At 34.3% G+C, this 72,089-nt stretch overlaps 6 protein-coding genes, 1 long non-coding RNA gene and 4 pseudogenes across 9 annotated transcripts; 4 read left to right on the top strand and 7 right to left on the bottom strand.

Moving 5' to 3' along the window:
* Window positions 1-6,247: 6,247 nt before the first annotated feature.
* LOC146917301 (uncharacterized) lies at window positions 6,248-6,820 on the bottom strand. The gene has a single exon (XM_085721864.1). It carries the CDS (start codon window positions 6,818-6,820, stop codon window positions 6,248-6,250), a length of 573 nt encoding a protein of 190 aa, XP_085577990.1.
* Window positions 6,821-11,712: 4,892 nt separating this feature from the next.
* LOC146917302 (uncharacterized) lies at window positions 11,713-17,170 on the top strand (annotated as a pseudogene). Its single transcript, XR_015015551.1, has 3 exons — window positions 11,713-13,095; window positions 14,607-14,753; window positions 16,404-17,170. The product of XR_015015551.1 is annotated as an uncharacterized LOC146917302 (transcript).
* A 1,607-nt stretch (window positions 17,171-18,777) lies between these two features.
* On the bottom strand, window positions 18,778-26,885 carry LOC146917303 (putative F-box protein At3g22650). Its single transcript, XM_085717230.1, has 2 exons — window positions 25,764-26,885; window positions 18,778-18,897 (listed from the first exon to the last, which is right to left on the bottom strand). Exons 1-2 carry the CDS (start codon window positions 26,871-26,873, stop codon window positions 18,778-18,780), a joined length of 1,230 nt encoding a protein of 409 aa, XP_085573356.1. The 5' UTR covers window positions 26,874-26,885.
* LOC146917304 (uncharacterized) lies at window positions 20,040-22,361 on the bottom strand. The gene is made up of 3 exons (XR_015015550.1): window positions 22,182-22,361; window positions 21,329-21,430; window positions 20,040-20,521 (listed from the first exon to the last, which is right to left on the bottom strand). It is a non-coding gene; the product is annotated as an uncharacterized LOC146917304 (long non-coding RNA).
* A 3,388-nt stretch (window positions 26,886-30,273) lies between the features above and the next one.
* LOC146917305 (F-box only protein 8-like) lies at window positions 30,274-31,795 on the bottom strand. Its single transcript, XM_085717231.1, has one exon. It carries the CDS (start codon window positions 31,756-31,758, stop codon window positions 30,544-30,546), a length of 1,215 nt encoding a protein of 404 aa, XP_085573357.1. The 5' UTR covers window positions 31,759-31,795; the 3' UTR covers window positions 30,274-30,543.
* Window positions 31,796-33,816: 2,021 nt separating this feature from the next.
* LOC146917306 (putative F-box protein At2g16220) lies at window positions 33,817-34,821 on the bottom strand (annotated as a pseudogene).
* Window positions 34,822-38,660: 3,839 nt separating this feature from the next.
* Window positions 38,661-39,880, top strand: LOC146917307 (protein FAR1-RELATED SEQUENCE 5-like; annotated as a pseudogene).
* Window positions 39,881-40,023: 143 nt separating this feature from the next.
* LOC146917308 (protein FAR1-RELATED SEQUENCE 1-like) lies at window positions 40,024-41,577 on the top strand. Its single transcript, XM_085719102.1, has 3 exons — window positions 40,024-40,756; window positions 40,837-40,950; window positions 41,048-41,577. Exons 1-3 carry the CDS (start codon window positions 40,253-40,255, stop codon window positions 41,087-41,089), a joined length of 660 nt encoding a protein of 219 aa, XP_085575228.1. The 5' UTR covers window positions 40,024-40,252; the 3' UTR covers window positions 41,090-41,577.
* Window positions 41,578-41,724: 147 nt separating this feature from the next.
* Window positions 41,725-42,747, bottom strand: LOC146917309 (3-isopropylmalate dehydrogenase, chloroplastic-like; annotated as a pseudogene). The gene is made up of 3 exons (XR_015016661.1): window positions 42,654-42,747; window positions 42,435-42,564; window positions 41,725-42,342 (listed from the first exon to the last, which is right to left on the bottom strand). The product of XR_015016661.1 is annotated as a 3-isopropylmalate dehydrogenase, chloroplastic-like (transcript).
* A 3,838-nt stretch (window positions 42,748-46,585) lies between these two features.
* Window positions 46,586-51,710, top strand: LOC146917310 (uncharacterized). Its single transcript, XM_085719103.1, has 3 exons — window positions 46,586-47,465; window positions 49,113-49,259; window positions 50,906-51,710. The coding sequence occupies exons 1-3, from the start codon at window positions 46,689-46,691 to the stop codon at window positions 51,482-51,484; spliced, it is 1,503 nt and encodes a 500-aa protein (XP_085575229.1). The 5' UTR covers window positions 46,586-46,688; the 3' UTR covers window positions 51,485-51,710.
* A 1,276-nt stretch (window positions 51,711-52,986) lies between these two features.
* Window positions 52,987-53,508, bottom strand: LOC146917311 (uncharacterized). Its single transcript, XM_085721866.1, has one exon. It carries the CDS (start codon window positions 53,506-53,508, stop codon window positions 52,987-52,989), a length of 522 nt encoding a protein of 173 aa, XP_085577992.1.
* Window positions 53,509-72,089: the final 18,581 nt, after the last annotated feature.

The following is a 72,089-nucleotide window of genomic DNA, read 5'->3' on the forward strand; positions in this document are numbered from 1 at the left end:
TGTTCACCAGTCTTACTCAGCTCCACAGCTCCATAGGGAGACATGTCTACAATCACGAATGGCCCGGACCACTTGGATTTTAACTTCCTGGGAAATAACTTCAACCTTGAATTAAACAGCAAAACAAGTTGTCCAATATAAAATTCTCTCCTCACTAACCCCTTGTCATGATACCTCTTAGTTCTCTCTTTGTAAATTACGGTGTTCTCATACGCACACAATCTCATCTCCTCTAGCTCATTAAGCTTTAACAACCTTTTCTTTTCAGCAAAAGTTTGATCAAAATTGAGGGCTTTGATAGCCCAATAAGCTTTATGTTCCAATTCAACTGGGAGATGACAAGCCTTTCCAAAAACCAACTGATAAGGGGACATCCCAAGGTGCGTCTTAAACGTAGTTCTATATGTCCAAAGAGCGTCATCTAACTTCCTAGACCAATCTTTCCTAGAAGACGCTACAGTTTTCTCCAAAATTTGTTTCAACTACCGGTTTGAAACCTCCGCTTGACCACTAGTTTGAGGGTGATAGGGAGTTGCAACTTTATGTTTGATGTTAAACTTTTTAAGAACTGTTTCAAGAAGATTGTTGCAAAAGTGCTTCCCCCCATCACTGATCAAAACTCTAGGGGTTCCAAACCTAGTGAAAATATTTTTCTTCAAGAAATTAACCACAGTTTTGGCATCATTAACAACATATGGTATCGCTTCAACCCACTTGGTAACATAGTCAACACACACAAGTATATGGAGATAAGAGTAAGAGGAGGGAAATGGTCCCATAAAATCTATGCCCCAACAGTCAAAGGGTTCAACTTCAATGATTCCAGTTAGGGGCATTTCATTCCTCTTAGAGATACTACCTGTTCTTTGGCATTCATCACACCACTTTACGAACTCTTGGCAATCCTTGAAGAGATTGGGCCACCAGAAGCCACTTTGCAAGATTTTTGCAGCGGTTCTTTCTCCACTATGGTGGCCCCCATAAGCTGAGCTATGGCAGTGCCACATGATACTGTTGGCCTCCGTACCTGCAACACAACATCTAATCAAACCATCAGCACTTACCTTGAATAAATAAGGATCATCCCACAAATAATGGTTTGCATCCTTGAAAAATTTTTTACTCTGGTGCTGCTCCATGTCATCCGGAATTATGTTACCGACCTTAAAATTCGCCATGTCGGCAAACCAAGGCCTTTCTTCAATAGCCATCAACTTTTCATCCGGGAATTCGGCCGTTATGGCCTTCTCTTTCTTTGTCACCTCCTCATTTTCCAACCTTGAGAGGTGATCAACTACGACATTCTCTACCCCCTTCTTGTTACAAATCTCAAGATCAAATTCTTGCAATAAGAGGATCCACCTCAACAACCAAGGTTTCGAATCCCCTTTCGTCAAAAGATACTTAAGAGCTGCATGATCTGTAAAAACAATGACTTTGGAGCCTATTAGATAAGAACAAAATCTTTCCAGTGCAAAGATTACTGCAAGCAATTCCTTTTCAGTAGTGGAATAATTCACTTGATTTTCATTTAAAACCTTGCTTGCATAGTAAATTGCGAGGAAAAATTTGTTCTTTCGTTGGCCTAGGACTGCACCAAAAGCATAATCACTTGCGTCACCATAAGTTCAAAAGGTAGTTCCCAATCGGGTGCAATGATTATTGGTGCAGTCACCAACTTGTTTTTAATCAAAGAAAAAGCATTTAAACATTCAGAATCAAAACCAAAATCATTTTCTTTGACCAAGAGGTTACAAAGGGGTTTGGAAATTTTTGAAAAATCTTTTATAAAACGCCGGTAGAAATCGGCATGCCCCAAGAAACTCCTAACTCCTTTAGACATATAGGAAGATACAAAGACTTCTGGTACAAAAATAACAGCACTTCTAATTTATGTTCATTTTTTTTTAACTGGGTCAATTTATATTCATGTTAATGTTAAAATTATCACTGTTTTAAGTTTAAGATGTTTCCATGATATGTCCATCTATTATGTTCAACCCTTGTATATCTATATTATATGTTCAAGAAATATCAAAAACATATCAAATTGATACTCATGAGGGAAGGTCACTAAACCGCTTTACTTTGCTGGGCGAATTGATGCTCGCCCAGCGAAGTCGCTCTTTCGCTTTCCTTGAAAACTTTTCAGAATTCTTTGTTTTTTGCATGCTCAGCGAAAGTGTTCTGGAGAAGAATCCTTGATCTTTATCCTTGTGAAGAACTTCATGACCAAATTACCTTCTTAGCTAAGTTTCCTTAAAGGTTAAGTTACTTCATGGTTAATCTTTCTTGGATACTTGTTAAGTTTCCTTAGTAGCTAAGCTTACTTTCTTTGGTGGCTAAGTTTACTTTCTTTAATTTTTTCGTGAATAAGTAAACTTACTACGTAATGTTCACCATTCCATCATTCACTTTGTCATTTAGCTTAAAAACCTACAAAATTGTTGAAGCTTGATTAACAATGGTGGAGTTTTCACTGATTTCACACACACACTTTCAGAGAGGGAGAATATAGTTGTAACAGAATTTTCTATGAAAAGGAATTGAACTAATTTTATTCACAGTGTCACAGTATTTATATCACTTATAGAATGTATGTATATGCCTTTACAAAGTGTAAGCTATATGTGTGAATGCCAAAACTAGATTATTTATTTATTAAAACAACTAACACACCCTCTTAATCTAGTTTGCTACAATCAATCATGTTCAGGTTGTTCCTCATCTTCTTGAAGTTGTCCTTCTTGAGGGACTTGGTAAAAATGTCAGCACATTGATCCTCTGATCTGCAGTAGCTCAATTTGAGCTTTCCCTTTGTAACTTGATCTCTAAGGAAGTGATATCGTGTCTCTATATGCTTGCATCTTCCATGTGCTACTGGAAACTTGGCAAGGTTTATTGCTGATTTGTTATCAACAAACAACTCTACTGCATCTTCATTCTTCATCTTGAGTTCAAGCATTAAAGTATCTAGCCACACTGCTTGACAGGCACCCATTGCAGCAGCAATGTATTCAGCTTCACATGATGACAATGCAACTACAGCTTCCTTTTTGGAACACCATGACACAGGTGTTGTTCCTGCAAAGAACACAAAACCAGCAGTGCTTTTTCTATCATTCCTATCTCCACACCAATCTGCATCAGTGTAACCATACAATTCCTTTATATTCTCATTGCTCTTACTTGGAAACAGAATTCCATAGTTCATAGTTCCCTTCAAGTATCTCATGATCCTCTTAGCTGCCATGAGATGTGATACTCTAGGCCTGTCCATAACTCTGCTGATCACACCAACACAGAAGGCAATATCTGGTCTAGTGTTGCAGAGATATCTCAGTGCACCTACCATCTGTATAAACTCAGTTGAGTCCACTTCTTCTTCATCACCATCTCTTACATGGCTTAATCTTGCTTCTGCAGGTGTTTCTGCACTATTACAGTTCAACATATTAAACCTGGTAAGCACATCAGCAGTGTATTTTTGCTGACTAAGAACCATTCCTCCACTTGTTCTCCTGAATTCTATACCAAGGAAATAAGATAACTTCCCAAGATCTGTCATATCAAACTCACTCATCATATTTTTCTTGAATTCAGCTACTTTAGCTTCACTATTTCCTGTTACCAGCAAATCATTAACATACAGACACACAATCACTATCTCTCCACCCCCTGACTTCACATAGACACCATGTTCTGAAATACATTTGTTAAATTTCATATTGATTAAGGCTTTATCTATCCTCTTATTCCAAGCTCGTGGAGCTTGTTTCAAGCCATACAATGCTTTTCTTAATCTCAGCACTTTATCTTCACTGCCCTTTTTCACAAAACCTTGTGGTTGGTCTATGTACACTTCTTCTTCCAATTCTCCATTGAGAAAAGCTGACTTAACATCTAATTGATTTAAATTTCAGCCTTGCATACTGGCATGTGCAACCACCAATCTCACAGTTTCAAGTCTTGCAACAGGTGCAAAGACTTCCTCATAATCAATGCCTTGCCTTTGTAAAAAGCCTCTGACCACTAGTCTTGCTTTATATTTCACTACTTCTCCTTTTGGATTCACCTTCACCTTATACACCCATTTTACTCCAATTGACTTCTTCCCTTTGGGTAGTATGCATAACTCTCAAGTATTGTTCTTCTCTATTGATCTGATCTCTTCTTTCATTGCACCTAACCACTTAGAATTCTTTACTGCTTCTTCAAAATTCATTGGTTTAGTCTCAGCAAGTAATGCAAAATGCACTATATCACCCTCATCATTTACAGCACTATCTGTCATTATTTCATAGTCATTCAATCTTGCAGGAATTTGTTTTTGCCTCACTGGTCTTCTTGATGTCTCAGCTGTGTCATCTTCAGTTTTCTATAGCTGCACATGCTCAATTTCACCAATAGTTTCTTGAGCACTGTCATCAACAGATTCATTAGCAGGCATATCTAATAAACTTTGTTTCTCTATTTCAGTAACATCATTCCACTTCCATTCATTGCGCTCATCAACCACCACATCTCTACTTATTACTATCTTGTTGTTCACTGGATTTAGCAACTTGTATCCACCCGTTGAATGATATCCCAGCAAAATCATCCTCTCACTTTTGTCATCCAGTTTGGTTCTCACTTGATCAGGCACATGTCTATAACAGATGGACCCAAACACTCTCAAATGAGACACACAAGGCTTGACACCAGTCCAGGCTTCCTCAGGAGTCATATTCTCAACTTTCTTAGTTGGACTTCTGTTCAAAATGTATGCAGCAGTGTTCACTGCTTCTCCCCACAAATACTTAGGCAGATTTTTACTTTTCAGCATACTTCTCACCATATTTAACAGGGTCCTATTCTTTCTCTCAGCAACACCATTATGCTGAGGTGTGTATAGAGGTGTGACTTCATGAGTTATCCCTTCACTTTCACAAAATTCATTGAATTCAGTGGACACATATTCCCCACCTCCATCTGTTCTCAATACTTCAATACACTCTCCACACTGTTTTTCTACTAGAGCTTTGAATTTCTTGAATATGCTCAACACATCACTCTTCCTCCTAATCAAGTAAATCCAAAGTTTTCTAGTAAATTCATCTATAAAAGTAACAAAGTATTTGTTACCTCCAGGTGTCTCATTCTGAATTGGTCCACACACATCAGAGAAGATCACTTGCATCTTCCTCTTAGACGTGATAGACATATTTTTATTGAATGAGCTTCTGGGCATCTTGCTTTCCATGCACTCTGCACACACATCTTTTGGCACATGGATGTGAGGAAGACCTTTCACCATCCCCTTGTGTTGCAGCTTACTCAAATCACCGAAATTCAGATGAGCATATCTGAAATGCCACAACCATTCATCCTTGTTCACTGTTGTAGCCAAATACTGTTGAGTTACAACATCAAACTCAACCTTGAAGGTTCTGTTCTTAGAGAGCACTGCCTTGATCAATAACCTGTTTTCATAATCATACACTTTCATTCCCAATTCCTCTAGCACCATTCTGTAACCCTTCTCCAAGAGTTGTCCAATACTCAACAAGTTACTTTTCATTCCTGGCACATATAGCACACCAGATATGAAGCACACAGAGCCATCTTTCTTTTTAATTTTTACTCTTCCTACACCTTCCACCTTCATTGTTCTGTCATCAGCAAATCTCACCCTGCTTTTGATGGAGTGATCCATGTCAATGAACCAATCTTTTCTGCCTGACATATGTGTTGAACAACTAGTATCAAGGAACCATTCATCACCATGATTGCCTTCATCTGTCACAGTTGCCATGTTCAACGTTTCTTCACTTATTTTCTGTTCTACAACCATCAGCAGTGCCTCTTCCTTCTCATCTTCTTCTTGTGCCAACTTTGCATCATTATTGTTTGTGTTACTATAACATTCATCAGCAAAATGTCCATATTTGTTCCAGTTATAGCACTGAATGTGGCTCTTATCAGATTTTCTCCCTCCTCTTCCTCTCACACCTCTACCACCTCTGCCTCTATAGTTTTCATTGCTATTGTTATTACTGGAATTTCCTCTACCACAGTTTAAGTTAGAGTTGTTACCTCTGCCTCTGCCTCTGCCTCTTCCACCTCTGTAGCTGTTCCTGCCTCTTCCACGTCCTCGCTGATTTTCACCTTTGATGTTACCACTTTGTGCAAGCAATGCTTGCTCAACACTTGATTTCGCAGCCTTTCTTTCATCCATTTGTTGCTCATGTGCTTCAAGTGTACCTTAAAGTTCTTCCAGCTTAATTTCTGATAGGTCCTTCGATTGTTCAATCGCCACCGTAACATGGTCGAATCTTGAATTTACAGATTGCAGAATCTTCTCAACTATTGATTCATCAAATAGGGTTTCACCACAAGAACGCATCTGATTCGTCATTGTTTGAATTCTGGTGAAGAAATCAACAATCTTTTCGTTTTCTTCCATCCCTATCAATTCATATTGTCTCCTTAGGGTTTGCAACCGTACCTTCTTCAATTTCTGATCGCCGGCATAGGAATTTGCAAGAACATCCCACGCTGCTTTGCTTGACTCCGATCTTGCAATCTTTTCGAAAATTGCTTGATTCACGCACTGGTGTAGAATGCACAAGCCTTTGCAATCTTTCTTCTTCGCATCTCTATACGTCGCTTGTTGCACAGTGGTTGGATTCGCCGGTAGCGGATCGAGTCCGTTCACCACCAGATCCCACACATCTTGAGAGCCCAGAATCGCCTTCATCTTCATACTCCATGGATCGTAATTTCTCCCATCAAGAACCGGAAATGTCACCAGAAAGTGTCCGTTCAGGTTCGCCATTGTTGTTCACTCACTGTTCTTCTCGCAATTGAAAGTTTCACTCACTTTTCAATCGACAAGCTTCAACAACCAGGCTCTCATACCAAATGTTGGAGCTTGATTAACAATGGTGGAGTTTTCACTGATTTCACACACACACTTTCAGAGAGGGAGAATATAGTTGTAACAGAATTTTCTATGAAAAGGAACTGAACTAATTTTATTCACAGTGTCACATTATTTGTATCACTTACAGAATGTATGTATATGCCTTTACAAAGTGTAAGCTATATATGTGAATGCCAAAACTAGATTATTTATTTATTAAAACAACTAACAAAAATAAAATGGAATTATGTGAAAGTATTTTAACTTGCATTATAGGTATTTGGACCATATATTTGCAAGATATTTAGGGTTTTCTTTGATATTGTAAAACAAGTTAATAACAGTTGTAAACAAATATGTAATAATAACCAAAATTTAGCACTTAGCATCAGTCTCAGAGATGATGATGATGAGTGAAAGGTTCGACAAAACCTTCAGGAGATATCATCAAAAGTACCAAGAATACACGCCCTACAATTCCTCGTCTGATCGCTTAGAGATCATCGGGCCGTCAAATGAGTCCCCCAATTGTTGTTCCTACTATCATAAAACCGACAATGTTTCTAGCTAAGGCCATACACTTCCACTTTGTAGAGTCAAGCGAAGGACCTTCAGTTTTTTATAATGGAACCAAACTAAACTATTCAGATAGTTCATTGTAATTTTTTTGACCAAAATAAACGAAACTATTTGAGACAGTTCATTAGAAATTTATTATTGAGTAGTCCTTAAAAAAAAAGACAAATTACTTACTTGAGAAGTAATTGTATTCTTTACATGATAATTACAATAGAAAGTTCCACTTAAAATTTATTAAGAAAGTTCATTATGCTTTAATTACATTAGAAAGTTCCACTTAGAATTTATTAAGAAAGTTCATTATGCTTAATTGAGAAGTAGACCTTAAAAAATACTTAATTTTATTTCTATTGAGTAATTCCACTTAGAATTTTTTTTGACCAAATTAAACTAAACTAGTTGAGACAGTTCATTCAAAAACAAAAGTTTCAACTTTAACTACTCCCACTCATCCGATTATTTTCAGATCAAATATTCACAATGAATAATCATTCATCCATTACGTGTATTGATTTTCTAAAGTAAAAAGTTTAAAGACAAAAAAAATGAAAAAAAAAAAAAACAAATTATTGGGTCAAGGAAGTATATACAATTATTACTTAATATGGTCTGAACAAAAATTCCCACTAATCCATAACATAGAAATGGCAATTCCTGTGATCTAGTTCATTTTGAATTCCCTCTTCTGAAATAATAATTTTTTTAAGAGCAATGCTATATAGTGGGAAAGAAATTATAGCGAAAACGTCCCAAAACAAAACTGACCAATAACAATTTGTTGTTTAGTGGAAAGTTGACAATATAGTATTAGTGTTTATCCGAGAACTGTTAGATCGTCTATTTATTTTAATATTTTTTTTTATTATTTTAAATAAAAAATTATTATTATTATTATTTTAATAATTTTAAAATAAATAAAAAATAAAAAAATTAAACACATGGCGGCCACATCAGCATTGGCTTGGTCAAAATTGGTCTGGAATGCCAAAATCGCAACTTATATTTAGGAGATCAAAACTGATATTAAACCTAAAAAATAATTTGGTACACTTATGAAATATTAATTTGGTAAACCTAAAAAATAATTAACTTTTTCGTCAAAAAAATAAAATAAAAATCAATTGAGTTCTGTTCTTAACGTCTTTAACTAACAGTTAAAGATAGTCTTAGGTGGTCACATGACCAAAAAATTTGATTTGGTCACTAGACACCAAAGCATTGCCAATTTCTTTTTTCTTCTTTTTTTAGTTTTTTTTCTCTCTCTCATTGTTGTGGGGTGTCATTCATTGATTGGATGTGACCAAATTCATATTCTTGGTCCAAGACCACCCAAGAATTTTCCTTATTAGTGGCACGCTACATAGTACAGTCTACGCTACAGGTTTTTCTGTCTATATATAGATCACAGACAGGGAAAGACTTTGAGAGAGACATTGTTTGTTTTTATTCAGTTTTTCTGATATGGGTTAATTAAGTTTTTAGTCCCTATAAATATTCACAGTTTTGGTTTTAGTCCCTACAAAATAAAATCACACTTTTTAGTCCGTATAAAATTTTCAATCAGCATTTTTAGTCCCTATAAAAATTTTCCATCAGTATTTTAGTCCCTATAAAATTTTTCCATTAGCATTTTTAGTCCCTAAAATGCTTAAGGAAAATGTCACAGGGACTAAAAAGTGTGATTTTATTTTGTAGGGACTAAAAACAAAACTGTGGACATTTATAGGGACTAAAAACTTAATTAACCCTTCTATTATTATTATACTTCCATTGTCATTCCGCATGCCCTTTCCTTTTTTTGTTTTAATATAATTTTGACTTATAATTGTAGAGTTTTTGTTTAACAAATAAATGTACATATTAGTACAAAAAGATTTGCATCTATTTTTTTTAGAGGAAAATGAATAAAGTTGTATTGTGTAAAAACAATACTCCTATCACCACTGTTCATTCCTGAGACATTACATTATAGATGGCCCATAAGAAGTGAGAAGATTCATGCATTTAGTCATAATAATTAAAAAAAAAAAAAAAATCACAATGTAGTTGTGATTAATTAACTCGCAATAAATAAGAGAAACTTCTAACCCAACTTGAAGATATGTTTTGACTCAAAGAAAACAAAAAATAGTACTAGCAGTGAAGAAGATATTTTGGTGGTATATGGATTATTTTCGATTGAACTTTTAATTTAAATTGTACCACTAACATTTTTTTGGCAATTTGATACATATTGAAGCATTTACTAAAGCAATTGAAGAATATCCTATACATTCAAATGGGCACATACACGTGCCTAAAGATCTAGCTGATATTGTTGAATCAACAATTGGAGCTCTCTTCATTGATTGCGACTCATCCCTCGAAATTGTGTGGAAGGTACTCACTAATTTATCACTTAATAAAATATATTTAAAAATCGATCAAAAATGTATTTTTATGAAAGAAATTGTACAATTTCATGTTTATATGATTTTATATGGATACCACCTATAAGTAAAACGTGATTGTTTTAAATATCCACTATGCATTATCTTAGAAGTGATTTTAAGACCTCATATATATATATTATGAAAGTCTTTCTTGTTTCTCAGTTGTGCGATATGAGTCTCAACTCTCAAGAGTTCCGATCATTGCTCCAATTAATATTTAATAAAACCATTGCTCCAATTAGGTATACAATATATGATATAGATAGATACATTATATGGTAAAAGAAGTAGGAGAAATGCAATACTAGTGTTCTTAAGTAATAGTTTAGATATGTTGTTATAAGTTAGTTGTATATATAAAGTATTCTTTTAACATGTATCTAAAGCAAATTTTGATGGGATACTCTATTGAATCACTAAATAGTAGTTCAAAGAATAGTTCGAATGGTTTATATGGATAACCTTGGAGATGGTTTATTGCCAGGAAATTAGGGGATCCATGTTTATGTTACGAATGGTTTTCGAACCCTCTTCTTTGTCTTAGTTCTTATGTAGGTTGTTTGTTTTTTGTTGGGCAATAGCCCTTATAATTTTCCCGATTTATGGATTAAATACTTTTGTACTTCTCTCATTATATAATAAATCTTGATTTAAAAAAAAATAGTTCAAGGAATATTTCCATGGGATAATATGTAGAACCACCAAGTACTAGTTCAAAGACTAGTTCTTCATCTACTAGTAGTACATAAAATATTTTATTGCTCTCACGTAGTCAAAATTATCTAATATACTAATAATATAATTTTATGTACATATATATAAATAGCAAAACTTAAGAATTGCCAAGACATAAAGCAGTGTGTGTGTGTGTGTGAAATCTTTAAATTGCATAGGATCATAGGTGTGTGTGTGAAATCTTTAAATTGCATAGGGTCATAGACATATAATGATATGATATTTTCTCCTATTTTTTATTAGATATGTATTCTTTTTGCCTCTTCTCTTTTTTTTTTAGAGGATTTTTGCATTTTCTCTTATGTTTTATAATTTTAGTAGTACTTTACATATATATAACATAGTATATATTTTTTAGATTTAACATTTTATTTTGTTATATTCATTAACTCAAATTTTTTTTTTTCTTTTTAAAAAAATTTCTTGGCCAGGTTTTCAGAAAACTACTTGAACCTATAATCGAACCAGACACCGTTGAGAAGCATCCCGTCACAGAGCTGCATGAAGTTTGTCGGAAGAAAAAATTTAATTTACAATTCGTAGACTTGAACCTATAATTGATTTTAGGCTTAATTACTGATGTGGTCCCTTAAGTTATTTGTTGGTTACATTTTAGTCCTATAAGTTATTAATGTTACAATTTAGTCCTTTAAAGTCATCTTCCGTCAACCAAATAAATCTCCACCATCAAAACCGTGAACCCAAATGTCTAAAGTGGATAGACATTGCAAGTTGTCACCGTTCACATATGCATATTTAACGTTTTGGCAAAAGATTGATTGTGAGGATTTATTTGGCTAACAAATACTAACTTAAGGGACCAAATTGTAACGTTAATAACTTATAGGACCAAAATGTAACCAACAAATAACTTAAGGGACCAAACCATTAATTAAGCCTTGATTTTATTTTTCTAAGGGATCAAACGAATCATCTCAAAGATTAAAATAATTCACTCTAATATTAATCAAAGAGTACAGTTGGAGAAAATAAAACTAACACTTGTTTTGTGACAAACAATTATTAATTTATGAGACAGAGTGAATGATAATTCCATGTCAAAACAAAAAATCAATCCAAAATAGTAAAAAAGAAAAGCATATTTACTGGCATAGAGAAAGAGATAAGGAATAATCTCCCATAACCATTTTGAGTGTTGGGTCAAATACCCTTCATGGATTGTACCAGAGAGCTTTGGTTCCATTTTAGTGAAGGCAAAAAACAAAAACAGTTAGCTTGACAGACACCTTTGTTTGTATAATCCTACCACTTGTTTGTCTTGTCCCCCACAATCTTGTTGCAGGCAGACTGCTCCTTCTCCTGTAACAATTCGTACCAATAGCCGTTTCTGCAGGAACTGCATTCATCTGTATGGTTTTGATATTGTACCAGCAATACTAGTCCAACACTACAAACCAAGAAGTAATAAAAATCATTGGTTCAGTTTTCAATATTTAACAGATAGTGTTGGACAATCATTTTCTAACAAAAAAAATGCCAAGGGAATTGTTTTTGACAGTGGTTGATATTTTTACTGAGGTGGTTTAATTTTGTACAATTATAAAAACTCTCCATCGTGAACTCCATTACTTGTCTTGTATATACACTACTCCCTCACATCACAATTTGCCATCTCCTTTACTTTCTCTTATTTTCCTCTCTCTTTTAACCACACACCATGGAAATTCAAACCCACAAAGATCAAGAAGAAGAACTTCTTCACTTAACCACACCACAAAATCATACCATGGACACCATGGAAATTCAAGCACACAAAGAGGTAGAAGAAGAAGAAGAAGAAGAAGAAGCACTTCTCCTCCAAACATGTGCACTCAAAATAGATGAGAAAGAAGAACACTCTCCCAAGCTAGAAAAAAAAGTGCACATGAAGGAAAGTGATTTTCCGCCTCCTTCACCACCGCCACCGCTGCATGAAGTGGAAGTGATTCCCCACACCATGGAAGCTCAAGTTGACAAAGAAGAAGCACTCATCATCCAAACATGCGCACTGAAAATAGACGACAAAGAAGAACACTCTCCAAAGCAAGGACAAGAAGGAGAAGAACACATGAAGGAAAATGAGAATGATGCGGAGACAAAAGAAAATGATTCTCCACCACCTCCTCCACCTCCACCACCACCACCACCGCTGCATGAAGTGGAAGCCATTCTTGAATACGAATTCAAGAACAAACTATTACTAGAAGAGGCTTTCACTCATCGTACTTATGGTGCTGAGAATGGCTTATCTTATGAGCGTTTGGAATATTTAGGTAATTCAGTTCTTAACCTAATGATAACAAAGGAACAGTTTCATGCATATCCAACTCTAGCACCAGGTGACTTGACCCGTTTACGGACACTGAAAAGCTTGCACGTGTGGCCATTAAACATGGTCTACATTGTTATTTGCGCCACAAAAAGCCACTACTTGGAGACCAAGTAAGTTCTCTCTCTCATATTGGTTACTTGGTCAAACTATTTTTACTTGTAGAAAAATAAACTAGCCAATGGTGACACCAAATTTTTAATATAACTTTGCTTAGTTTCAAGATTTAATCTAATCATGGCTTAGTTACAATCTGAAACAGAAACTATTCTTACAATAAATATTAGAGAAATGTTCAAACATTTACACAAAAGATATACTATATGGTAATTGTACAGAAATAAGTAAAATGTGATGATTAATATTTAGAATATATTATTGAAAAAACCTGTATTTCATCAAAAATAACTTTATCAGTTTTTTTCATTCATGTGTAAATAACTATTTTTTTTTCTCATTTTATGTTGTAAAAGAACTGGAAAAAAGAGTGGGTATGATTAACTGATGAACAAAATTATATAAGGATTGTCTTCTGTTGTAAGGACCCAATTATTTTTTATTTATTGTATAATAGTTGCTTTTATTTTTTCTCAATAATCAAATTATAAGAATGGTCACATGGTGGTCGTATACCATATATGACCATGCACCTTATTTTTCCTTAATGGTGACTTTAGCTAGCAGTTGGAGAAATATTTATGTTTCTTCTTCGTATTAATTCAAATGACCGCTTCCATATTCACCATAAATTAATAAAAAAATCACTGTTCTCATTACCTCATTTTATATATTACTTTTCATTTTTTGTCAAGTACTTTATTGGATAGAAATTTATCTCTTAACGTAAATAAGTGGGATGATCGAGATTCGAACTCGGCCTATGTATATATTTCTTAAAATGCATTTGACAATATATTTTTACTTCAGGGTTATTTCAGTGCTATTTATGTGTATGACAATTTTAAGTTTGAAATATATCGTTCTTTACTGTTATTTTAGTGCTACCTACAGGTATGACAATTTTAATTTGATACAATTTTAATTTATTACAATCAATGATTTTTTTATAATTATATAAAATTATTTTATCACTTATTTAATATTTTTAATATTTTTTGTCAGTTTATAAAAATATTATATGAAACAGATTTTAAAAATTAGCTTAGCAAACGAGTTTTCTCATTTTATCATCTCCAACATAGTTTTAGAAAATTGGCTTTCCAAACAAATTTTTTTTTATTCACTTTTTAAAAACAGTTTTTAAAAATAGATTTATAAAACTAATTTTAAAAACTAAAAATCAAAACTGATTCAAACAGCCCCTAAGTTTGTTTTCATTCAATTTGGTTATTCTTATTCAGTTATACATGTTGGGTCAATGATTTCTGGTACTATAGTACTTAGTTGGTCATTCAGCATGCCTTCTCCAATTTTATTTTATTTTTTTTTTACATAAAAATTGAGTTTCCGTTTTATAAAAAGAATTCCATATATTATTATAAGTTGCATTTAACTATGAAGAAAATGCCAAGGATGTGTGTCAAATTGTTTTATTGAACCGTGAAATTTAACAATGAATTGTAACAATGATTTTTTTTCATTTTGGATAAATTTTTTTGTACAGATTCAAGAATTTACTAAAGGGGTAGCTGAATATCCTTTACATTCCAATGGATTGATCGACGTTCCTAAAAGTTTAGCAGATATTGTCGAGTCAACCATTGGTGCGATCTTCGTTGATTGTGGCTCATCGGTCGAAACTGTGTGGAAGGTACTCATTCATGTTACACTTTTTTGGAATATATTTAAAAAAGTCATAAAAAATATATATTTTCTTTTTTGACAAATCAAAAAAATATTTTTATGAAATTATACAAATGCATGTTTATAAGATTTTTTTTAGGGTTAAATATGTTTTTGTTCCCTATAAATATGTCAACTTTTCGTTTTAGTTCCTCTAAACTTCTCCTTCAACATTTAGTCCCTATAAAATTTTCAATCACTACTTTTGGTCTCTATTTTTAATTTAATTTTTGTATTTTTTAATGAAATTATGCAGAAATGTGTATAATATTCTTAAAAAATATCCTAAAAAAATTAGAATTTTTTAACAAAACACAAATTAAATATGAATTTTTAACCTAAAAAAATATATAAATTCATATTAAATTCATGTTTTGTTAAAAAATTCTGAATTTTTTTTTTTGGAGTGACTCTTATAATATTTTGAATTTTCTGGAAAATTTTATTAAATAATATGAATTCTACATGAGTTTATTTTAAAAGAGGGACCAAAGGTGAAGATTGAAAATTTTTTAGGGACTAAAAGTTGAAGGAAAATTTTAGAGGGACTAAAACGAAAAATTGACATATTTATAGGGACCAAAAACATATTTAACATTTTTTTTTATTACGCATGTTTGTATGTTTTTTTTTTTAGTAATGTTTGTATGATTTTATATGGATACCATATCCATAAGTGGGCTTGGAGTGCCTTAAAACGGACTTGCAGTACCTCTCATACTCCCTTAATAAAATTCTCTTTGCTTATAAAAAACTATCTGAAAGTAAAACATTATTGTTTTAAATTTCTTTTACGTATTATCTTAAGACCTCGTATAAATTATATTAGTACAATTGTTATTTCATAAGGACTTAATTACACTTGTTTTTTAACTTCATTAGTTACACTTGATAGTCTTTTTATACATCTCAATTGTTCGATTTGAGTCTCAAGAGTTTCAATCATTGCTCCTGTTGAGTCTACAATATATATAATAGATATATCGATGTCGATCATTCTATTAATATATGGTAAAAAAATAGGAGAAATGCGATGTTTTTTTTTTTTAATAAATGATATATATTATTATAGGTTAATGGTACAAAATAAATTTTTGAAATATGTGTAAAAAGCAGTATCTCTATATGGGATACTCGATAGAACCACTACATAGCTCAACGCCTCAACCATGCATGACTACGATATATTGCCAAAAAGAGCAACTTGTATGTGTATCTTTTTTTTTTTTTTTTTTGACAAATTGTATGTGTATCTATATAAAATGCTTTTTCACTCATGTAACCAAAATTATATAATTCTAATGATGTGATTTTTTATGCCGTTCAAAAGAATAATAATGTGATTTTATGTACATATATTATAATCATAATATATGACAAATAGTAAAGTTTAAGACTTGCATACACATAATAGTAAATAGTACTATAGTAGTATACAATAATATGACATTTTCTCCTCATATTTTCATTATGAATGCAGAAATATTGCATTTTCTCTTATATTTATTTTATTTACATTTATATATAACATAATATAATTTTTTGAAACTAACATTTTATTTTATTTGTTTATATTTATTAATTCTATTTTTTATAATTTTTATTTTCATTTGGATAGGTTTTTAAAAAGTTACTCGAACCAATAATTGATCCCAACACTATTCAAAGGCATCCGAAGGCAGAGCTTCATGAAGTTTGTTTCAAGAAAAGACTCAAGTTACAATTCAGAGATTTGTGGAAGGAGTCTATGAGAGTTGAAGTCCTTATAAATGAGGAGTTTGTTGGAAGTGGTGTATATGGTTCTAAGAAAGAAATTGCACACAATAGGGCAGCAAAAAATGCTTTGGAAAATATGGAAAAAATTATTTGTATAAGTGCATCTACCAACGAAGTTGCTACCAAAGATTTAGATTCCCCTCCTAAGTGCGATGAAAGTTCAGATGCTGCCGAAGATTTAAGTTCCCCACCTAAGTGCAATGGAGGTCCAAATGCTATTAAAGACTTAGATTCCCCTCCTAAGTGCGATGGAAGTCTAAATGTTATCGAAGATTTAGGTTCCTCTCCTAATTGCAATGGAGGTCTAGATGCTACCCAAGATTTAGGTTCCCCACCTAAGTGCAATGGAGGTTCAGATGCTGCCGAAGATTTGGGTTTCCCTATAAGTGCAATGGAGGTTCAAATGCTACCAAAGATTTAGATTCCCTGGCTAAGTGCAATGGAGGTCTAGATTCTACCGAAGATTGATGTTTATGTTAGTGGTTGATTTGGGTATTTATTTGTTTGCTTATCACTTAATAGTGAGTTTATGCAATATGAAAGATTCTTGGGGTGCTCACTAAAGAATTTCTCGTACACTATTCCAAACTAGAACAGAATAATTATATATATTTCTAACTTATTACATATTGCACCTATGTTTTAAAATATTGTTCTTCTGATGTTTTTGAAATGCTATATTTTAATTATTTTTTACATTATGTTTTACATATGTATTCATTAATTTTATTTTTACTCGCATGTCTTTTAATATTTCCTTGCATGTTTTTAAAATCTTATTGGAACCCTATAATGACTGATCTAATTAATAACTACTAATTAAAAGCATCTTCGTATGGAACTCTATAAAGTTTTTCATAAGAAAATTTAATGAGAAGGCACATCCAAGTTGCACACAAAATCTGCAGTATTCAGAAAAATTCTGCACAAACATAGTCAGACACGCCAATCCCACCCAAATACCGAAATGCTAAAATTCTCCTCGGCTGATTGTATTCACTGAAAGCTCAACATGAACCACTCTTGTTAGAATTTAGAATCAAAGGTTCTAACTGAAACCGCAAACCAATCGGCAACAACTTGGTACATAAGGTAAAATATGTTAAACACAACCCTGCACTTTGATCCGAAACTGGCGTGCATCTTTAACAGAGAACAAGAACTATGAATAAACAATAAGAAATTATTTACGGTTTCAATCCACACCCACCAATACAATATGACTAGGAATTAAAGTTCATCCTTCTTTTTCTACAATTATTCATAGTTGGAAGCCTATTTTGAAATATCCTATGTTAAATGATTCACAATCTTCCATTAATTCACAAAATCATACACAAAAGTTGTTACTTGGAACACAAGCAAGTGAAGAAGAGAAGATGCGTGAAGCTTGAATAGATGTAGGTCTATGATAGGTCCATTATTGCTTTAATGTATCATGATTTTGGCACCCCTTGTAAAATCAACAACTATATGATAATGATTTGCACAAAACCAATTTGCATATGACAGAATTACAACAACAGTGCAGTAGCAGCAGTAATGAAACACAAAAAATATGCTTTAACAGAAACTTAGAAGTATGCAGTAACACACGCAGTCGCATAATAAAAAATAACATAGAAACAGACGCTGAGTTTATTTCCGATGACATTCATGGTCCTCTCAAGTTCTCTGCTCTCTCAAGGATGGCGAATTCAAATAACTCTTAAGTAATAATTCCACTCTTCCTTTTTATCGATTACTACTTCAATTTCAATTAGGTCTTTATATAATTATAACAAGAATTACTATCTCATATACCAACTAAAATAAAAACCACTTAAATTTGCGAATATAAAGATAATCAACTTTCAAAATAAAATTGATGATAAAGTAAAGGGGAATTAGTCACTTTAGTCCCTGAATCGGAAGTGATTCGTCACTTTAGTCCCTGAATGCAGATAAATTGCAAAATAGTCCCTGAATGTAGACTTTATTAGTCAATTTAGTCCATGAATGCAAACTTCGTTAGTCAATTTAGTCCCTGAATGTAGACTCCGTTAGTCACTTTAGTCCCTGAAATTGACCATGCAGGGACTGTTTTGCAATTTCTCTTTATTCAGGGACTAAAGTGACGAATCCTCTCCCATTCAGGGACTAAAGTGACTAATTCCCCTAAAGTAAAATCCTAATAAACACCATCAAAAATCTAAGGTAAAAATATGAAAAACTAATTAATGATTTATTCCTCCAATTGAGAGAAGACTTTCCTTGTAAATTGCAATATCATAAAAGTTTGTTCCTTTAACACCAAGTTCTTCAGTCTTCTGGGTACATAAATCAAAACATACTAGCTGACAATCTTTTTTTTCAAAGAATATATCACCATTTTTCCCTGCTCCAATACAACGCTTAACATCACGTAATGGTCCAACAACAAAGAGTTTAGTCCATGATTCTTTTACGCCATGTTCGCCCAAAATTGAGATGTGAAAAGTAGTTTTACGAAAATGCCATGAGATCGAAGCAATGGATCCATTTAACAGCACTAAGCGTCTTTCAACAATTATCAAACGAACGCTGGTATCTATGATTGAAGGTATGTCTAAAGGTATAGGTGTTGTAAGAAGTATCTCATTGTTCAAGTTAAACGATGCCAACAAATATTCATAAGAATTTTCAATTTTAGCCCACCAATGACATATTCCATCGATGCACAATGGACCATATGGTGCATCAGGATGCCAACAAGGCATATTCATATCAAGTTTCCTCCAAGAATTACACCTTAGGCTATAAATCTCCCATAAGGGTTCATAGGATAATTAATGAAACAAAATAGTGGGATATTGAGAAGATGCTGTGCAAAATAAATATGACAAATAGTACATGATATTAAACCAATGCACAACTTACTCACTCATGAACATGTCTTGCGCTTTTCTCAATATAAAAAAGAAACACTACAAGAAATGTTGCATTTTGCCAGGGGCAGAAGCCCTGGCAAAATGCTAAAAGCCTTGGCAAATGGACGTTTGCCAGGGGTTTTGCCAGGAGCAGAATCACTAGCAAATCCGCTCATCGCAAATTGTTCTGCCAGGGGTTTAGCTCCTGGCAAAATGCGCTCCTGGCACAAGCCCTGGCTCAACCCCTGGCAAGTTGTGTCTGCATGATTGCAGGCTTTTATGACACATTCTGGACAATGCAGGCTTTTGCAGACTGTGTTAACATCACATCGGTCATTTTCAAAACATGTCAGGGACTTTGCCAGGGGTAAACCCCTGGCAAATTGTGTACGATTTTTCATTTAAAAATACGTTTTATTTTTGTTAAAAAAATCAAAATATTAAAATTTAATTATTAAAATAATTGTAAAAAAGAATTTAAATTTTTTTCAAAAAATAATTAAAACGTTTTTAAATTGTTTTTTATTTCTTTTTTTAAAAATTGTTTTAATAATTAAAATTATTGGCAATTAAAATAATTTAAAAAAAAATTAAAAGTAGTTAACAATGCAAATTAAAGTAACACTACACACCATAAGTATCAAATAGGTAGAAATTGTACCGGGAAGTATAAGAAACTTCCCCAAATACTACAAAACTAGAAATTAAATAGATAAGGGGTCCAACTTCAATCCTCCTCATCATCCACATCATCCTCCTCATCTCTATCAACCAGATAAGGCTCAACATTGGGACTTAAAACTGGCGCTCTAGTGTGCGAGGGATCTTGAGCATGTGCTTGCCTAAACTGAGCCAGCTGCTCCTCATATGATCTTTGGCGGTTAAGCAACTCTTGCACAACGGCCGCTTGACTCGCCATCTGCTGCGTGAACTGCACTTGTTTCAATCTATGAATAAGCTCCCGCATTTATGGCGTCAGCTCAGGCTGCTGGGAGGATCATTCACCATGATTGAGCGTAAGTCTAAGGGTTGATGCAACACTACCCTTCTGTAATGGAATCTCCATTAATTACTGATATATGCAACAAATCCAATTATTTTCAGCAACAAATCCAATTATTTTCAGCAAGAAATCTCATAACATTAAACAATTATTTACACCGCATCTCATACAAAATGAAAGATATTGCCAATTTGATTCTGTTACAATCACTGATATATGCAACAAATCCAATTTCAAGCGAATATGGAAATGACAGAATAACTTTAGTCTGTAATTTGTACTTAACATTTTCAGCAAAAAAAAATTACGTAAAAGAGTGTAATCAATGGAAAGCATTTCAATTTAATTTGTAATTTGTACATCACATTATCAGCAAAAACAATTAGGTACGTGAGTGTGGTAAATGGGAAGCATTTCAATTTACCCTGAAATTATAACATTCAATCTACAAGTCTTCATAGTGTATTAAAGAGTCAGTTGAAGAAAGCTCAAAAATACATGAATCTTTTAGTTAAAAGCTCAAACATACCACAAAAGCATATCCAACAATTTTCCAAACACACTACCTTCACACATACCTTCACACATATTTTCCTGTCACTTATAAGACCCCACCCGATAGGTAAGAGTTAGTGAAAGCCACAAGTTTCAGTTACAAAACTTAAAATTGAACAGGAGTCACATATCATAAACACATTCTTCGGGGTCTACCAAGAAAATAAAACACACAAGGTGACCAAATATTCTCATTACAAGGAACAGAGTAATCAGAATGCTCTTTCACTATTGCAAATTTGCTCTTTGACACATAAACATTACATGTACAGAATAATAACATTAAGGCCTAAAATGTGACATATAATTATTAAAGATTACCTGCACTCTCCTAGCACGCTCATCGCAGTATTGGCCGGACTTATTTTTGTGCGTTTCGTCGTGAAGCTCGTTAATAAACGGATCCCGACGTAACCTCCTAGCCTATTTGTCACAAGAAATAAAATTATGAATTAATTAAACATTAAAATTTATGGTCAAATGCATAAATTTAGTAGTATTGATTTAAACTAAAGAAGAAAAAAAAATTAGCTCACAAAATTTCAGAGTACCTCACAAACACAATAAACTTCTACCTCACAGACTATACGGCATAGAAATTTAACATGAACCATATATTCAAACGTGATTGTTGAACACAAAACATAACACGGTGATCAGGAGAATAACAAGAAAATGCAGTAAAATGTATTGTTCAAAATTAGTGTAATCATAATAATCGGATAAAAATTACCAATGCACCATCATCAAATGATGCAGTAAAATGCATTGTTCATAAAATTTTTAGACAAGAACTCAACACAGAAAAAAAAAACGCATCAAATTAAAAGTTTGCATCACCAACTTATACCTCTACCTCACAAACACCATAAACTTCCCAAAATATCAAATTCCAACTATTACATTTGAGAACCGTAAACAGGATGAATGATTGCAGAAAAAATCTAGTGTGTGAACCTATTACATTTGAGAACAATGAAGATACATCTAAAACTAACCCTAATTCAACAAACAATATAAAATCAAAGTTAAAATCAACAAACAATATAACCCTAATTCGACACTATCAATATAAAATCAACAAACAAAATACTACATCCTAATTCAATTTCAACTTACCAATTTTAGTAACCAAACCCTAAAAATTAAAATCAATTTCAATTTATGTACTGACCTAAAAGAGAAGAAGAGAGGAGATGGTAATGTACTGTCCGACTGAGAGAGATGAGAAAGCTAACCGTCTGAGAGAGGACAGAACTGATGGACGGTGGTGGTGGTGGATCGGAAAACAACCCTATGAGAGAGAACTGAGAACGCGTTTTGCCAAAGGAAAGAAAATGGAAAGGAAAGGAAAACTAACCTATATATATACTAGAAATAAAAATGAGTTATGGGCTGGGCTAATAATATAAAAACATTGGGCCTGAGCTGGTGTGGCTATTGCCACACCTTGCTCTGCTCAGGTCCGCCCCTGAATACAACAATACACTAATTATAATAATACAACAATATATTAATTATAATCCTAAAACACTTTTATTGAATTGATCCCCTTCATCCAGATCCCCTTCAATATTGGGCTCTTCGAAACCAACATCATCCTTATCATTTTCATCTTCATTAGGAGTTAACAAAACAGCGGGATCAACATGATCCCCTTCAACTTGTGCATCACGCCAACCTGTAACCGACTCAACTTCAATTATCTCATTAACATTTGAAATTTCATCAATTTGATCAACTTTATCAATTGGTTCTTCAGTCTCAATGCGACCCCTTGGTTTTGTTTTGATTGCAACGGACCACCCTCATTTGCGTGGTTGAGTTGGGGGATAAGGAACATAGTACACTTGCCTAACATTATGTGCCATGATAAACGGATCATACACATTATACTTTTTGTCCACTCGAATGTCAACATTGTGGCTTATTTTGTTCATTTTTGTCCACCTAGGCGAGGGATCAAACCAGTCACAATAAAATAACACCACTTTATCCTGATTGTAAAATAACTCGTAAACATGTTTGATCACGCCATAGAAGTCACATCCAACAACATCTCTGTAATATCATCCACGCCTTTATCAGCAACACTATAATTTGCCTTATGAGCTAAAAGTCTGACACACATTGATAACTTTGATTGCGTGCACCCTTCAAACAGCGGGACATTACATTCACTCAACAACTGATAAAATCTCTGGGCTTGCTCATTTAGGGGTTGTTCGCCTTGTTCATCTTCAACATATAAAATCGATTCTGGTTTATACTTATTGATTTAAAATATTTTTAATTCTAATTTATACTCATTTAGGGGTTGTTCGCCTTGTTCATCCTCAGTTTTATACTTATTGATTTAAAATATTTTTAATTCTAATTACTTATAATAAAATCAATTTTATACTTATTCATTTAAATTAATTTTTTAATTCTATTTACTTATAATAACATCAGTTTAATACTTATTACACCAATAAATTTAAAATTTTAATAAATAACATATTTTTTAATTAAACTTTAAAAAAAATACGGTTTTAAATAATAAAAACATTATTTATAAAAAAAATCGATTCTGGTTTTTTCTTTTTTTTAACATATATATCAAATAAAAAGAAATTAATAGATCTAATAAAAAAAAACTAATAGATCTATTAAAAAAACACATATTCAACATACATTTAAAAAAAACATATATTCAAGATGATCTAGACAAAAACAAACATATATTCAACATGCATTAATACTTCACCAAAAAATAACATGCATATTTATTATTAAATACAACAACATATATAAAATTATATGCCAATATAAAAAAATAAAATAGAAGCATAAAAATGTAGGTGTAGTGATTTACCAAAGTGAAAGAAATTAGTGTTGTTGAAGAAGAGAGTGTTTTGTGGAGAGTAGTTTTTGGTGGTTCATGTTGTCTGTTAAGAATTGAAAAATTTTTCACCAAGTATTGCGACTGAAATGAGAGGGAACGATGCTATTGTATATATGCAATTTGCCAGGGGTTATCCGAGGGTCTTGCCCCTAGCAAACCGCCACAGAGTCCAACAGCTCCTTAGTCAATTCTTAGCAGCGCTACAATACAGGCTATTCACGTAGCCTTTGCAGGCTTTGTTGACAAATTTGCAGGCTTTGCAATTTGCCAGGGGTTTTTGGTGGCACAACCCCTGGCAAAGTGTTGTACCTTCCTGCTTTTTCTGACCACACAAGAATCTTTTCTGCTCCATACATTTTGCCACGACTTTTGTGAGGGGTTGCCCCTGGCAAATTTGCCAGGAGTTTTCCCTGGCATAGCTCCTGGCAAATTTGCCAGGAGTTCTTGCTCCTGGCATTGTTCCCTGGCAATATGCAAGATTTCTTGTAGTGAAATCAACTCTACTACTATGTTAGCATTTTGTTTTCTTTAATTGGATCATTCCTTGTTATCTTGCACATCAATCACTCGATCATCTTGCTCCGAGGATTTCAAAAATAACTTGAACTTTTCATCGGCCAAACATACACTTCCAACTCCTCGCTATTATAAAGGTTTTCTTAGCTCTTAGATTAATTAATATCTTAGAATTGACCATTGTTTGCGTCTTTACGAAGATGTAGTGAGTTGCTCTATCAGACAGACCTTATTTATACATTATACATGATGACTTTGATGCATTAATCCAGTCTTTCACAAATTAATGATGACATCTATTATCGCTCCCAAAATGAATAGTTTCTATGCTACCACATTTTTTTACTACTACGCGAAATATTATAATCACCAATTTTGTAAATTTTAAAGATATTTAGATCCTTGTTCCGGCCCTACTTTCCATAGTAAATTATGCACGAATAAACATTATTGTAACACCAGTATTTGTGCACAACCAGCAAAACCAAATTTGTAATTATGCAGAAATTGTATAAAACCATATTTACATTTCTTCCAGCAATGCACACAACAACAGTGCGGAATTCAATAAAAAAATTATGCACCAACAAAGAATGTAAAACAGATTAGAATGTGACAGCAATAATGCACGCAACAACATATGCACAAAACCAATTTGCATATGACATAATTGCAACGACAGTGCAGTAGCAGTAGTAACAGAACACAAAAACTACGCTGCAAAAGAAACGCGGAAGTGCAGTAACAGAGTATGCAAAAACACATGCAGTCGCAGAATACTGTAGAAAACAAAAACAGACCAGAGTTTACTTCTTCAATTTCAATTAGGTTATTACTACATATTTGTAGACATTGATGTCCTTTCAGATGCAATTGCAATGTATCTCCTGTCTTCAATCAAATTCCACAGAAGCATTTATATTATCTTTCAGTTTCTGACCTTAACTGGTAACTATATATTAGTCAAGGACTTGTTCATCCATTTTCATTTTCATCAGTATGATTCTAGCAATTGAGAAACAAACCACATCAGCTTGCAAATATAAAGAGAAACAACTTTCAATTTAAAATTGAAAATAAAGCAATAATATTCATAGTTATCAAATGGATTCTTAATTTTTCATATCTTTGATAATATTTATGATAAGGGTGATTGACCAACCACTTTTTATTAAACAAGGTAAAATCCTAATGAAGACAATTATAAATCTCTAAAGTAAAAAAATGAAAAACCAATTAATGACTTATTCCCCCAATCAAGAGACGGCTTTCCTTGTAAATTGAAATATGATAAAAAGTTGTTCCTTCAACACCAAGTTCTTTAGTCTTCTCGGTACTTAAATCAAAAGAGACTAGTTGACCATCTTTTTTTTGAAAGAATATATCACCATTCTTCCCTGCTCCAATACAACTCTTAACATCAAGCAATGGTCCAACAACAAAGAGTTTAGTCCATGATTCTTTTACGCCAAGTTCACCCAAAATTGAGATGTGAAAAGTAGTTTTACTAAAATGCCATGAGATCGAAGCAATGGATCCGTTTAACACCACTAAGCGTCTTTCAACAATTATCAAACGAACGCTGGTATCTATGATTGAAGGTATGTCTAAAGGTATAGGTGTTGTAATAAGTATCTCATTGTTCAAGTTAAATGATGTCAACAAATATTCATTACAATTTTCAATTTTAGCCCACCAATGACATATTCCATCGACGCACAATGGACCATATGGTGCATAAGGATTCCAACAAGGCATATTCATATCAAGTTTCCTCCAAGAATTACACCTTAGGCTATAAATCTCCCATAAGGGTTCATAGGATATTTCACCCCATAGCACATCTTCCTTCTGCACATTGAGAAGTCGAAGTTTCGACTCGCTAATTCTCTCAAATTGTATATACCTAATAATCTTAAAGTCGTCTTTAATATGGTTGTAACCAAACCCGTAAACATCATTTGAAGCTCCCCGATAAGGTGGTACAGACCGAGCGGGGCTGGGAGGAATGGCCTTGAACTCATGTGTAGCTGGGTTCCACAATATAAGTGTGCCTTCCTCTCCCTCTTTAAGAAGAATAATTCCGGTAAAAGCAGCACAACCTAAAAAATGGAAGATAGGGTTTTCCTCTTGAAATGGATTTGGAGATTGTAATTTGAGTCGATTCTCATATCTTTCACCAGATAGTAAATGGTATGAGTCAAGATGAGTGTAATTACGTGAATGATTACTATATAGGATGAGGGATGTATCATGGTAGCAAGGTTGAGGAGTAGATAGGAAATTATTGCGGAATTTGTTCATGAAATGAGAGTTTTCAAACAAGAGAGACCATGTTTTGTTTACGCACCCAAATCGTTTTAAAGATTTCAAAGGAAGTTTTGAGAGAATAGAGAATACAAGATCATTGGGTATGTGATTTCTAACCTTTCTTTTGCTTCCAGAATTTGCCATCGAAAGCATTAGCAAATGAGATCTGAGATAGTGTGATCCAAATTTGTTTACGTTTGGTGGTTTGGTTTGAGAAAGTTCAGTAGTTTAAATATACCCATTCAAGAAAACTTAATTACTAAGTATCATTAATAATTTGGATTTAAAATTGTTTTTTTTTTTTACAAATTCTTTTAATCTCTATTTTATATTATTTTGACCTTTTTTCCCCCTTTATTACCAAACCTCTAGAAAATCACCGTTGCCTAATCCTTTTAAAGTCTAGTAAAAAGAGAAATCAAAAGAGCATCTTGTTGTTTCTACTATCATAAAAAAATTCCTAATTTAGAACATCATTTATATTGTAGTTGAATTGCAAATCAAAAGAGCATCTTGTTATTTATACTATCATTAATAAGGATGGCCTTTTTTATATTGTAGTTGAAAATGAAATCAAAAGAGAATCTTTTATTTTTGTTTCTTTTCCTTTTTATTACATCTTGTTATTTTTACTATTATAATAAAAATCCTAATTTAGTTTCTATCTTTCAATGGAAAATTTTGAGTCGAAAGCTATAGCCTTGGAGATGGACTTGTTCTAACTTGCTCTGTTTGGCACCCCTTGTAAAAAGAAAATATATGATAATGATTTTTTGTTTGTGGAGAAAGTTATTAAACCACCAAGTCAATTGTCACTCAAATACTCAATTTCTTTTACCTTTCTATGTAGATTTCTATTCTGAATTATACCATGTACAGTTTTTATCGGTTTGATGTTGATAATCAAGGCCGACCATGTGTAAGTATAACAAGGCACATTGAATAAGACCTCAAAAAAAAGAATGAGGGCCCTCCATTTTTTTAATTGTACCTTATAAAATTGCTCTTTATGTATGCAGTGTTTGCTCTCAAACTCATCAAATCGACTAAAATGACTTCAACTACGATTAACTACCATTTGCTAACAAATGGTAGTTAATTGTCGTTTTTAAAAGCAGTAGTTAATTATCTTGACAATTAAGTATGAGTTACATAGAAAACACAGCTTGGTGTGTAATTTTGAACACTACTTCATACTTCGTCCATTCATTCAGTCCTTCATACATTCCTTCATTCATTCAATCGAAATATTAGATGCAAATCATCAAGAAATCATTCATTCATTCGAAAGTGCAAATAATTGTCTAGGTAATAGTCTACCAACATTCATCATTTACATAAAACTAAAAAAAAGCAAAAAAAAAAAATCGTGGGCATGTCATCCTCGTTTTTGTAACTTGATATTGAGTGGCCAATAGTGTTTCATCCGCATTCTGCTGAAGACAAACACGTAGGTATTCGATTGATATACCATTTTGTAAACCATCCACCGGATGGTCCAAACACTTATGATCACCTGTAGTGTATCCAAAGTATCCCAAACATGCTCCTCATCAATTAGAACCTCCACATTTCTTGGCCTAGGTGGTTCTCCCTCGATTGGTGGCAGTACCTTCTAATGAGATACCCTATATAACCAGGACATTTAACCCCAAATATTTTGCTTCATCCCTACTGAATTGCCATATATAGATAAAGGTTTTTTCAAAGGTGGAGTTACATGTTGATTCGAGTGTGCTTGTGCATACGCTGCATATAGCTAAGGCTGGGAGTGTGGTTGGTTGGCACCTCAATCATGAAAATCATATATTGCTTGCGCTGGAGTGGGAAATTAAAATGTTTAATTTTGTATCGTGAGACAAATTTGTGTGCATACGCTATTGCGAACTTGGGTTGTAAGCATGCTTCTGGGTTGCACATGTATGAATTGTGTCCTACTAGTTTAAACTCCTTGGATATAGCTAATGTTTATGGAGACGGTGACCTGTAGAGTCATCTCTATCTAGTCATTTATTTTTATGGGATTAGGCTCCTTTTATTCCAAAAAAAAAAAATAGATACAATTATATATTGCTCATCGTAAAATTTCAATACAGCTGGTTCATTCAAAAGACTAGTAATACTATCTCAAATGGTTATACCTTCCGTTGGCCAAATAAAAATGATTAATCGATTTTATTTTTATGTTAATCAAAAGATGTAATTGTAAAATATAATTTATATTTTTTTAAATACTTTTTTATATATTTTCTAAATAGCCTAAATAAATTAAAATTGTTAAAGTTTATAATTGTATTTGTGTATTGCTTCAAGTTGAAGGACGTCATCGAAGAATTGATAAATAAAAAGAAGCTCAACCGCTACACCAAGAATGATTACCAAAGGAGTGATAAAAAGAAACACTCCCCGCGGAAGTCATCCCAACGAAGCGAACTAAAGGGAAACGCTCCTTGGGCCGAGACGAAACTCCATCAAGAAAGTCATTAAACACGGTGAGTCAAAAGAGCTTGAAGGGAAATGCGGTCACCAAGATCGAGGCCCGTCAACTGCCTGCTGAGAATTTTTCCATAGACTACGTGACGGGCAGGTCGTTACCCCTTGTGACGCCCGTCACCTGAACAAAGGGTGTCTCCTCAGGTCTGGGAGACAGAGAACTTGTGTGGCCCACTTTTCCCCTCTATCCAACCCCATCCATTCCTTTTCAAAACCTATCTTTCTCTCTCCTCCCCTTCATTCCAAACCCACAACCGTACTTCCAAACCCACATACCTTAATTACATGAAAATTTCAATAAGAAGTAACTCTTTTTTTATTTTTTTATGAAAGAAGAAGTAACATTAATAAGATGGATTTTGCATTTTATGTTCAATTTTATATTCTCTTTTATATTTTACTATTTGAGAAAGTTCATTAGAAGTTTTTTTTATTGAGTATTCATTAGTCTTTATGGTAATTCCTATACTGATTTTAGCCGGAATAGCTGTAGATCTATTTCAATTTGAATTCACTTTTCTTGAGATAATAAAAGTGATTACTATTTTCAGATATTTTTAAAATAAATAAGTTACTTACACTTGACTCATTTATGCCCATCCAGTAAAACCAAAACTGTAATTATGCAACTCTTACATAAATGCACACAACAATAATGCAGAATTCAATTCAAAAGAATAGATCAGAATGTGACCAAAATAAAACATTAATGCATATGACACATAAAACAACATATGCTCAAACCAATTTGCATATGACACAGAAATCAGTGTAGCAGCAGTAAAAAAATGCAGAAAATACGCTGTAACAGAAAAGTAGAAATGCGTTAACACGGAATTGAAGTACAGTAACTGAGGCTGCAGAAACACTTGTAAAATACGATAATGCATAAAATGCAGAAACAGATGCATCAGTGCAGTAAAATAAGCACTGTTGCTTCTTATTGTGAATCTCTTAGCAAACTAATTCTTTTTAATTCTTTTTAATTCCATCATTTTATGTAAATGTAAATAGCTAACAGTCAAGGTGATAACACAACACAAGTATTCCATCAAAGCAATTTTAGTTTGCGAATATAAACAGAATCACTTTCAAAGTATTAGCAGAATATAAACAGAATCACTTTCAAATTAAAATTGATAATAAAGCTACAATGTTCTACGTTAAACAAGGTAAAATCCTAAACAAGGTAAACCACATCAGTTATCAAACGGTTTCTTCACTTTTTATATCTTTGATGATATTTGTGATACGGGTGATTGACAAACCACTTTTTATTAACCAAGGTAAAATCTTGATAAATCTCTTAGGTAAAAACATGAAACCCCAATTAATGATTTATTTCTCCAATCAAGAGACGGCTTTCCTTGTAAATCGAAATATCATAAAAATTTGTTCCTTTAAAACCAAGTTCTTTAGTCTCCTGGGTACTTAAATCAAAACATACTAGTTGGCCATCTTTTTTATGGAAGAATACGTCACCATTCTTTCCCGCTCCGATACAATCCTGAACATCGAGCAATGGTCCAACAACGAAGAGTTTAGTCCACGATTCCTTTACGCCAAGTTCAGCCAAAATTGAGATGTGAAAAGTAGTTTTACTAAAATACCATGAGATTGAGGCAATGGATCCCTTTAACACCACCAAGCGTTTCACTGGTATAAGATGAAAGTTGGTATCTATGATTGAAGGTATATCTAAAGGCATAGGTGTTGTAAAAAATATCTCATTGTTCAAGTTAAACGATGCCATCAAATATTCATCACAATTTTCATTATTAGCCCACCAATGACATATTCCATCGATGCACAACGAACCATATGGTGCACTAGGATTCCAACAAGGCATATTCATATCAAGTTTTCGCCAAGAATTACACCTTAGGCTATAAATCTCCCATACGGGTTCGTAGGATATTTCATCCCATGGCACGTCTTCCTTCCGCACATTTAGAAGCCGAAGTTTTGACTCACTTATTCTCTCAAATTGTATATACCTAATAATCTTAAAGTCATCTTTCATATGGTTGTAACCAAACCTGTAAATATCATTTGAAGCTGCCCGATAAGGTGGTACAGACCGAGCAGGACTGGGGGGAATGGCCTTGAACTCATGTGTAGCTGGGTTCCACAACATAAGTGTGTCTTCCCAACCCTCTTTAAGGAGAACAGTTCCTGTAAAAGCAGCACAACCGAAAAAAGTGAAGACAGGGTTTTCCTCTTGAAATGGATTTGGAGATTGTAATTTGAGTAGATTCTCATATCTCTCACCAGATAGTAAATGGTAAGAGTCAAGGTGAATCCAATTACGAGTATGATCACTATATAGGATGAGGGATGTATCATTGTAACAAGGTTGAGGATTAGATAGGAAATTATTGCGGAATTTGTTCATGAAATGAGAGTTTTCAAACAAGTGCGACCATGTTTTGTTTACGCATCCAAATCGTTTCAAAGATTTTAAAGGAATCTTTGAGAGAATAGAGAATACAAGATCATTGGGTATGTGATTCCTAACCTTTCTTTTACTTCCAGGATTTGCCATTGGCAAATGAGATATGAGATAGTGCTATCCAAATTTGTTTGGTGGTTTCGTTTGAGTAAGTTTAGTGGTTTAAATAAACCCACTCAAGAAAACTTAATTACGAAGTATCATTAATAAATTGGATTTTACATTCTTTTTTTATTTTACAAATTCTTTTAATTTATCTTAAATGTTTTTATATTATTTTTACGAAGTATCCTAACCTTCCTGTTATTACCAACCTCTAGAAAATCATCGTTGTCTAATCCTTTTAAAGTCTAGTTAAAAGAGCAATCAAAAGAGCATCTTGTTATTTCTTCTTTTTTTTTTTTTTTTGTTACAACCATTTATTTCTACTATCATAAAAAACAAATCCTAATTTAGAACATCATTAATAAAATCAAAAGATCATCTTGTTATTTGTACTATCATTAATAAGGAAGGCCTTTTTTATATTGTAGTTGAAATGCAATCAAAACAGCATCTTTTTATTTATTTCTTTTCCTTTTTGTTACATCTTGTTATTTGTACTATCATTAATAAAGAAGGCGTTTTTTATATTGTAGTTTTTTTTTTTTTGAAGGATTTTTATATTGTAGTTGAAATGCAATCAATAGAGCATCTTTTTATTTATTTCTTTTCCTTTTTTATTACATCTTGTTATTTGTACTATTATAATAAATATCCTAATTTATTTTCTAGCCCGTGGAAAATTTTGAGTAGAAACTTCTAGCCTCGGAGATGGACTTGTTCTAACCTCTAAAGTATCATGGTTTTGGCACCCCTTGTAAAAAAGAAAATATATGATAATGATTTTTTGTTTGTGTAGAAAATTCTTAAACCACCAAATCAATTATCACTATCAAATGCTCGATTTGTTTTACCTTCTATGTAGATTTCTATTCTGAATTATACCATATATAGTTTCCCTGCAAATTTTTAATAGGTTTGATAAGGCCTAAGAACTCGATACACAAGAACTGAGTAATGTCCTTTAGGTTTTAAACTTTTCTCTTGATGCAAAATAAATATGATAGATAGTACATGATAATATGATATTAAACAAATGCACAACTTACTCATGAACATTTCTTGTGCTTTTCTCAATATAACAACCTACTACTATGTTAGCATTTTGTTTTCTTTAATTGGATCGTTCCTTGTTATCTTGCACATCAATCACTTGATCATCTTGCTTCCGAGGATTTCAAATAACTTGAACTTTTCATCGGCCAAACATACACTTCCTACTCCTCACTACTATAAAGGTTTTCTTAGCTCTTAGATTAATATCGTAGAATTGACCATTGTTTGTGTCCTTACGAAGATGTAGTGAGTTGCTCTATCAGACAGACCTTATTGATACATTATACATGATAACTTTGATTCATTAATCCCGTCTTTCACAAATTAATGATGACATGTATCGCCCCCAAAATGAATAGTTTCTACGTTGCCACATTTTTTGACTACTACGCCAAATATTACAATCACCAATTTTGTAAATTGTAAAGATATGCATATCCTTGTTCCGGCCCAGTCCCACGAAGGATGCACACCCAAAGTTCATTAGGCTTCGTTAAGATACCCAGACCGAACTGTATCATGAATGCATCTTTAACTTTATTCATGTATTGAAGCCTTTCTTTCGCAGAGTTGATATCTTTTGTATGTAGAGCCCCACACAAAATTTTGCTGCAATTTTATTACAAACTTCTTCCTTAGGGAATCTCTTATGTTGCACCAAAAACAGCTATAGCAAGACTGCTGGCAAGTTTAGCTTCAATAATAATGTTGTTGAAACTATCTTTTTTGTTTCTACCATGACAAGTAGTAAATGATCCATCCATTAACTTCACCATCCATGAACCTTTGCATTCACCATCAACAATAAACTTGATATAGCTGATGTACACTTACACCATCCATTCATGTTTTAATGCTTTTCTGCACACTATAACAATATACCCCTCTCACATCCTCAAATGGATTGAGAACCCCTAGAGAATGGCCCATAGTAAATTATGCACGAAAAAACATTATCGTAATTATGCAGAAAAACCAAAATTGTATAAACCATGAAAAACAAATTAATGATTTATTCCTCCAATCGGGACAATGATTTCCTTGTAATGGATCCATTTAAATCCACCAAGCGTCTTTTCACAAGTATATAAAGAAAATTGGTATCAATGGTTGAAGGTATGTCTAAGGGTATAGGTGTTGTAAAAAATATGTCATTGCTAGTTAAATGACACCAACAAATGTTCATCACAATTTTCACTATCAGCCCACCAGTGACATATTCCATCGATCCACAACGATTCATATACTGCACAAGGACTCCAACAAGGCATATTCATATCAAGTTTCCTCCAAGAGTTACATTTAGGCTATAAATCTCCCATACAGGGTCATATGATATTTCGTCCCATGACACATCTTCCTTCCGCACATTGAGAAGCCGAAGTTCTCGATCACTTATTCTCTCGAAACGTATATTCCTAATAATCTTAAAGTCGTCCTTAATATAGGTGTAACCAAACCCGCAAACATCATTTGAAGCTGCCCGATAAGGTGGTACAGACTGAGCGGGACTGGGAGGACTGACCTTAAATTCATGAGTAGCTGGATTCCACAATACAATTGTACCTCCATTTTGAAGGAGAACGATTCCAGTAATGGCAGCACTACCAAAAAAATCAAAAACAGGATTTTCCTCTTGAAATAGATTTCGAGATTGTAATTTGAGTCAATTCTCAAATCTCTCACCAGAAAGTAAATAGTACGAGGAACAATGAGTGTCATTATGAAAATAATAATTATATAGGATGAAAGATGTATCATCGTAATAAGGGAGAGGATTAGATACGAAATTATTGTAGAATTTATTCATGAAATGAGGGTTTTCAAACATGAGAGACCATGTTTTATTTACACATCTAAGCCGTTTCAAATATTTCAAAGGAAGTTTTGAGAGTATAGAGAATACAAGATCGTTGGATATGTGATTCTTAACCTTTCTTTTACTTCCAGAATTTGCCATCAAATGGGATATGAGATAGTTTGTTTTTCAGTGCTTTGAGAAAATTCTGAGATGATGGTCCAAATTGATACTGTTAATAAAACCACTTATATGGGAACATCATTGTAAAGTTTAAAAGAGCTGGCCTATGAAAAAAAAAACCTTTATATTTGACCAAAAAAAAAACAAAAAAAACCTTTATAAGTTTTAATACAGCTGGCCTATTCAAGAAAAAATAATTTATCTCAAAAGGTCATTTTAGTGTAAGTCATCTCAAGAAAAAGGATTAATTGAATAGTAATTGTATTTTTATTTTAATCAAAAGATGTAATTATAAAAGATATATTCTTTTATATATTTTCATTTTTCATAATACTTTTTAATATATAGCTTAAATAAATTAAAATTGTAAAAGTTTATAGTTTTATGGGATAAATAAATTTGTTGTTCCTAAACAATTTTGTGATCCCTAATGATTAATTTATGTTCAGTTTTTTTAACTGGGTCAATTTATGTTCATGTTAATGTTAAAATTATCACTGTTTTAAGTTTAAGATGTTTCCATGATATGTCCATCTATTATGTTCAACCCTTGTATATATTATATGTTCAAGAAATATCAAAAACATATCAAATTGACACTCATGAGGGAAGGTCACTAAACCGCTTTACTTTGCTGGGTGAATTGATGCTCGCCTAGCGAAGTCGCTCTTTCGCTTTCCTTGAAAACTTTTCGGGATTCTTTGTTTTTTGCACGCTCAGCGAAAGTGTTCTGGAGAAGAATCCTTGATCTTTATCCTTGTGAAGAACTTCATGACCAAATTACCTTCTTAGCTAAGTTTCCTTAAAGGTTAAGTTACTTCATGGTTAATCTTTCTTGGATACTTGTTAAGTTTCCTTAGTAGCTAAGCTTACTTTCTTTGGTGGCTAAGTTTACTTTCTTTAATTTCTTCGTGGATAAGTAAACTTACTACGTAATGTTCACCATTCCATCATTCACTTTGTCATTTAGCTTAAAAACCTACAAAATAAAATGGAATTATGTGAAAGTATTTTAACTTGCATTATAGGTATTTGGACCATATATTTGCAAGATATTTAGGGTTTTCTTTGATATTGTAAAACAAGTTAATAACAGTTGTAAATAAATATATAATAATAACCAAAATTTAGCACTTATCATCAGTCTCAGAGATGATGATGAGTGAAAGGTTCGACAAAACCTTCAGGAGATATCATCAAAAGTACCAAGAATACACGCCCTACAATTCCTCGTCTGATCGCTTAGAGATCATCGGGCCATCAAATGAGTCCCCCAATTGTTGTTCCTACTATCATAGAAAATATTTGTCATTTCAAAAAAAATTCTAATTCGGTATGTATCTTTCTATGGCTCCTTGGCAGCTCAATCGAAAAAATTTAGAGTCAAAATCTCGCAGTTTGTCTCAAAGATGATGATCTAAAACAACAATCAAGAGTAAAACCGACAATGTTTCTAAGGCCATACACTTCCACTTTGTAGAGTCAAGCGAAGGACCTTCAGTTTTTTATAATGGAACCAAACTAAACTATTCAGATAGTTCATTATAATTTTTTTGACCAAAATAAACGAAACTATTTGAGACAGTTCATTAGAAATTTATTATTGAGTAGTCCTTAAAAAAAAAAAAGACAAAATACTTAATTGAGAAATAATTGTATTTACATAATAATTACATTAGAAAGTTCCACTTAGAATTTATTAAGAAAGATCAATATGCTTAATTGAGAAGTAGACCTTAAAAAATACTTAATTTTATTTTTATTGAGTAATTCCACTTAGAATTTTTTTGACCAAATTAAACTAAACTAGTTGAGACAGTTCATTCAAAAACAAAAGTTTCAACTTTAACTACTCCCACTCATCCGATTATTTTCAGATCAAATATTCACAATGAATAATCATTCATCCATTACGTGTATTGATTTTCTAAAGTAAAAAGTTTAAAGACAAAAAAATGAAGAAAAAAAAACCAAATTATTGGGTCAAAGAAGTATATACAATAATTACTTAATATGGTCCGAACAAAAATTCCCACTAATCCATAACATAGAAATGGCAATTCCTGTGATCTAGTTCATTTTGAATTCCCTCTTCTGAAATAATAATTTTTTTAAGAGCAATGCTATATAGTGGGAAAGAAATTATAGCGAAAACGTCCCAAAACAAAACTGATCAATAACAATATAATTTGCTGTTTGGTGGAATACAAGGAGCTGTTAGCGGGAAAAAAGAAAATCAAGTAATAATCCTCCAACCAAAACTAACCAACAATTTCTTGAAGCATTCGCTTGATATTCTGTCGGGAGAAAAATCATTTCCTTTTTTTCAATAGTTTAGATGTCTCCAAAGAAAAAGTAACTTCAAGCCCAATTTAGTAGTATTAAACAAAACTACTCCCTCCGTCCCTTAATGCAACCTCCCTTTGCTTTTTTCACATTTCTTAAGAAAAGTTGTCAGTGTAATTATTATGTCTGTTTTGTGTGTTAATATTATCATATTGTCCTTTGTTTGTATATGTATTAAATTTGACTTTTTTAAATTTCAAGATAAGTTAGTAGTATTAATTAGGGGTATGTTTAGGAAAATAATAATAAATGCATCTAGTAATTTGAAAAGGGGTTTAGATTTAGGGACAAAAATAAAGTCAAATGGGTGGTTAGATATAGGGACGAAGGGAGTATTTTATAAAACCAATTCATTTAAAGTTAATTTACAAACACTTGACTCATTTACATTTCACATAAACATAAATTAACTGTTGTTTCGTTGTTTTGTTTTTTTGGTCAAGTAGCTTAGTGGTTAGAGAAATTGACTCATTTACATTTCACATAAACATAAATTAACTGTTGTTTCTTTGTTTTGTTTTTTTGGTCAAGTAGCCTAGTGGCTAGAGATTCTTTGTTTTGTTTTTTTGGTCAAGTAGCCTAGTGGCAAGAGAAATTCACCTTAAAGGTGAATAAGTGGGGTGTCCGGGGTTCGAACCCCGACCCCTGCATATAATATGCATTGTCCCTTACCAAGTGAGCTAAGCTCATTGGGACAGTTGACTGTTGTTTCTAATTATTAGTTTGATTAAAATAAAAAGCAGTTTTGTACCCAAAAAAAAAAAAAAGCAGTTAACAACATGTTAGGTATAAACTGCATACATTAAAATAATAGTTTACACGTATCGAGTGACTTGAAATAATAAATAGTAGATATAGACATTCTAGGACGGCACTTCAGTGACATAGCAAAACTAATGGTATGGTGACATTACCAATAATAAGCTGACATGTGGCATAGAGTCTTAAAATAAAACAAAAAAACAAAATGGCCATTTTAAGTGAAAATGAACCAAACATGACTCACAAAACACAAACACGTTACCGCGCTTCTGCTTTCTCCCTTTCCACTTCAAAGCAAAACCACCACTAATTTTCGCCGTCGTACGCCGCCGATCACCACCAATGACCACCTCCGCCATGCCGTCACCTCATAATCTGCCTTCTTAAGGTTTGTTTGTTTTTTCTTATCTTTTTTTTCATCTTTTGTAATGGTTATGGTAATGAGAACAAACCAAAATCAAAATCAAAATCAAGATTAAAATAGGGAATGACTACACTTGATTAGGGAAAGAAAACAAATCTTTTGAACCACTTTCAATTCATTGGGATTAGGTTTTAGGAGATTTAGGGTTTTATTTTAGGATTGAAGTAGTTTAATCTTTTGAACCAATGCTCTGTGTTTATACATATGCTCTGTTTAATAGCAATACATTAGGATTATAAGAGATATAAATTTCTTTTTTTTTTTTTATGTCTTACCTCTTTTATTTACTTGTTAGGTTCCTTCATTTGGGTAGTTTAATCAAACATGACATCTTCAAATGTTGATTGGAAGCCAAGACTTGGAATGAAATTTGATACTATGGAAGAGGCTGAACAATTTTGGCTTGCTTATGGTTTTCGTGAGGGCTTCGGAGTTAGAATACGTTTTACAAACAAGAACAAACACGGCGATGTATCGTCATGTAGGTTTTTTTGTTGTAAGGAAGGACTACGGAAGAAAGAGAAAAAATATGCATATGAAGGAAAAATCCGGAGAGCCGAGTCTAGAACGGATTGCTTAGCAAGAATTACACTTTCACGTCAAAATGGAAAGCTGGTCATCCATGAGTTTGAAGGAAAACATAACCATGATCTACTAAAACGAGAGACAACCCACATGCTTCGATCACATAGAAAGATAACTGAAGTACAAGCAAATGAGATTGATATGGCTGATGACTCTGGATTAGGGCAGAAGGCAACTTATCAACTTATGAGCACACATGCAGGGCATAGAGCTAATGTTGGATATACAGAAGTGGATGTAAGAAACTACATCACTACAAAAAGAAAAAGAAGCATGGTGTATGGCGACGCTGGATATCTTTCACAGTATTTCCAACAGCAATTGTTGGAGAATCCGTCCTTCTTTCATGCATATCAGATGGATATAGATGAACAAATTACAAACGTGTTCTGGTGTGATGCAAAAATGATTTTGGATTACGGGTATTTTGGTGATGTTGTTTCATTGGACACCACATATTGTACCAACGATGCCAATAGACCACTTGCTTTTTTTTCTGGTTTCAACCATTATAGAGGTACGATCATTTTTGGTGCAGCTCTAATGTATGATGAGACAATTCCATCATTTAAATGGTTGTTTGAAACATTCTTACAAGCACACAACAACAAAAAACCAAAGACGATCTTCACTGACCAAAGTCAAGCAATGTCTAGGGCAATTGAAGAAGTGATGCCTGAGACTCACCATGGTTTATGCACATGGCACTTGTTGCAGAATGGAATTAAACATCTTGGAAATGGAATGAAGAAAGGAGGTTCTTTGCTAAGAGGTTTCAGTAAGTGCATGTATGATATTGACATTGAAGCAGATTTTGAGAAAGCTTGGTTTGACTTGGTAAATGAATATAATCTTCACAATAATAATTGGATCAAGTCAGTTTATGCCATTAAAAAAAAATGGGCTGCATGTTATATGAAGGAAGCATTGACACTTGGCATGCGAAGTACACAAGTTAGTGAAAGTTTGAATGCTCACTTCAAAGTTTGTCTGAAACCGAATTTGGGTATCCTACAATTCTTCAAACATTTTGAAAGAATTGTTGAAGAGAAGAGAGAAAAAGAATTGAGTTGTGATTATGAGTCCTCACATAAGCTTGCAAGGTTAATGTATGAAACTTCACCAATACTAATCCAAATGGGAAAGGTATACACACACACACTATATTTGAGTTGTTTCAATATGAGTTTCAGTTATTCTTAACTTTATCTGTACCAACTAGACATGAATCTGACTCTCTTTGTGAATATGTCATCACTAAGGAAAATCATGAAGGATCTTGGAGAGTATCATTTAATCGTGTTTCAACTTCCATTACTTGTAGTTGTAAGATGTATGATACATTTGGCATACTTTGTTCACATGCATTAAAAGTGTTTGAATTGAATGATGTTAAGGCAATTCCTAAGAAGTATATTTTAAGAAGGTGGACAAGAGAAGCCCGTTATGGCATTGTGCAAGATTTTAGGGGAAAGGAGGTTGAACAAGATCCTAAGTTGTCTAGAAATCGAATGTTCAGGCAAGTTGTTTCTAAGTTCATTAGAGCGGCAACTGTAGCATCGTATAGTGAAGATTGCCTCATGCTTCTTGATAATAGTGTAGACGAAATGTTCAAGAAACCAATGGAATGTCGCACACAAGCTATAGAAAATGATGGTGATCATCCGTCATTTGTGAGTTCTGATGCTATACAACCAAAGGGATTCAAGAAACATGCTCCTCCAAAGGGAACTAAGCGACATAAAAGTTTCCTTGAGCGTCAGCCTAAGAAAAGAAGTGCTCCTCCAAGTAAACATGCTCAAACTAGTCGCGCCCCACCTCAAAGAAATTCACAGGTATATAAGTCATTATGTAGATTACTTGTTTTAGTTTTACATGTACTTGCACTTATTTTAGTTTTACATAATCATTTTAGGTTATAAAATTAACAACTCAAATGGTTGATGGAGTATCTTGTTCCGCGCCTCCAACTTATGAGCCCCCGCTAGCACGTGAGGACATGTTTGTTAGTTACACAACTATGATGATGGTAATTTCATATCATTTTCATGAGGAACTGTCCTGGATATTAATTATTATTTTTATCACACAGTCATGATACTAATTATTTCTTATTATTAATGTAGGCACCTCTTGATGATGTTACAAATATTCAGGCATTACTTTGATTGACTTTTGATCTAAATCAAAAGAAATGGAGCTGATTATTTTGGATATTCATGTTGACATTTTGGATATGAATTTTTGTAATTATCAACTCAAGTAGATATTTTGGATATTCATGTTGATATTTTGGATATGAATTTTTGTAATTATCAACTCAAGTAGATTTGATGTCTATAGAATATACAATGATTTTGTATTTTACCCACAATGCTTTTGGTAAAAGTTTGATTGAATTCAATGAACAAATATTGAAGCAGCTCAAGCCTTTCAGTAATTCTGGTTATGCAGTCAGTAGTGCTGCTGGTTATGCAGTCAATTTTTCATGTTTCTGGTGCTGACAGTGGAGCAGCTTGGCTGTGTGTTTTTTCTGATTTTTTGGGTTACCGTTATAGCGGGCTCGTTGTATCGTTGTGTTTTCCATCGCACCATTTGTACGTCTTGTACGATTTTGGTGTTTATTAATATATTCGCTATGTTTTCCATCGCACCATTGATTGATTCCAATTTTAGTGAATGTGTGTATCAGGAATGTTTCAATTTTAGTGAATGTGTATATCAGTATCATCACAGTAATTAATCTGATCCAGTTTTATTAATCTGATCCATGAGAAAGCATGAGAAAGCAGAAATTAACTTCTTTTTTTTTGAAACAACGAAATTTTATTCACGTCGAGAATGTGCGAGACACACAAAAACTCGCGGCTGAAACAAAGATACAAAAAGGAGCGCAATAACAGCACTGCTAAAAACAGAAAAACACCCAGCCACACCACGCAGGGAGGGAAAAAACAGCACCAAAAAACCCCCTAGCAGCTGAAAAAACCAGGCACAGAAAGCAGTCCAGCAGCAGGACAGCAGCGAACAGGTGCAAAGAAACAGAACAACAATGAGGCTGTCATATACTCCTAGCCAAAATAGCAAAGCAGCAGCATACCAAAGCCTCATCGCCCACCTAACAGACCCAAAAAACACCATTACCGCACCAAACACGCTTGCGGATTCCACATCCATTCATAATACAAACAAACCGGCAATTTCAAACGACTTAACACCCACCTTCGAATCTTCTAATTCCTAGACAACTCATCCCACCACTGCCAAAGACGAAACAGGTCTGGAGTATAAGCATAAATTAACTTATATCAGTATCATCACAGTCGCTGGTCTGAGATTAGCAAAAACTTGAAGCCCTTCTCATAACTGAAGCAATCCAGTCTCTGGCTTCAAATGTTTCTCATTTTTATCCCATTTATATCTGCAAAAATATTAAACAAAACAATTACACAAACCAAATAAAAAAAACAATTTTTTTTTTTTTGAAATTGATAAGAAAAATAAGTTACGTACCCTCCAATAGCACCAAGAAGAACATCATCAGATTGTTTAGCAGCAGAAAGAGTATCATCAGGTAAAGGAACACCAGTAGCATCAAGTGCAACACCACCCAAAAGCTTCTCTTGAAACTCAAGCTTAATCCCTAATTCAAAAACAAAAGATAAATAGAGAAATGAGTACCCGATTGAAAAAAGAATGAAAATTTAGAAGCAATGAATGTTGGGTACCTACCGTGGAGGGATCCAGTGAGAAGAAGAATGTCTTTTGGGTTGAAGAGGCAAGAAAGGAGAAAGAAGGAGAAAAGCTGATAACACGTTTGGTTCATTTTCACTTAAAATGGTTTTTTTGTTTTTTGTTTTATTTTAATAACTCTATGCCACGTGTTAGCTTATGATTGGTAATGTCACCATACCATTAGTTTTGCTATGTCACTGAAGTGCGGTCCGACATTCTAGTAGCTTTTCCAAAAAAATTACTGGCACTAGTAGCCAAGGGCGGATTCATACTTTAGGTATATGTGGAGCTAAAATTTTAAATAAATAATAATACAAACTAATTTTTTTTTTTGAATCTACAAATATTATTACCTCATAACACTAAAATGTTAGCTATAAAATTGCAAGAAACAAATGACTTTTTAGATACATTGAATAAATTACGTATTTGGTTTAGATTCTTGATTAGATACATAAATTATTCAATGTATCTAAAAAATCAATTTTTTCTTATAAATAGAACCGGAGGGAGTACTAATTAACTTTTTCGTCAAAAAAATAAAATAAAAGTCAATTGAGTTCTGTTCTTAACGTCTTTAACTAACAGTTGGAAAAAGCATTATTAGTGGCATGCTACATAGTACAGTCTACACTACAGGTTTTTCTGTCTATATATAGATCACAGGGAAAGACTTTGACAGAGACATTGTTTGTTTTTATTCAGTTTTTCTATTAATTAAGTTTTTAGTCCTTATAAATATTTGCAGTTTTGTTTTCAATCTCTACAAAATAAAATCACACTTTTTAGTCCGTATAAAATTTTCCATCAGCATTTTTAGTCCCTATAAAAATTTTCCATCAGCATTTTAGTCCCTATAAAATTTTTCCATCAGCATTTTTAGTCCCTAAAATGCTTAAGGAAAATGTCACAGGGACTAAAAAGTGTGATTTTATTTTGTAGGGACTAAAAACAAAACTGTGGACATTTATAGGGACTAAAAACTTAATTAACCCTTCTATTATTATACTTCCATTGTCATTCCGCATGCCCTTTCCTTTTTTTGTTTTAATATAATTTTGACTTATAATTGTAGAGTTTTTGTTTAACAAATAAATGTACATATTAGTACAAAAAGATTTGCATCTATTTTTTTTAGAGGAAAATGAATAAAGTTGTATTGTGTAAAAACAATACTCCTATCACCACTGTTCATTCCTGAGACATTACATTATAGATGGCCCATAAGAAGTGAGAAGATTCATGCATTTAGTCATAATAATTAAAAAAAAAAAAAACATTCACAATGTAGTTGTGATTAATTAACTTGCAATGAATAAGAGAAACTTCTAACCCAACTTGAAGATATGTTTTGACTCAAAGAAAACAAAAAATAGTACTAGCAGTGAAGAAGATATTTTGGTGGTATATGGATTATTTTCGATTGAACTTTTAATTTAAATTGTACCACTAACATTTTTTTTGGCAATTTGATACAGATTGAAGCATTTACTAAAGCAATTGAAGAATATCCTATACATTCAAATGGGCACATACACGTGCCTAAAGATCTAGCTGATATTGTTGAATCAACAATTGGAGCTCTCTTCATTGATTGCGACTCATCCCTCAAAATTGTGTGGAAGGTACTCACTAATTTATCACTTAATAAAATATATTTAAAAATCGATCAAAAATGTATTTTTATGAAAGAAATTGTACAATTTCATGTTTATATGGATACCACCTATAAGTAAAACGTGATTGTTTTAAATATCCACTATGCATTATCTTAGAAGTGATTTTAAGACCTCATATATATTATGAAAGTCTTTCTTGTTTCTCAGTTGTGCGATATATGAGTCTCAACTCTCAAGAGTTCCGATCATTGCTCCAATTAATATTTAATAAAACCATTGCTCCAATTAGGTATACAATATATGATATAGATAGATACATTATATGGTAAGAGAAGTAGGAGAAATGCAATACTAGTGTTCTTAAGTAATAGTTTAGATATGTTGTTATAAGTTAGTTGTATATATAAAGTATTCTTTTAACATGTATCTAAAGCAAATTTTGATGGGATACTCTATTGAATCACTAAATAGTAGTTCAAAGAATAGTTCGAATGGTTTATATGGATAACCTTGGAGATGGTTTATTGCCAGGAAATTAGGGGATCCATGTTTATGTTACGAATGGTTTTCGAACCCTCTTCTTTGTCTTAGTTCTTATGTAGGTTGTTTGTTTTTTGTTGGTTAATAGCCCTTATACTTTTCCCGATTTATGGATTAAATACTTTTGTACTTCTCTCATTATATAATAAATCTTGATTTAAAAAAAAATAGTTCAAGGAATATTTCCATGGGATAATATGTAGAACCACCAAGTACTAGTTCAAAGACTAGTTCTTCATCTACTAGTAGTTCAAAGACTAGTTCTTCATCTACTAGTAGTACATAAAATATTTTATTGCTCTCACGTAGTCAAAATTATCTAATATACTAATAATATAATTTTATGTACATATATATAAATAGCAAAACTTAAGAATTGCCAAGACATAAAGCAGTGTGTGTGTGTGTGTGTGAAATCTTTAAATTGCATAGGATCATAGGTGTGTGTGTGTGAAATCTTTAAATTGCATAGGGTCATAGACATATATTGATATGCTATTTTCTCCTATTTTTTATTAGATATGTATTCTTTTTGCCTCTTCTCTTTTTTTTTTTAGAGGATTTTTGCATTTTCTCTTATGTTTTATAATTTTAGTAGTACTTTACATATATATAACATAGTATATATTTTTTAGATTTAACATTTTATTTTGTTATATTCATTAACTCAATTTTTTTTTTTTACATTTTAAAAAAATTTCTTGGCCAGGTTTTCAGAAAACTACTTGAACCTACAATCGAACTAGACACCGTTGAGAAGCATCCCGTCACAGAGCTGCATGAAGTTTGTCAGAAGAAAAAATTTAATTTACAATTCGTAGACTTGAACCTATAACTGATTTTAGGCTTAATTACTGATGTGGTCCCTTAAGTTATTTGTTGGTTACATTTTAGTCCTATAAGTTATTAAGGTTACAATTTGGTCTCTTCAAGTCATCTTCCGTCAACCAAATAAATCTCCACCATCAAAGCCGTTAACCCAAATGTCTAAAGTGGATAGACATTGCAAGTTGTTACGTCACCGTTCACATGTGCCTATTTAACGTTTTGGCAAAAGATTGACTGTGAGGATTTATTTGGCTAACAAATACTAACTTAAGGGACCAAATTGTAACGTTAATAACTTATAGGACCAAAATGTAACCAACAAATAACTTAAGGGACCAAACCATTAATTAAGCCTTGATTTTATTTTTCTAAGGGATCAAACGAATCATCTCAAAGATTAAAATAATTCACTCTAATATTAATCAAAGAGTACAGTTGGAGAAAATAAAACTAACACTTGTTTTGTGACAAACAATTATTAATTTATGAGACAGAGTGATCATAAAAAGGATAATGATAATTCCATGTCAAAACAAAAAATCAATCCAAAATAGTAAAAAAGAAAAGCATATTTACTGGCATAGAGAAAGAGATAAGGAATAATCTCCCATAACCATTTTGAATGTTGGGTCAAATACCCTTCATGGATTGTACCAGAGAGCTTTGGTTCTATTTTAGTGAAGGCAAAAAACAAAAACAGTTAGCTTGACAGACACCTTTGTTTGTATAATCCTACCATCACTTGTTTGTCTTGTCCCCCACAATCTTGTTGCAGGCAGACTGCTCCTTCTCCTGTAACAATTCGTACCAATAGCCGTTTCTGCAGGAACTGCATTCATCTGTATGGTTTGATATTGTACCAGCAATACTAGTCCAACACTACAAACCAAGAAGTAATAAAAATCATTGGTTCAGTTTTGTACAATTATAAAAACTCTCCATCGTGAACTCCATTACTTGTCTTGTATATACACTACTCCCTCACATCACAATTTGCCATCTCCTTTACTTTCTCTTATTTTCCTCTCTCTTTCAACCACACACCATGGAAATTCAAGCCCACAAAGATCAAGAAGAAGAACTTCTTCACTTAACCACACCACAAAATCATACCATGGACACCATGGAAATTCAAGCACACAAAGAGGTAGAAGAAGAAGAAGAAGAAGAAGAAGCATTTCTCCTCCAAACATGTGCACTCAAAATAGATGAGAAAGAAGAACACTCTCCCAAGCTAGAAAAAGAAGTGCACATGAAGGAAAGTGATTTTCTGCCTCCTTCACCACCGCCACCGCTGCATGAAGTGGAAGTGATTCCCCACACCATGGAAGCTCAAGTTGACAAAGAAGAAGCACTCATCATCCAAACATGCGCACTGAAAATAGACGACAAAGAAGAACACTCTCCTAAGCAAGGACAAGAAGGAGAAGAACACATGAAGGAAAATGAGAATGATGCGGAGACAAAAGAAAATGATTCTCCACCACCTCCTCCACCTCCACCACCACCACCACCGCTGCATGAAGTGGAAGCCATTCTTGAATACGAATTCAAGAACAAACTATTACTAGAAGAGGCTTTCACTCATCGTACTTATGGTGCTGAGAATGGTTTATCTTATGAGCGTTTGGAATACGTAGGTAATTCAGTTCTTAACCTAATGATAACAAAGGAACACTTTCATGCATATCCAACTCTAGCACCAGGTCACTTGACCCGTTTACGTGTTGCAAATTCGGACACTGAAAAGCTTGCACGTGTGGCCATTAAACATGGTCTACATTGTTATTTGCGACACAAAAAGCCACTACTTGGAGACCAAGTAAGTTCTCTCTCTCTCTCTCATATTGGTTACTTGGTCAAACTATTTTTACTTGTAGAAAAATAAACTAGCCAATGGTGACACCAAATTTTTAATATAACTTTGCTTAGTTTCAAGATTTAATCTAATCATGGCTTAGTTACAATCTGAAACAGAAACTATTCTTACAATAAATATTAGAGAAATGTTCAAACATTTACACAAAAGATATACTATATGGTAATTGTAGAGAAATAAGTAAAATGTGATGATTAATATTTAGAATATATTATTGAAAAAACCTGTATTTCATCAAAAATAACTTTATCAGTTTTTTTCATTCATGTGTAAATAAATATTTTTTTTTCTCATTTTATGTTGTAAAAGAACTGGAAAAAAGAGTGGGTATGATTAACTGATGAACAAAATTATATAAGGATTGTCTTCTGTTGTAAGGACCAAATTATTTTTTATTTATTGTATAATAGTTGCTTTTATTTTTTCTCAATAATCAAATTATAAGAATGGTCACATGGTGGTCGTATACCATATATGACCATGCACCTTATTTTTCCTTAATGGTGACTTTAGCTAGCAGTTGGAGAAATATTTATGTTTCTTCTTCGTATTAATTCAAATGACCGCTTCCATATTCACCATAAATTAATAAAAAAAATCACTGTCCTCATTACCTCATTTTATATATTACTTTTCATTTTTTTTCAAGTACTTTATTGGATAGAAATTTATCTCTTAACATAAATAAGTAGGATGATCGAGATTCGAACTCGGTCTATGTATATATTGCAGTTTTACTAATGTTGATCATCTATCATTTGCTAAATATATCACGGATGTAGTGATTACTGTACAATTTCTTAAAATGCATTTGACAATATATTTTTACTTCATGGTTATTTTAGTGCTATTTATGTGTATGACAATTTTAAGTTTGAAATATATCGTTCTTTACTGTTATTTTAGTGCTACCTATAGGTATGACAATTTTAATTTGATACAATTTTAATTTATTACAATCAATGATTTATTTATAATTATATAAAATTATTTTATCACTTATTTAATATTTTTAATATTTTTTGTCAGTTTATAAAAATATTACATGAAACAGATTTTAAAAATTAGCTTAGCAAACAAATTTTCTCATTTTCTCATATCTAAAACTGTTTTTAAAAATTAGCTTAGCAAACGAGTTTTCTCATTTTATCATCTCCAACATAGTTTTAGAAAATTGGCTTTCCAAACAGATTTTTTTTTTCATTCACTTTTTTAAAAACAGTTTTTAAAAACAGATTTATAAAACTAATTTTTAAAACTAAAAATCAAAACTGATTCAAACAGCCCCTAAGTTTGTTTTCATTCAATTTGGTTATTCTTATTCAGTTATACATGTTGGGTCAATGATTTCTGGTACTATAGTACTTAGTTGGTCATTCAGCATGCCTTCTCCAATTTTATTTTATTTTATTTTTTACATAAAAATTAAGTTTCCGTTTTATAAAAAGAATTCCATATATTATTATAAGTTGCATTTAACTATGAAGAAAATGCCAAGGATGTGTGTCGAATTGTTTTATTGAACCGTGAAATTTAACAATGAATTGTAACAATGATTTTTTTTCATTTTGGATAATTTTTTTTGTACAGATTCAAGAATTTACTAAAGGGGTAGCTGAATATCCTTTACATTCCAATGGACTGATCGACGTTCCTAAAAGTTTAGCAGATATTGTCGAGTCAACCATTGGTGCGATCTTCCTTGATTGTGGCTCATCGGTCGAAACTGTGTGGAAGGTACTCATTCATTTTACACTTTTTTGGAATATATTTAAAAAAGTCATAAAAAATATATATTTTCTTTTTTAACAAATCAAAAAAATATTTTTATGAAATTATACAAATGCATGTTTATATGATTTTATTTTAGGGTTAAATATGTTTTTGGTCCCTATAAATATGTCAACTTTTCGTTTTAGTTCCTCTAAACTTTTCCTTCAACATTTAGTCCCTATAAAATTTTCAATCACTACTTTTGGTCTCTATTTTTAATTTAATTTTTGTATTTTTTAATGAAATTATGCAGAAATGTGTATAATATTCTAAAAAAATATCGTAAAAAAATTAGAATTTTTTAACAAAACACAAATTAAATATGAATTTTTAACCTTAAAAAATATATAAATTCATATTAAATTCATGTTTTGTTAAAAAATTCTGAATTTTTTTTTTTGGAGTGACTCTTATAATATTTTGAATTTTCTGGAAAATTTTATTAAATAATATGAATTCTACATGAGTTTATTTTAAAAGAGGGACCAAAGGTGAAGATTGAAAATTTTTTAGGGACTAAAAGTTGAAGGAAAATTTTAGAGGGACTAAAACGAAAAATTGACATATTTATAGGGACCAAAAAAATATTTAACATTTATTTTTATTACGCATGTTTGTATGGTTTTGTTTTTAGTAATGTTTGTATGATTTTATATGGATACCATATCTATAAGTGGGCTTGGAGTGCCTTAAAACGGACTTGCAGTACCTCTCATACTCCCTTAATAAAATTCTCTTTGCTTATAAAAAACTATCTGAAAGTAAAACATTATTGTTTTAAATTTCTTTTACGTATTATCTTAAGACCTCGTATAAATTATATTAGTACAATTGTTATTTCATAAGGACTTACTTACACTTGTTTTTGAACTTCATTAGTTACACTTGATAGTCTTTTTATACATCTCAATTGTTCGATTTGAGTCTCAAGAGTTTCAATCATTGCTCCTGTTAAGTCTACAATATATATAATAGATATATCGATGTCGATCATTCTATTAATATATGGTAAAAAAATAGGAGAAATGCGATGTTTTTTTTAATAAATGATATATGTTATTATAGCTTAATGGTACAAAATAAATTTTTGAAATATGTGTAAAAAGCAGTATCTCGATATGGGATACTCGATAGAACCACTACATAGCTCAACGCCTCAACCATGCATGACTACGATATATTGCAAAAAAGAGCAACTTGTATGTGTATCTATTTTATTTTATTTTTGACAAATTGTATGTGTATCTATATAAAATGCTTTTTCACTCATGTAACCAAAATTATATAATTCTAATGATGTGATTTTTTATGCCGTTCAAAAGAATAATAATGTGATTTTATGTACATATATTATAATCATAATATATGACAAATAGTAAAGTTTAAGACTTGCATACACATAATAGTAAATAGTACTATAGTAATATACAATAATATGACATTTTCTCCTCATATTTTCATTATGTATGCAGAAATATTGCATTTTCTCTTATATTTATTTTATTTACATTTATATATAACATAATATAATTTTTTGAAACTAACATTTTATTTTATTCGTTTATATTTATTAATTCTATTTTTTATAATTTTTATTTTCATTTGGATAGGTTTTTAAAAAGTTACTCGAACCAATAATTGATCCCAACACTATTCAAAGGCATCCGAAGGCAGAGCTTCATGAAGTTTGTTTCAAGAAAAGACTCAAGTTACAATTCAGAGATTTGTGGAAGGAGTCTATGAGAGTTGAAGTCCTTATAAATGAGGAGTTTGTTGGAAGTGGTGTATACGGTTCTAAGAAAGAAATTGCACACAATAGGGCAGCAAAAAATGCTTTGGAAAATATGGAAAAAATTATTGGTATAAGTGCATCTACCAACGAAGTTGCTACCAAAGATTTAGATTACCCTCCTAAGTGCGATGAAAGTTCAGATGCTGCCGTAGATTTAAGTTCACCACCTAAGTGCAATGGAGGTCCAAATGCTATTAAAGACTTAGATTCCCCTCCTAAGTGCGATGGAAGTCTAAATGTTATCGAAGATTTAGGTTCCCCTCCTAATTGCAATGGAGGTCTAGATGCTACCCAAGATTTAGGTTCTCCACCTAAGTGCAATGGAGGTTCAGATGCTGCCGAAGATTTGGGTTTCCCTATAAGTGCAATGGAGGTTCAAATGCTACCAAAGATTTAGATTCCCTGGCTAAGTGCAATGGAGGTCTAGATTCTACCGAAGATTGATGTTTATGTTAGTGGTTGATTTGGGTATTTATTTGTTTGCTTATCACTTAATAGTGAGTTTATGCAATATGAAAGATTCTTGGGGTGCTCACTAAAGAATTTCTCATACACTATTCCAAACTAGAACAGAATAATTATATATATTTCTAACTTATTACATATTGCACCTATCTTTTAAAATATTGTTCTTCTGATGTTTTTGAAATGCTATATTTTAATTATTTTTTACATTATGTTTTACATATGTATTCATTAATTTTATTTTTACTCGCATGTCTTTTAATATTTCCTTGCATGTTTTTAAAAGCTTATTGGAACCCTATAATGACTGATCTAATTAATAACTACTAATTAAAAGCATCTTCGTATGGAACTCTATAAAGTTTTTCATAAGAAAATTTAATGAGAAGGCACATCCAAGTTGCACACAAAATCTGCAGTATTCAGAAAAATTCTGCACAAACATAGTCAGACACGCCAATCCCACCCAGATACCAAAATGCTAAAATTCTCCTCGGCTGATTGTATTCACTGAAAGCTCAACATGAACCACTCTTGTTAGAATTTAGAATCAAAGGTTCTAACTGAAACCGCAAACCAATCGGCAACAACTTGGTACATAAGGTAAAATATGTTAAACACAACCCTGCACTTTGATCCGAAACTGGCGTGCATCTTTAACAGAGAACAAGAACTATGAATAAACAATAAGAAATTATTTACGGTTTCAATCCACACCCACCAATACAATATGACTAGGAATTAAAGTTCATCCTTCTTTTTCTACAATTATTCATAGTTGGAAGCCTATTTTGAAATATCCTATGTTAAATGATTCACAATCTTCCATTAATTCACAAAATCATACACAAAAGTTGTTACTTGGAACACAAGCAAGTGAAGAAGAGAAGATGGGTGAAGCTTGAATAGATGTAGGTCTATGATAGGTCCATTATTACTTTAATGTATCATGATTTTGGCACCCCTTGTAAAATCAACAGCTATATGATAATGATTTGCACAAAACCAATTTGCATATGACAGAATTACAACAACAGTGCAGAAGCAGCAGTAATGAAACACAAAAAATATGCTTTAACAGAAACTTAGAAGTATGCAGTAACACACGCAGTCGCATAATAAAAAATAACATAGAAAACAGACGCTGAGTTTATTTCCGATGACATTCATGGTCCTCTCAAGTTCTCTGCTCTCTCAAGGATGGCAAATTCAAATAACATAATTCCACTCTTCCTTTTTATCGATTACTACTTCAATTTCAATTAGGTCTTTATGTAATTATAACAAGAATTACTATCTCATATACCAACTAAAATGCAAACCACATAAATTTGCGAATATAAAGAGAATCAACTTTCAAAATAAAATTGATGATAAAGTAAAATCCTAATAAACACCATCAAAAATCTCTAAGGTAAAAATATGAAAAACTAATTAATGATTTATTCCTCCAATTGAGAGAAGACTTTCCTTGTAAATTGCAATATCATAAAAGTTTGTTCCTTTAACACCAAGTTCTTCAGTCTTCTGGGTACATAAATCAAAACATACTAGCTGACCATCTTTTTTTCCAAAGAATATATCACCATTTTTCCCCGCTCCAATACAACGCTTAACATCAAGCAATGGTCCAACAACAAAGAGTTTAGTCCATGATTCTTTTACGCCAAGTTCACCCAAAATTGAGATGTGAAAAGTAGTTTTACGAAAATGCCATGAGATCGAAGCAATGGATCCATTTAACAGCACTAAGCGTCTTTCAACAATTATCAAACGAACGCTGGTATCTATGATTGAAGGTATGTATAAAGGTATAGGTGTTGTAATAAGTATCTCATTGTTCAAGTTAAACGATGCCAACAAATATTCATAAGAATTTTCAATTTTAGCCCACCAATGACATATTCCATCGATGCACAATGGACCATATGGTGCATCAGGATGCCAACAAGGCATATTCATATCAAGTTTCCTCCAAGAATTACACCTTAGGCTATAAATCTCCCATAAGGGTTCATAGGATAATTAATGAAACAAAATAGTGGGATATTGAGAAGATGCTGTGCAAAATAAATATGACAAATAGTACATGATATTAAACCAATGCACAACTTACTCACTCATGAACATGTCTTGTGCTTTTCTCAATATAATTAATGAAACAAATTCTACTACTATGTTAGCATTTTGTTTTCTTTAATTGGATCATTCCTTGTTATCTTGCACATCAATCACTCGAGCATCTTGCTCCGAGGATTTCAAAAATAACTTGAACTTTTCATCGTCCAAACATACACTTCCAACTCCTCACTATTATAAAGGTTTTCTTGGCTCTTAGATTAATATCTTAGAATTGACCATTGTTTGCGTCTTTACGAAGATGTAGTGAGTTGCTCTATCAGACCGACCTTATTTATACATTATACATGATGATTTTGATGCATTAATCCAGTCTTTCACAAACTAATGATGACATCTATCTCTCCCAAAATGAATAGTTTCTATGTTTCCACATTTTTTTACTACTATGCCAAATATTAGAATCACAAATTTTGTAAATTGTAAAGATATTGAGATCCTCGTTCCGGCCCTACTTCCCATAGTAAAATATGCACGAAGAAACATTATCGTAACACCAGTATTTGTGCACAACCAGAAAAACCAAAATTGTAATGATGCAGAAATTGTATAAAACCATATTTACATTTCTTCCAGCAATGCCCACAACAGTGCGGAATTCAATAAAAAAATTATGCACCAACGAAGAATGTAAAACAGATTAGAATGTGATAGCACTAATGCAAGCAACAACATATGCAAAAAACCAATTTGCATATGACAGAATTGCAACATCAGTGCAACAGCAGTAGTAACAAAACACAAAAACTACGCGGCAACAGGAATGACCTTGAAGTGCAGTAACTACATAGAATATAAAAGCAAAGAATTAAAGTTGAATTCAGAAAAATATATGTTTGCTATTTCTACATAAAATTGCAAACAGTTTGATACAGGCAAAATATGACTCTAGCAACTGAGATACAAACCACGTCAGCTTGCAAATATATAAATATATAAAAAGTATACGACTCTAAGTTATCTAAAGACAAATATATGTTTGCTTCTTATTTGTGAAATTAAATTCTACACAAATATAAAAAATAAAAAAAAATCGTCGGTAATTCTAGTATTACTAACTCATTTTATCACAATATAGAGATAAATAGCCATACGGCTTTGAGGTCACGGCAAAATTAACGGAATATACATTCGTAAATTGCTATTACAGAGAAATATCATTCTACTAAACATAACCATTAGGCTTCGACCCTTTATCATTTCTTCTCCTAATGTCAGCATCGTAATGTAACAAAGCAGCATCCAGAGCCTGCTGCATTGGATCGACAACAAGGGAAACCTGGTCCCGTAGGTTCGACTGTGCAGATACCTTTATTTCCTCAAGTTTAGAATATATTTGTGATATGGCGTCTTTAAGTCTTCTAGCCTTGCTAACAAGACTTTGTGTTGTTACTGGATAACAAAACCAAAAGTGCCTCAGTAATTCCTGACTGCAAACCCAATGATCTAGAAGTTTCTCCTTAGTTGTGTTGGGTAAAATATCAAGGACACTCTCCTCAGCTGTGTTGACTATATCCCATCAACAATTCCTCATACTTATAAAAAAATTCATTTTGGTCGTTGAATGCACTAAGTTTTTTTTTTTTTTTGGTTTGTTCCTTCCTTAAAAAAATTTTAAAAAAAAAAAAAAACTATTTGTTCCAAAACGTATGATTAAGATTAACAAAACTTGAAAAACAATGAAATAACAAAACTTAAAATGGGAACAAACGTATTTTTTTAAAAAAAATTGTTGTTCACACACTTAATAAGGCTGAAAAACACCTTTAAATGACCGAAAAGCCTCGACGGCAGTTAACCGCCGATGAATTAAAGAACCAACGGCAGTTAAGTGTTGAGGATTCCATCGGCAATTAACTGCCGATAAGATTCTGATACAAATCCAAGCAGAAGGATCCATTATTAATTACTCTCAAATCTCACAATATTTCCCCAGTCTTTCTCAAAACTCTAAAAATCTCAACCAAATTTATTCAACAAAATCACTTTTATTCATATAGTATTATTAACTTACATTTTAGTTGTTATAAATGTTTTTCTTTTTTAGTTTTTAAGTTTTTTAGTAGATTTATTTTACTTTATAGTTTTTGAGTAGATTTACATATTACAATTCATTTTTAGAGTAGATGTAAGTTGATTAATTTTGTTAAAATGTTTGTATGATGTTTATTTTATAGTTATGATTTTTAAGGTTATTTGAAATTTTGGTGTTTTCTATTTTTTTAATTTTAGTTTTTGAGTAGATTTAATTTATTTTAGTTTTGTAGTAGATTTACATGTTATAATTCATTTTTAGAGTAGATGTAAGTTGATTAATTTTGTTAAAATGTTTGCATTATGTTTATGTTGTAGTTTTTAATTTTAGAGTTATTTTAAATTTTGGTGTTTGAGTAGATTTACAAGTAAGAGTATATGATTCATTTTAAGAGTAGATATAAGTTGATTAATTTTGTTAAATTTTTGTATTTTTATGTTATAGTTATGATTTTTAGGGTTTATGTATAATTTGCACTCTAAGTGCTTGATGAAATGTTTGAATGAGGTTTTCATTGATTGTTTATCAAGTTTCGAATTCTGCATATTGAATGCTAGAGAGCTATTGTTATAGTTATGATTTTTAGGTTTTCAAAGGAACAATAGAACTTTCGGGTGAATGCTAGAGAGCTGTTGTTTAGCAAGTTTGAATTTATCCAATTTCAGAGGTAAGACATATTTAGGAAGAATGTAATGTAATTTGTATTCGAATTCACGTTGAGACATATTTAGGAAGTTTGTATTCCAGATGAATGATTATGTGTCCTTGTGAAGAAATTTATACATTTATTCAATACGTTACTCTATCGAATTTATTCAATACGCGACTTTAATCGAATTTATTCAATACACTACTTTGTTCAAAGTACCAAAATGTAAACCGAAATGTACCAAAATGTGCGGCATATAAAAAAAACACAAAAAAAACATCCAAAACAATTAGACATTACAAGCTATTACATTCAATCATTTTCCTCGTCACACAAGTCAATTGAGTTGTCCTTGACAGTCCCTGGGGTACCTGCTTTTGGTTGAGGACCAAAATAGCATGTCCTTCCGCTCCTCCTCAGCCTGGAATGGTTGTACACTGGCTCCTTCGAATCGCTTTCTTTAACGGAACTATCACATTCAATTTTGTGTCATCTCATAGGCGATTTTGCTTCCTTCATCTCATCACCCTCCTTTTTGTTCAACTAAACCTGATTCTGATTCTGAGACATATCTACATAGAGAAATCAGTGATCAAACCCTAAACTAATCCTAACAATCCTACAACAATTCATTAAAACCTAATTATGTGACAATTTAACCAAAACTTCTAACGATTCTACAATAATATTTCCTAACTAATAATTATTGTAGAACAATTTATCACATAAAATCATAAAAATTCTAAAAAAAATCTAAAAATTATGTGACAATTTAACCAAAAAAAAAAACTAACAAATCAATCACAAAACAGCAATGTAATTGGATGGTAACAACTTACTTGATTTGGTGAGCGTAATTGACGTTGAATCCGCAACAATTGGAAATTTTAGCACCTCTTAGAACTTGAATCCGCAACAATGGAGTTTTGGAAACTCCTAGGTTATGTTCTTTTCTTATAATATACCCTCAACAGTTAACTGCCGATTGAATCCTCGACACTTAACCGCCACCGGTTCTTTAATTCCTCGGCAGTTAACTGCTGGGCTTTTCATTCATTTACAAGTGTTTTTCAGCCATTGATGATGTGTCAATATCATTTTTCTATATTTTTAGCTAACAAAATATATTGGGTCTTGTAAGTTAGCTAAGCCCAAAACTTTATGAATTCTGCTCTTTACCCAACAAAAATCACTCGCACCCAACTGAACTTCTCAAAATACCCCTGCGTGAGTTAACTCAAGCAGGTGTTATACCCAGTGTGGGTTAACTCACGCTGCTTGAGTTAACTCACGCAGGGGCATTTTGGCCCGCGTTGTTTTATCTTGGTTTTCGGGTGTCAAACATTGATTACGTTTGAACCTTTTAAACCGGTGATATCTTATTTTTTCTTGGGAAGGGAAAAAGTAAGCAAAACCCTTGAGAATCGAGGTCCGGGAGTTGTTTTCGCTACGGGAAGGTGTTAGGCACCCATAACGACTATAGTATCCTATAGGAACCGTCTTTAATTTCTACGCGCGCGCTTTATTTTTAAATGCTATTTTGAAAGTGTTTATTTAATCCTAAGAGTTTCTAAGTGAAGAATTGGAGGGAGAAGAATGTTTTTGGATTTTTATTTTAGTTGAATTGAAGGAATTTTGTTCCTTGCCTACGTACCCGTTTAAGGGATCAAATCCACCGTAGTTCTCTTCCAAAAAAAGAGTTTTTGTTTTTGTTGGTTGATTTTAAGTTTGAAAATTGGATTTTGAAGAATAGAAAGAGGCCTCAAGGGCATGAGATTATGAAAAGAGTGAGGTGGAATTAGTCATTTGCAAAAAGGGTCTAAGTATGATTAAAGTTCATTGAAATTTGATTAAGAAAATGGGAAAGAAAATACAATGGGATTTTGGATCCCAAGGTTTATTTGGAAAATGGTTTGAGTGAAGTTTATTCATATTTTTTTTGGGAAATTGATTTTTTTTTCTAAGTCGAAAGCCTAAGCATACATCTAAACATGCAATCCTAAACATACATCTAAACATGCATATTCTAACTATATAGTGATGTGTGTGCATGTGTCGGTGCTTGTGTCGGTGTACATCATTAGAGTCCATTGTCCTTTACATCATACCCTAGATACATTCTATGGCCTCTTTGCCAAGAAATTAAAAGTGCGTAAAGGAAAATATTACAAAAACTCCTAAATCTTACATTCTAATCTTTGCATGAAAGTTAAGGTGTAAGAAAAATGAAGGATGAAGATATGAGATGGAAGGTGAAATGCTCATGATATATGCGACAAAATAGAAGAAATTGTTAGTAGTATGGGGAATAAAGAGATTGAGGCATAGGTAAGTAAGATAGTGCTAACAAAGTGACAAAACTTAACAAAACAAGTAGCACAATATGCCTAAAAGTTCACCACAATGACAAAGCAAACATAGGACTCATAATCCTCATATCATGACTACTTTTCAAGGTATTTTAGTTCAGTTCCCAATACAAGACTTATGAGGAAATATCAAGCCAAGCCTTGTAGCACATTTTAGGCATATTGTACACTTTATTTTCACAAGAATACTATCATTACTTGCAAAACAAGGAATTGACAAATCCCATTCACAAACAGCAAACACAAAGATGCAAGTTAAGGACAAGCACATCACAAAATTACACAAATAGCATATGTACCAATTGGACAAAAAGTCATATCAAAATATGGCAAAAATTTGCAAGAATTTAACAAGAAAGATACTTAAAGCACAAGCTACATCATGTACATTTCTCTTACCAATTTTAACATGTAAAATGTTCACAAAAGTATCAAGAAACATATTAAAATCACATAGGAATTTTTAGGAAATTTTTCATGGAAAATTTTAGACAAGCAGGGGTGAAAATAACAAAAATAGCAAGAAACGCAGGAAACGGGGGGTGTGCATAGCAATAAGACTCACTGGCGTGGCAATTGGGCTCAGGGAGAGAGGGCCTGGGTCATGGAGCAGACCATGGGTTAAACCATGGGTTGAACCGGTTTTGAGAGTGCATATAAGCAAGAAAACCGGTTCAACCTCATTCTAACCCTATGTTTCTCTCACTAAGATGCAATCTAGAGAGAGAGAGTCTGCAAGTGACTCTCTCTTCTCCGACGAAGCTCACCTCCTCCGACGTGGTGGCCGGTGGAAGCGCCGCCGCGTCGGAGTTCTAAACTACTCCGATTCGAAATTAAATCACATATTCTTAAAGCTCTTCTCCTCCTCTTTTCAATTCTGAAACTAGATTTCTGAGAGGATTCTTGAATTGGCGTAGATCTAGAAAGGAACCTACGGTTTCAAATGTTTATCGTTTTTTCAAAATTTTTTGAAGAAAAAGGTTCTGCAGCTTTCGATCTATGCCATTCAACACATAACAGAGAGCTTCTAAAGGAAGAGAATGAATCAAGAATTTACCTCTGTCTGATTCAAGAATTCAAACGGAGAAGTTTGAGACGGAGCTTCGTTTTTGCTTCTGATGGATGTTTCTTTGTTGCTTCGCACTAGAAAACGAGGAAGTGAACACGTTCCTCTTCTTCTCTGGTTCCACTTCGAATTTGACCTCTTTCTTCTTCTCTGACTTCGAATTCGATCTTCCTTTTTCCTCTTCTCTTCGATCTTCCTTCTGTGATCGTGTTTTCACTGGAATTGCAGGAAGAAACATCCAACGGTTCGATGATGAAAATTCTCAAAGAGATTGCTGAGAACCGACGTGGAATCCATTGAATTTTGTTGTGTCTAAGAGTTTCGATGCATTCTGTGATGAATTAGTATGAAGATTGTTGTGAATTGACGAATCTTTGGGATGGATTCAATCGAAATTGATGATACTGGAAAACGGTTAGGGTTTCAATTTCATATGTTCTTGATGAAGTTCATGAGAATTTTTGCTTTTGATTCGTTTTGGTGATGAGAGAGAAAATGTAATGTGTTTGTGGTGATCTTTGCTGAGTTGTTGCGATCTGTGTGGCATGGCAATGATTGGAGCCTTTTATAGGCTGCCAACTGTACTTTTGGACCAATATGGACATGACATGTGGCACTGGACTTAACAAACTGGACCAATGAATGAAAGACACGTGGCACTGGACTTAACAAACTGGACAAATGAAAAAGAGACACGTGGCACTGGACTTTAACAAATTTTGGACCAAATTGCAAATAACCAAAAATAAAGGACTGAAATGTAAAAAAATGACAAAAAAAAGACTTTAAAAGTAATTAATAATAAAATTGGTAAAAAACGTAATTTGGAAATAAACGTAAAGTGAAACGATTAAAATTGACAAAACGGACTAAAACGAACAAATGGCCTAAATGAGGTACTTTAAAGTAACCTCTCTCTGCCGAAATTTCGTGTGAAATGACCAAAATGCCCCTGGGGCTAAAACGACTAAAAATGACTCGGATGCAAATTTTAAAATGGATTTTTAACAAGAAATTGAAGCAAAGACTCATACAAGCAAAATTAAAAGACTCAGAGACAATTTTTAGGATTTCAACAGTGCCTTAACACATGAAAAGACTAAAATGCCCCTAAGGGCGAAACTTGACCTAAAATGACTTCAAATGCAATTTTTTGAAATAGGTTCTGACATAGGATGAAACAAAGACTTATTCAAACTTATTTGAAAGGACTCAAACAAAATTTTGAAAGACTGGAAGAAATTTTGACATAGGAAATGACCAAAATACCCTTGCATGTGAATTTTGCAAATAACATTGAAATAGAATGCAGAGAAGGATGCCATTGATCAGAGATATATCAAATACAAAAAGAGAGGAATTGAGTTAGTATTTTTAGGTCCAAAATTAGGGTATAACAGCTGCCCCTATTTAAGTTTCTTTGTCCGGAGAGTCAAGAGACGAAGTCTTAGGGTTGACGGGACGAAGATACTTAAATATTAACATTTGCACTGCTTTTGGACATAAAAATACATTTTCAGAGTTTCAAAGATGTGAATGCCATGCAATACTTTGATTATGAATGCAAGACAAACAACTGGAGTCTATGGAACCTGTCATGTCACTGGGGATTCAGGTGGACATTGACAAGGTAGACAAACCAGGGAGCAGAAAATAAGGTGCAAGCTGTTCTTTGGGTCGAACTAGCCACTTGACCACTGAATACAAAACAAGAGATAGGTACAAGTTGTTCTTGGGATCGAACTTGGTACTTGACCGGAAACATAGACATATAGGCAGATACGAGCTGTTCTTTGGATCGAACTTGACACTTGATTGAGGATACAAACAGATAGACAGACACAAACTGTTCTTTGGATTGAACTAGCCGTTTGGCTGGAGACATAGACAAAAGGGTTGATACAAGCTGTTCTTTGGATCGAACTCGCTTGTTGGATTATCACCACGTCATGTGGGAGGGGGCAAACTGTTCTTTTAGATCGAACTTGCCGTTTGACCGATAACAAAGCATGAGCTGGGTACAAACTGTTCTTTTTAGATCGAACTTGTCGTTTGACCGATAACAAAGCATAAGCTGGATACAAACTGTTCTTCAAATCGAACTTGCCGTTTGTCCGGAAGCATAGGTATATAAGCAGGTACAAGTGGTTCTTTTTTTTGGATAGAACCTGGCACTTGACCAGTAACGAGATTCAAATTGAAAGTCTGGTTTAACAAGATACCAATTGAGGGTAAATTGTCATTGACTTGACTTGAGAATAGACATGACCATTTTGTTGGCCCAAGAGTAAATTGAGAGTGAATTGACATTGATTTGAGTTGAAAATTGACATTGACATTGACATTGGCTTGGAAATTGAAATTGACATTGACGTTGACATTGACATTGACGTTGACATTGGCTTGGAAATTGAAATTGACATTGACATTGACATTGACATTGGCATTGGATATTGACATTTGACATTTATATTGACATTTGACATTGACATTGGCATTGGATATTGACATTGGAATTGAAATTGGAGATTGGAAATTGCTTCGAATTTGACATTTAAAATTGAAATTGACAGTTGGAATTGAAATTGGAATTGAGTTTGACATTTGGAATTGAAATTGGAATTGTCATTGAATTTGACAGTTGACAGTTGGATATGCAACATGTATGTATGGTATAGCAAGATTATTGGATGTATGAGCACATAAAATGCATGGTTATGCATGTATGAATGCTTGAAATGTATGATTGGTTGGCAGTTTGACAGGGAAATTTCACAAGGGAAGACAAAACATTGGAAGGTTGGGCACGTAGTGGCTCGTGCTGCAACATATTCACAGGGGAAAACCTCCTTGGAGAGACCGTCGTTGAGAGACGTATCGAAACCATGGCTGAGGGCTATAAAACTTGTAGAGGAGGGAACCTTGGAAAGTTCTTGGATACAGGTCGCCGTTGCTAGGCGTGTCAGTGCTGGGTAAACATTGGATGTTCGCATCTGTGGTCAATGCGTTTTCAATATTCTTTTTCATTTTTCATTTTCAAACCCCATTTTTGCCTGAACCGCCCTTTCGAGTTTTCGATTCACCGGGGAATAAATTCTTTTCATTGCCCCATTTTTGCCTGAATTGCCTTCCTAGGTTGTCAATCAGCAGGGTGCTCATTTTTGCCTAAGCCGCCCTTTCGGGTTTTCAACTTAGCGAGCTTTTTATTTTCATTTTTCATCTTTTCATTTTCATTTTCATTCTGTTTTTTCATTCTTGCCATTGACCACAGATCATCCTGGGGAGTAACCTGCTTGTAACATTTATTGAAATAGACATTGACATTCATTCATTCATGCATGTTTCATTGAAATGTACCTTATTGCTCAGGTTTGCTTCCAAAATAGACAGAAAAAGATTTTTCAATTTTCAAAGATGTTTGTTTCAGCTATTGACATTATCAAAATAGAAAGAAAATGTTTTGTATATAGCATTGAAAGTAGGAAGAAAAATAGAGTTTCAAACAATAGAAAGGCTCAAATTGATGTAGAAGAGTGAAAGTCAGCCAAGGGCATGACTTCACGGATTTACAAAGCTTGGAAAATGGTAATTTTATTGGTTGGTGATACATTGAACACGATGACCGCTACATTTCATAGAAATTTTGAATTCACAAGTACAGAAGCTTCTGATGAAGATGATCATTGACAGTTGCCGATGCCCCAAGGGGTGATGGTGATTTGCCGGATATAGTTACTTGTCTTTTATTGTCAACCTCATTTTTGCATGAACCGCCCTTTCGGGTTTTCGGCTCATCGAGGCGCTCATTCTTGCCTGAGTTGCGTACAATCTCAGCGAGCTCTTTCATATTCATTTTTTTTGTCCCTAACTTTTGCCTGGATCGCCCTTTCGGGTTTTCGATCCACCGGGAAGCGCATTTTTGCCTAGACCGCCCTTTCGGGTTTTCGACCTACCACGCTGTTCTTTTCTTTTTAGACAAAGTATTTCTTGACTATATCGGCATTAACAGGATTTGGAAGCTCAACACCATCCATGTGTGTCAGAATCAAAGCACCACCAGAGAAAGCCTTCTTGACAACATAAGGACCTTCATAGTTAGGTGTCCACTTGCCCCTTGGGTCGGGTTGCTGGCTTATCCTTCTTTTCAATACAAGTTCGCCTTCCTTGAATTCTCGAGGTCGGACTTTCTTGTCAAAAGCATTCTTCATTCGCACTTGATACAGCTGTCCATGAGTCATAGCATCCATACGTTTCTCTTCAATCAGATTCAACTGGTCATACCGACTTTGACACCATTCAGCCTCAGTTAACTTTGCTTCCATGATCACTCGAATAGATGGAATCTCCACTTCCAGAGGGAGAACTGCTTCCATACCATATACAAGAGAGAAAGGAGTTGCCCCGGTTGAACTGCGCACCGTAGTGCGGTAACCATGCAAGGCAAAAGGTAGCATTTCATGCCAGTCTTTGTAAGTAGTGACCATCTTCTGAACAATCTTCTTGATGTTCTTGTTAGCGGTCTCAACTGCACCATTCATCTGAGGTCTATAAGGAGAAGAGTTGTGATGTTCAATCTTGAATTCTTCACATAAAGCCTGCATCATGCTATTGTTCAGATTGGAACCATTGTCAGTGATGATCTTGTTGGGAACACCATATCGACAGATGATGTTATTCTTGATAAACTTGACAACCACTTGCTTGGTCACATTTGCATAAGAGGCAGCTTCAACCCACTTGGTGAAATAGTCAATTGCCACTAGAATGAAACGATGTCCGTTGGAAGCTTTTGGTTCAATTCTTCCGATCATGTCAATGCCCCACATAGAGAAAGGCCATGGGGAAGATATAACATTGAGAGCGTGTGGAGGCACATGAATCTTGTCAGCATAAATTTGACACTTGTGGCATCTCTTAGCATGTTTGTGGCAGTCACGTTCCATAGTTATCCAGTAATAGCCGGCTCTTAACAGTTTCCTTGCATTGGTGTGACCCGAAGCGTGGGTCCCAAAAGTACCGTCATGTACATCATGCATCAATTTCTCAACTTCTTGTTTGTCAACACACCTCAATAAGACCATGTCATAATTCCTCTTGTATAGGATTTCTCCATCCAGAAGGAATCTGCTAGCCCATCGTCTCAAAGTCTTTTTATCCCTGTTGGAAGCACCAGGGGGATATTCATGATTCTGCAAGAATTGCTTGATGTTGTAATACCAAGGCTTTTTATCATTCACAACCTCATCAGCTTGATCTGGCATATTTTCAATGGTAAACACATGAGTGGGTCTATCAAGACGCTGCACTTTGATTACGGGCAAATCATTCCAGTGATTAACACGAAACATGGAAGACAGAGTAGCAAGAGCATCAGCCATCTGATTTTCATCCCGAGGGATATGGTGCAACTCAACCTTGGTAAAATATGTCAACAGACGTCTTGCATAGTCACGGTATGGGATCAGCTTCTCATGATGAGTCTCCCATTCACCCTTTATCTGATTAATAACAAGTGCAGAATCTCCATAGATGTCAAGGTGCTTAATTCTCAGATCAAGGGCTTCTTCAATGCCCAAGATGCATGCTTCATATTCAGCTATATTGTTCGTGCATTCAAAAGTTATTCGAGCAGTGAAAGGAATGTGATGCCCTTGCGGAGTTACAATGATGGCTCCAATTCCTTTACCGTAAGCATTAACAACACCATCAAACACCAATCCCCATTTGCTATTGGGGTCTGGCCCTTCATTGATCAGTGGCTCTTCACAGTCTTTTGCTTTCAGATACATAATCTCTTCATCAGGGAAATCAAACTTAATCGGCTGGTAATCATCAAGAGGTTGACAAGCAAGATGCTCAGCAAGGATACTTCCCTTGATTGCTTTCTGAGCTTTGTACACAATATCATATTCAGACAACAACATTTGCCAACGTGCGATCTTTCCAGTAACAGCAGGCTTTTCAAAGATGTACTTGATTGGATCCATTCGGGATATCAACCAAGTTGTATGATTCACCATATAATGACGCAGGCGTTTGGCAGCCCAGGCTAAAGCACAACAAGTCTTTTCAAGCATTGTATACCGAGTCTCACAGTCGGTGAACTTCTTGCTCAGATAGTAGATGGCATGCTCTTTCTTACCAGTCTCGTCTTGTTGACCGAGAACACAACCCACTGAATCATCTAATACTGACAGATACATAATCAAAGGCCTTCCTTCCACTGGCGGGACAAGGATAGGTGGCTCTAACAGGTATTCTTTAATGCTATCAAAAGCTTCCTGACATTCATCATTCCATACCACAGGCTGATTCTTTCTGAGCAATTTGAAAATTGGTCCACAAGTAGTAGTCATGTGAGATATGAATCTTGAAATATAATTCAGACGTCCGAGGAAACCTCTGACTTGTTTTTCAGTTTGAGGGGCCGGCATCTCTCTGATGGCTCGGACTTTGTCAGGATCAACTTCAATGCCTCTTTGGCTGACGATGAAGCCAAGTAACTTTCCAGATCGTACACCGAATGTGCACTTGTTAGGATTCAACCGCAGCTTGTACTTTCTCAATCTTTCAAACATCTTTTTCAAATACACAACATGCTGCTCTTCGTCACTTGACTTCACAATCATATCATCAACATATACTTCAATCTCTTTGTGAATCGTATCATGAAACAGAGTTGTCATACCTCTTTGATAGGTAGCACCAGCATTTATCAAGCCAAACGGCATCACTTTATAACAGAACGTTCCCCACGGAGTGATGAAGGACGTCTTTTCTCTATCTTCAGGTGACATTCGTATCTGATTATAACCAGAGAAACCGTCCATAAAGGAGAACACTTTGGATTGAGCAGTACTGTCAACAAGGACATCAATATGAGGCAATGGGAAGTTATCTTTCGGACTGGCTTTATTCAAATCTCTGTAATCAACACACATTCGAACTTTCCCATCTTTCTTTGGTACTGGTACGATGTTGGCAATCCACTCAGGGTATTCAGCTGTCATGAGGAAACCCGCATCAATTTGCTTCTGCACCTCAGCCTTGATCTTAAGAGCCATGTCTGGTCGAGACCTTCTCAATTTCTGCTTGACAGGAGGACATTCAGGTCTTGTCGGTATCCGATGTTCCACAATCTTGGGATCTAGACCCGGCATATCTTCATAGGACCATGCAAAGACATCTGGATAATCATGGAGGAGCTGAATAATCTTCCTTTTCACTTCTGGCTCAAGTGCGGCACCAATCTTGATCTCTTGCTTGTTCTCTTCAGTACCCAGGTTGATAAGCTCAATTTCTTCCTGGTGAGGCTGAATGGCTCTTCTTTCTTGCTCAAGCAGTCGAGTGATCTCATACGATATCTCTTCGTAATAATCATCCTCATCTTCAGCTTCATATACAGGGAATTCAAAATTTGGAGGAACCATAGGGTCACTGTGTTCAACGGGTTTATTGTGGTTCAATCTGCATAATATGGTTGGGATGATTTTAGAAAAAAGTTTTTCATGCAGATTTTTGAAATTAAAAAGAAAATACAGATGTTTTGGTTTTTTCTGGCATTACCATTATTTCCAAGGAAAAAGGCACTAAAAAGTAAAAAAAACAAAGAGTCGTGAGAAAGACGACAACTTTTATTGATAACGGCAATGCCGAAACAAACACGCCCTTACAATGATATCACTTTCGCCTTGGGCAGAGCGAAAGGATTGTTATTTTGAAAACAAAAAACACGAGCAACAAAACACATTACATGGAAGCATGCATGACTAAAGGAACATCAATGGCTTCCCAATTTCTCACAGTGCCTCCTGGTGTAACAAAGGTAGGCAAGTAACCACCTCCAGCAGCATCTTCAGTAATAGCATTGATGTACCCAGCATTGTAGAAAGTTCCCTTTGAAACAGCAGATGTCGGGGAGAATCCAAGGCCTTCTTTACGCTTGTTTTCCAGAATCTGAATCACTTTGCCCCAGCCAGCAGCTTGCCCTGCTTGAACAGCCTTCTGGGCGTCTTTCAGTGAGGCCATGCTAGCACCAGCCCTCCGGGGTCCTGCGCCCTCAACAGTCAAGCCTTGAAACGACGTCCCTTCAGCGGACCCTGCTTCAACACAAGAGAAAGATGATACTTGGCTAACCAGGAATGCTTCCTCACCATGCACAGTGACAATCTTACCATTCCTCATGAACTTGAGCTTCTGATGCAAAGTGGACGTGACTGCTCCAGCGTCGTGAATCCACGGCCTTCCGAGGAGACAACTGTAGGAAGCATTGATATCCATGACTTGGAAAGTAATCTGAAATGTCTCGGGACCAATGGTAATTGGCAAGTCTACCTCACCGAGAACATCCTTGCGGGATCCATCGAAAGCTTTAACCAGATAGCTGCTACCTCTCAGAGAAATTCCGTGATGGCTCAATTGCCTTAGTGTGGACTCAGGCATTACATTCAACGATGATCCAGTGTCCACCAAAACGTTAGATATCATATCAGACCCACAGTGCACCGAGATATGTAGAGCCAAGTTGTGGCGTTTCCCTGCTTCGGGGAGCTCATCGTCACCGAACCCCAAGTTGTTGCAGGCAGTAATATTACTCACTATCCCATCAAATTGATCCACAGAGACTTCGTGGTCAACATAAGCTTGCTCAAGTATCTTCATCAACACCCTCCTGTGAGCTTCTGAGCTCATGAGCAGAGACAGGATGGATATCTTTGATGGGGTTTGTAGCAGCTGGTCAACAATCTTATAGTCACTTTTCTTGATAAGCCTCAGGATTTCATCCAGATTGGACTCTTCAATAGATTGGCCTGCTGGGCCGGTGTTCTTGTCAACAGGAGGAACAACTGGTGGAGTTATTGTGGCAATAGGTGTCACCACCTTCTTTTGAAACAAGGGTGGACGGACTTTTCCACTTCTCAGAGTTGTAATTTCACCGGCAACATTGTCAACTGTAGCTGGGGATACCAGAGGCACCTCCACTCCGTTCTCAATCATGGTTGCATTGTACTTGTAGGGAATTGCTTTGGTAGAGGTATAAGATACCGGACCAGGTAGCCTGATCACCAAAGGTTCAACATTCTTCATCTGAGATACACTTTCAACAGGAGAGTCATGGAACACTGGTACAATCACACATACATCACTGGTAATCAAGTGCTTGTCATCCATCAGACTCTGGATATCATTTTGCACAACACAACAGCCCATAGGATTCCGAAGACATTCCGGACAAGAAGCATGATCATGTTTGAACAGAGAAGCCTGGCAAAGTTTGACATGTAATGGCACCAAAGGAGTAACGACATTGCGGACATCCAACATGGGATCCTCTTGAGGAATGGGAACCCGTTCAAAGGCCTCAATCATGTTAACAGCAGCATGGTTTGGAAGCGGATTGTCAAGGACATGAGGAACACTGTTCTCAAAAGTCAACCGTCCTATTTCTATCAGGTCTTTCACAATATATTTCAGAGCAAAGCAACCTTCAACATCGTGGCCTTGAGCACCCTGGTGGAATTCACATGTTAGGTCCTGTCGGAACCTGGGAGGCAATGGATTAGGCGGAGGCTTGCCTGGTCTGGTGACACAGTGCCCCTTGGCCAGTAGAGTTGGGAGCAGTTCGCCGTACCTCATTGGTATTGTTGGAAAGGAAGGTTTGGGTCGGGGACCCTGTTGTTGCTGCCGTTGCTGTTGAGCAGGAGGCTGTTGTTGTACTTGCTGAGGGATGGCATTGACGGGCATTGGTGGTTGACCCGGCGGCAGAGGATATTGCTGGTAGAATGGTGGGAAGAAAGGATGTTGAGAGTACTGCATGTAATGATAGGGCAGAGGTAATTGTGTAGTAGCTGCAGATGGGTTACCAGACACCATTCCTACGTCAGATTCTTTCCTCTTGTGATGACCGTTACCGTACTTCTTTGGTGAACTGGTTGAAGATTCACCTTTCTCAAGGACAATAATACCATCTCTGACGGCCTCCTCTAGGCGAGTTCCCATGGTAACCATATCAGAGAAGTTGTTTGGGGCAGAGACTATCATTCTCTCTTTATATTCCTTCTTCAGAGTCTTCAGGAATGTTTGTGTTAATTCTTCCTCATCGAGTCGGGGAGAGACACGGGCAGCTGCCCCTCTCCACCTCTGAGCATATTCTCGAAAGGTTTCATCTGATTTCTGAGACAGAGCCTTGAGAGAGTCCCTATTTGGCCTCAGACGGGTGTTGAACTCATATTGACCTTCAAAAGCAGCAGCGAGTTCCTCAAAGGTATGGATGTTGTCTTTGCTCAGACTAGTGTACCAATCTGCTGCATCATCTGTCAAGCTACTCTGGAAGCAGTGGATCATCAGTGCATCATTATCGGCGTAGTTAGCCATCTTTCGGACATACCGGATAACATGGTTATGTGGGCAAGAGGTCCCATTGTACTTGTCAAACTCTGGCTCTTTGAATTTCTTAGGAACCTCAAATCGGGATACCAAGCATAGATCACGAGCTTTAGCAGGAGCACCATTGTTCCCTCGGCTAGCCTTGACCTCACGGAGTTCTCCAGCCAACTCCCTTAACTGTCTCTTCATAGCTTCCATTGCGGGATCTTGTCCACGCGGAGTGTCAACATCAATCACCTGTTGCACAGTGTGTACAATAGGGTCGGTAACAACGGTAGTCACCTGGGGCATAGTAGTAGACACAGGAATCTGTCCTTGACCAGCAACACCAGAGACACCAGCAGCAGTATTAGGAGAATAGTAAGCTGAGAGGCCATAAGGACGGCCGTTGGGCATAACAAACCGAGCATCAGTGGCCACAGTAGACAGTGGAATAGAGGGAATCACCTCAGCAGTAACCGGAATAGAAGTGGCTGGTTGTTCCTGTGCGGCCATCATAGCGGACATAGCGTCATGAGCCTTAGCCAAGTCTTCTTTCATAGCAGCCAATTCGGCACGGAGCTAAGCATTTTCTTCTTCAAAATTAGCCATCATCCTTCTCTTGTGAAATCTTGTCTGATGAATTCTATCTGGTTGGTAGACCTTGTGAACACGAGCCATTTTTCAGACTGCGGCGGACAAAACCAGGAGGCAATGAGCACGAGAGAAGTTTTTTTGTGACCAATGAATGCGTATGATGCATGAAATGTGTTAATGCATATGCAAAAAAGACTCTTTTTATGTTACCGAAGGGTTTTAGACAAATTAAAAAACTTGTAAACATTACTAAACAACAATTAACAAAAACGGGAAACAAACAATCAACATATAGTTTTACAAGACAATTCTGACATAAACAAATGGAAATAACAACAGGAAATAGAGGTCCTCAAGCGTAGGAAGTGGAAGCGTCATCCTCAGACTCAGACTCGTAGCTGCAGTATCGTGCATAGAAGTCACGGGCACCCCTAGCCCTCTTGGAGTCCCTCATAAGCATCCTATCTTTCTCTTCAATCTCTCTCTTAGCCTTAGCTAGCTCTCTCTTCAGTGTCAAGACCTCATGAGTCTGCTGCTCACCCTTTCCATCCAAAGTCATGATCAAGTTCTCAGCCTCATAGTATCTAGCCCTCCACTGATGCTTCTCCCGACTCTCCATAGCTAGATGCTCCTGATACATCTCCTGGGTAGGTGGGAGTAGAGGCAAAGGCATGGTAGGAACAGTTGCAGACACATATCTCATAGAGGGGTAAGGCATACCAATCTCCTCAGCTTGGTTTATCACCCACTGTGTATAGGCCTCATGAGTAATACCGGACCTCACACCCATATGCTTCACCTCTTTCTTCCGAAGCTTGGTCCAAGCTTGCGTGAAATCTTCTCTAATTCTGGTGGGAGCATTGGAGTAGTGAAAGAAGTAAGGAGCTGTAGCAAGATTGATGGGTTTATCTTTCATCGGGAAACCAAATTGTCGCAAAGCAAGCTCCGGGTTATAGTTGATTCCACCCCGGGTACCAAGAAGAGGTACATTAAGAAATTTCCCACCACCAAAGATGATTTCCTTAACCCTAGAAGCGAGAGTGAGCCAAACCACTTCATTAGGAGTGAGAGCCATAATCCTCTGTGAAATAGACCAATTCCTCGGATTGTCGTGGAAAGGCTTCGGAAGGTGCGAAATAAACCACCTATAGAGGAGAGGCACGCAACAAAGAATGTATCCACGACCTTTGTCGGAACGATCGTGAATAGCATGGTATGTGTCAGCTAGCAAAGTAGGAACCAGATTCTTGGAGTGGAAGACCATAATAGCATTCATGTCCACGAAGCCATCAAGATTCGGAAAGAGAATAAGCCCAT

Source organism: Medicago sativa, chromosome 6 (assembly GCF_051527215.1).
Source record: "Medicago sativa cultivar Bolivia chromosome 6, Bolivia_mono, whole genome shotgun sequence".
In the NCBI taxonomy this organism is placed as follows: Eukaryota; Viridiplantae; Streptophyta; class Magnoliopsida; order Fabales; family Fabaceae; genus Medicago; species Medicago sativa.

Excerpts from the sequence above, each read along its gene's own strand:
- LOC146917305 (XM_085717231.1), bottom strand. The coding sequence starts at position 31,758 with ATGGCAAATCCTGGAAGTAAAAGAAAGGTTAGGAATCACATACCCAAT.
- LOC146917303 (XM_085717230.1), bottom strand. The coding sequence starts at position 26,873 with ATGCTTTCGATGGCAAATTCTGGAAGCAAAAGAAAGGTTAGAAATCAC. Across the intron at positions 18,898-25,763 it reads AAAAAAAAGATGGTCAACTA|CTAGTATGTTTTGATTTATG; the intron begins GTCTCTTTTGAT and ends AAAGATTGTCAG.
- LOC146917311 (XM_085721866.1), bottom strand. The coding sequence starts at position 53,508 with ATGCCTTGTTGGCATCCTGATGCACCATATGGTCCATTGTGCATCGAT.
- LOC146917310 (XM_085719103.1), top strand. The coding sequence starts at position 46,689 with ATGGAAATTCAAGCCCACAAAGATCAAGAAGAAGAACTTCTTCACTTA. Across the intron at positions 47,466-49,112 it reads AGCCACTACTTGGAGACCAA|ATTCAAGAATTTACTAAAGG; the intron begins GTAAGTTCTCTC and ends TTTTTTGTACAG. Across the intron at positions 49,260-50,905 it reads CGGTCGAAACTGTGTGGAAG|GTTTTTAAAAAGTTACTCGA; the intron begins GTACTCATTCAT and ends TCATTTGGATAG.
- LOC146917301 (XM_085721864.1), bottom strand. The coding sequence starts at position 6,820 with ATGGCGAACCTGAACGGACACTTTCTGGTGACATTTCCGGTTCTTGAT.
- LOC146917308 (XM_085719102.1), top strand. The coding sequence starts at position 40,253 with ATGTATGATACATTTGGCATACTTTGTTCACATGCATTAAAAGTGTTT. Across the intron at positions 40,757-40,836 it reads CACCTCAAAGAAATTCACAG|GTTATAAAATTAACAACTCA; the intron begins GTATATAAGTCA and ends TAATCATTTTAG. Across the intron at positions 40,951-41,047 it reads GTTACACAACTATGATGATG|GCACCTCTTGATGATGTTAC; the intron begins GTAATTTCATAT and ends TTATTAATGTAG.